The sequence below is a fragment of the Nicotiana tabacum genome, chromosome 20, assembly GCF_000715075.1.
Source record: "Nicotiana tabacum cultivar K326 chromosome 20, ASM71507v2, whole genome shotgun sequence".
NCBI lineage: Eukaryota > Viridiplantae > Streptophyta > Magnoliopsida > Solanales > Solanaceae > Nicotiana > Nicotiana tabacum.
In genome coordinates this window covers 146632858-146704946 of record NC_134099.1, presented here as the reverse complement: position 1 = coordinate 146704946, position 72089 = coordinate 146632858, and the positions used below count along the sequence as shown (strand labels likewise).

Here is a 72089-nt window from a genome sequence, read left to right as displayed (position 1 = left end):
GCCTAACACATTTGTCTTTGATCCCATGGTCAAAGACAAGGGGTTGTGTTTTGGATGGTGAAAGTAGTGACCTTGAGACTCTTGTTTTGACCAAACAAACATCATGTGGTCTTTCGGGACTATTGTTTACTCAATCGTGTCTAAGGTTGTTGTGGGCCTCCGACTCTATGTCTTTAGCAATCATTGAGTGTGTGTGGTGAGAAATCGAATTGTGAGTCCAAGTCCCGAGCCAATGGTCTAGAACTTGCCCTGAATGTTTGTTGAGGCGAAATTTTGAGTGAAATTCGATTTGAAAAGTGATTGTAGGCTCTCCTTGATCCAAACAATAGTCGAACAATTCCATAGCCTACCAATGATATAATCCTTAGCTAACTCTTTTGAGCCTTAAAACTTTTTCTTTCAAGAACCAATGCTACAAGCCTATATCCGTTCTAACTTATACCCTCTCTTGGCACCCAAATCGTCCTTTAAGTAATGGCAAAAGTCTAAGTTTGGCGGGAGGGAGACAAGAAAGGAAATAAAGTGGTAAAAGGAACAAAAGCAAAAGGAAAGGAAGGCGATGAAAAAGAAAGAAAAGAAAGACAAGAAATAAAGACAAAAATAAAGCCCAATGTGCAAAGAATAAAATGGGATTTAAGAAAAACAAAAGTGAAAAAGGTGTGAAAAAAAGTAGAAAAAGGAGAAATGCTTTGAATTGCATAAGAAAGAGTGACAATGTGTCTCTCTAACCCCTTGAAAAGAAGTGAAATACTCAAAGAGTCAAAGAGAATTGTGCCAGAATGAATCAAAAGAAGTGCTTAAGGGAAGATGGAACTCATATAGACCAACAACTTTTCCTACCCTCAAACAAAAGCCTTCATATTGACTCCACAAAAGCCCTATATGATCTTGAGTTGGATGACGCTCGCATTAGTGGATACTTACATGAGGGTCAAGCATGTGGTACTTAGAGCCAGACTTGTGACCTTTCCTTGAGAGAGACGAGTGACTTCCCATTAACCTTGATTTGTGTGCTTATACTCTAAAAAGGTGAGGTTTGCTTAGGGAGAGTTGAGGATGTGTGAGTTTGGGGTCCACAACGACTAAAGTAATTGAGAGAGTTCTTTGATGTAATGAGTCAATTCTTGATGCTCTTGTGTCACACTTGATCCATAGTTTTTCAAAGTTTAAATTTTGTTAATGATCCATTCGTATTGAGGGCAATTGTTAGTCCTAATTGATGCTTGTTGAGGTTACTTTAGGACAGCTGGAATTACTTGGATTTTTCTTTTAAGGGGTGGGTCTTATTTGTTTGCTTGAGGACAAGCAAAGGTTTAAGTTTGGGGGAGTTAATAAGTTAGGATTTTAACATGTTTTATGCCCCTACTTGCCTATGCTTTGATCATATATTGTTACAAAATAGTCCTAAAAGGCTCACAAATTATACTTGATCGCAGGTTTGATCGACAAAGTGACGAAATGTCAAAGATCGGCTCAAAAAGGAGTGAAACTTGCTCAAGTATCAAAGACCAAAAAATATTAAGAAAAGAAGGCCTAGTGCGGACCGCACAAAGTGGAATGCAGTCGGACTAGGTGGTTCAGAGAGTTGGTGAATCAGGACTAGAAGAAGCGCGGCCGTGGTACACATCTCGCGGTCCGCGGTGAAGGCTCTGCGGCCGCACTACTCTTTTGTGCGGTCCGCAGTCATGAGATTCAGAGAGATAAAGTTTGCAAAGCCAGTGCCATGCGGTCCGCGGTCGTGGTTGCGTGGACCGCGCCAGTTCCCTCCCCGGCCGCGGTCCGTTCTACGTAGTCCGCGGAGTCCAAGTTCAGAGAAGCAGAAGTAAGCCCAGTGCGGCCGCAGTCCATTTAATGCGGCCCGCACTGATCCTGCAGGGGTATTTTTGTCCAGTTTTTCTAGCCTAGTATAAATAGAACATTTTACCATTTTTTAGGGAAGGAGATACATCAGTGGAAAGCTGCGCTCGTGAGAACATATTTTGTAGCCATTTTTGGCACTTTTGCTTTACATTTACGATAGATTCTTGTAATTATTTTTAGTAATTAATTAATATGCTTAGTTCTTCATCTATTTCTTCAATTTCTTTATCTAGCATGAGTAGCTAAATCCATTAGCTAGGGTTGTGGCTCAACCCTAGTGTGGGTAATTGATGGGTGTTGCCATCTAGTGTTAGATTGACTTTGAGTGTTTGCTATTTGGGTTGAATTTATGTTTTAATCTAGAATTGGTGGTTGCAAACACTGATTCAAGCTTTGTGGATTTAACTCTTCTTGAGAAAGAGAGTCTATAACCCCAAAATTGACCCAACAAGGAATTGGGATGGACTCATGAGAAATGATAGTCTCAATTAACGGGTTAAACCTCGAGAGAGTAATTACCCTACTTGAACCCTAGTTGCTTGGTCTAATTTGCCTACCCATTTGGTCTCTAGAGAGTTAATTATGCAAAGTCACTTTCTCTACCGAAAGGTGTGAGAGTGGGTAAAATTGTGCAACGGTTATAGAATAAGCCCCAATTATGTCAATCGAACCTTGGTAACATCTACCCGTCAATTAGCCACCTAGGTAGTGTCACGACCCTAGTGCCCTTCTTCCCATTAGATACAACTTAGCAATATTCTCGTAGCATAATTTAGTGTTAATCAATAGTTTTACAAAAATAGTTATAATTTGAAAACCCAAAAATGTTTGAAGTGACATTAGGAGTACAAACACATCTCTAGGATAGACAGACAATCCAACTCCACTACTAGATCCCTGAGGAATTTGATCCCGACTTTCATATCGGGTAAAAGCTCTTGCGACCCGCTCTTCCTACCTTAGTGTAGCGTTGAGTTGGTAGCGATCAACTATCTCTCAAAGTTTGAAGAACAACTCTCAGATGCTTCTCATGCTCTTCCCGGCTGCGGGAATAGATCAAAATATCGTCAATGAAGACTATCACAAATGAATCCAAATAAGGCTTGAACACTCGGTTCATCAAATCCATAAAAGTTGCTGGGGCATTTGTCAACCCAACTGACATCACCAAGAACTCATAATGCTCGTACCAAGTGCGAAAAGCTGTCTTACATACATTGGATGCCCTAATCCTCAACTGATGGTAGCCAGATCTCAAGTCAATGTTCGAAACTACCTTGGCACCCTAAAGCTGATAAAACAAATCATCAATCCTCGACAATGGATACTTATTCTTGATTGTAACCTTGTTCAACTTTCGGTAATCTATACACATCCTCATCGATCCGTCCTTCTTCTTAACAAACAACATCGGTGCACCCCAAGGTGAGACACTAGGTCTAATAAATCTTTTATCAAGCAAGTTTTGCAACTGCTCCTTCAATTCTTTCAACTCAAGCGGGGCCATACGATACGGTGGAATAGAAATTGAGTGCTCGGAGCCAAATCAATGCAAAAGTCAATATCCCTGTCGGGTGGCATACCCGGAAGGTTTGAAGGGAACACCTAAGGAAAGTCACGAACAACAAGCACAGAATCCATAGAAAGAACCTCAGCACTAGAATCACGAACATATGCCAAATAGGCTAAACATCCCTTCTCGACCATACGCCGAGCCTTCACATATGAGATAACCCTATGGGTAGAATGACCAGGAGTCCCTCTCCACTCTAAACGAGGTAAACCCGGCAAGGCTAAGGTCACAGTCTTGGCATGACAGTCCAAGATAGCGTGGTAAGGTGATAACCAGTCCATCCCCAACTATACATGAACGATGGACACGATCTACGATAAAAGAATCACTCACCGGTGTAGACACATATACAGGAGCACTCAAAGAATCACTAGGCATGACCAGATATGGTGCAAAATAAGATGACACATAGGAGTATGTAGATCCTGGATCAAATAGAACTGAAGCATCTCTACTACAAACCAGAACAGTACCTGTGATATCTGCATCGGAAGCCTCAGCCTCGAGCCTGGCTGGAAGAGCATAACATGGGGACTGGGCCCCACCACTCTGAACTACATCTCTGGGATGGCCTCCTACTGGCTGCCCTCCATCTCTAATACCTCTACCTCCACCTCTAGCACCTCTACCTACACATCTAGTTGGATGAGCGGGCGGTGGAACACTTGGTGCCTGAACCATGGTACAGGAACCCTGATGCTCAGAGTTGCTTAGTGCTCGAGGGCAAAATCTAGCAATAAGCCTCATATCGCTACAAGTATAACAAGCCCTCGGCTGCTGAGACTGCTGACCCTAACGGCCTGAATAACCACTCTAAAAACTCTGGAGTGGAGGTGCACTAATAGGAGCTGGCGGTGCACTGTAGGGCAACTGATCAGAATACTACATATGAGAACCACATCCACCTGTAGCACCGTGAGAATCCTGAAGTGTTGAATGAAACGGGCTGAAAGAATGGCCCCTACCAAAAGAATCCCTACCTCCAGATGAGGCACCACTGAACCTGCCTGAATGATGAGGCCTCTTGTCAGACTCTTGACCACCCCCCTTGCGATAGAACCATCTCAACTCTCCTGGCCACATTGGCCACATCCTGAAAAGAAATCTCGCTCCCTGTCTCCTTAGCCATCTACAATCGAATAGGCTGAACGAGTCCCTCAATGAACCTGCTCACTCTCTCCCTATCAGTGGGAAGTATAAGAAAAGCATGATGGGTCAAGTCAATAAATCTGGTCTCGTACTGAGTAACAGTCATAGAACCCTAATGGAGACGCTCAAACTGCCTCCGATAGTTCTCCCTCTGAGTGATAGGAAGAAATTTCTCCAGAAATAGCCGAGAGAACTGATCCCAAGTCAAAGCTGGTGACCCAGCTAGTCTAGCCAAACAATAATCTCTCCACCAAGTCTTGGCAGATCCAGACAAATAAAAAGCAGCAAAGTTGACCCCATTGGTCTCCACTATCCCCATGTTCCGAAGAACCTCATGACAGCTGTCCAAATAATCCTAGGGATCCTCAGAAAATGTACCACCAAAAGTAGTAATCTCCACAAGGCATCAACAGACATAGCTGGCCCCTCTCCGGTCTGTGCCACAACACCAGGCTGAACTACCCCAACTGGCTGAGCTGCTGGAGTTTGAAACTGGGGAGCCATCTGCTCCGGAGTGCGAGTAGCAAGAGTCTATGCTCCTCCTCCAGCCTGAGAAACGGCTGGTGCTATAGGAAGTAAGCCTACCTGGCGACACTCTCCATAAGGCCCGCTAGATATACCAGAGCATCCTGAAGTACTGGTGTAGCGATGAACCCCTCTGGGACCTGAGCTAGTCCTGCTGGAACTGTCTGGGCTGGAACCTCATCGTCAAACTCAACCTGAGGCTCCACCGCTGGTGCTGCTGCTCGAGCTCTGGGCTGGGCCGTACCTTTGCCTCGGGCCCTAGCACGGCCTCGACCTCTGCTTTTCGTAGGAGCTGCTATTGGGGGCTCGGGTTGCTAATCAGCTGATACAGCGATATGTGTTCTCACCATCTGCGAAAGAACAGAGTGAAAGTTTAATTAGCTTTGAGAAATCAAGTCACACGACAGGAAAGAATAGATGTGAAGTTTTTCCTAACTCTGTAGCCTCTGAGGGATAAATACAGATGTCTCCGTACCAATTCCTCAAACTCTACTAAGCTTGTCCATGAATTCTGAGACCTAAGCAACCTAGAACTCTGATACCAACTTGTCACAACCTGGATTTTCCACCCTCGGGAGTCGTGATGGCGCCTACTAGTGAAAGCTAGGCAAGCCAATCATTCCAAATAATTTACCCTTTTCCATTTTTAATCCTTTAACAGTTATGAATTAATATTATATAAACAGCGGAAATAATAAAGCGAAAGAATGAAATGTAACAATTTAAAATAATACCGATACAGCTCCATGAACATAAGCTACCCAGAACTGGTGTCACAATTTCACATACTGTCTAAGAATACTACAAATAGGGGTTTGAAAGATGAGTGCAAAGCTGTTTCTGAAATACATGAAAGAAACAGAATGGAAAGATAGAAAGAGACGCCAAGGCATGCGGACGCCTGCAGGACTACCTTGGGTCTCCGCCACTAGACTGAAGGCAGCAACCTCACTGTGGTCCGAAAGCTGCAGCACCGAGATCTGCACATAGTGTAGAGTATAGTATCAGCACAACCGACCTCATGTGCTGGTAAGTGCCTAGCCTAACCTCGGCGAAGTAGTGAAGAAGCTAGTACAAGACTACCAAATAAACCTGTGCAGTTATATTATATACAGCAAGTAATAATGACAGAAACTAGCAGTTAAAGATGGGAAGGGGAAACATGCTACGGGGAATACCATGTACAACCAAAATTTCAGTAAAGAAGTGAAAGGAACACAAAAATTCAACTGTAAGCAAGAATAAGGAAATCAAAGACAAGTGTACGGCATTACCCTTCGTGCTTTTACTCTCGTCCTAACCATAAGAATCTATATAATCGGCACGGCATCACCCTTCGTGCTTTTACCTCACATAATCATGGCACAGAATTATCCTTCGTGTATTATCACTCATATCATGGCACAATATTGTACATTGTGCGGCATAACATCACTCTTTGTGCTTTTACCTCACAATATCGGCATGGCATCACCCTTCATGCATTATCACTCTCTCACAAATATCATGCACGACATCACCCTTCGTGCTTTTACACTCTTTCTCACCCAAGCAACAATCATAAAGAAATTTAGGCAAGGGAATCAATAATATCAAAATAAAATCCCTGCAAGGAAACAATAGCATAACAACAATATTTCGGCAAGGGAGATAATATCATGAGTAATAATATCCCGGCAAAGGAGATAATATCAAAAGTAAGAACATCCCAGCAAGGGAGACAATATCATAAACCTCTTCTCTTTTCCACAATTACTTCACAACTCAATTCTCAACTCGTGCCAACGCTCTACAATGTTCAATTACCAATAATACTTCCACAAGCCTTGTTCAACAATAGAAATCATCATATAAAGCATGAACAATACGAAACAGTGTCACATCAATCATAGTATAAGACTCACGGACATGCTTGACACCGATATATATATATATATATACTTTTCACCATACCTATACGTCGTACTCAACAATTAACACATAGAAAATATGACTCAACTCCTAATCCCTCAAGCTAAGGTTAGACCAAACACTTACCTCAATGCCACGAATACAATTCAAGCCTCAACTATCGTTTTACCTCTTGTTTCCACCACCAATTCGCTTGTATCTATCCACAATTTACTTAACGATATCAATAGATGCTAAATCAATCAATTCTAATGCATAAAAATAAGTTTTCTAAAGATTTCCCCAAAAAGTCAAAAATTGACCCCGGGCCCACATGGTCAAAACCTGAGGTTTGAACCAAAACCCGATTACCCATTCTCCCACAAACTCAAATATATAATTTGTTTTGAAATCGGACCTCAAATCGAGGTCCAAATCTGTCACGACCCTAACCCAGACCCGATCGTGATGGCGCCTCTCGTGAAGATAAGGCCAGCCAACTACTCCCAATTCAATCTTTAAGTAGTTAAACATTAAGAACAATAATAAGCATAATCAATTAAACCAAGGTTTAAGTAGTTAAAAGCATAATTTGCGGAAAATAACCCCAACACAGCCCGAAACTGGGGTGTCACTAGTCATGAGCATCTATAAATCCTACTACAAGTCCGATAAGTCTATAACTATTACAAATGTCTGAAAAGAGATAGAAATAACAAAGAGGGAGAAACATGGGACTGCAGACGCCAAGCAGCTACCTCGTGAACTCCGAATGTCCGCCGGGAGCCCTCAACTCACACTGGCCGGATCAGCAATGCCTGAATCTGCACATGGGATGCAGGGAGTAAAGTGAGTACTCCAACTCAGTGAGTAACAAATGTAAATAAAGACTGAAAGCAAGAAATCACGTAAAGCACAAAGCATTCTATAATGAATCAAATAAAATCATTTAAAAATCAGTGAATCGGTGAAAGATAGGCAAAAATCCTTTATATCAAATGTAATTTCATGAAAAGCCTTTTCAACAATTAAGCAGGTAATGGACAGTTAATTAAGAAAATGAACACGTAAAGGTTCGCCCCTCGGGCACAGTACCTACAATTTCGCCCCTCGAGCAACATCTCAGAAAATACCAACCGCTCGGGCTCAATCTCACATTATAATGGGTACCCACGCTCACTGGGGGTGTACAGACTCCTAGAAGGGCCCCTTACGGCCCAAGCGCAATATCAAGCCACCTCGTGGCATCATCACTAGGCCCTTGGTCTCATATCAATCAAGCCACCTAATGGCGTACATATCTCAGGCCCTCGACCTCATATCCAGTATCAAATGTTTCCTCACAACATAAGCCTTCAGCCTTACTCAGTCAAAAATCCTCACAAGACACTCAAGCAATAGTAAAATATGCTTCTCAGCCCAAAGTATCATTTAAAAGATCATTTAAGTGTCAAAACAGAGTAAACATGCCTGAGTGTGAAAATAGTGAAATATAACATGACTGAGTTCAAGTATAGAGTCAAAACAGTGAGGAAATACCAGTAAAAATCCCCGAAGGGTTTAAATAGTTGGCATAAGGCTCAAATATGGCATTCAGCCCAAATCAAGATAATAGCAAATAGATTTCAGTCAAATACGCGATAAAATAGTCATTCAGGACGACTAAGTCATAATCCCCAACAGTGCACGACCCCACGCTCGTCATCAAGCGTGTGCCTCACCTCAATATAGCACAATGATGTGCAAGTCCGGGGTTTCATACCCTCAGAACATCATTTACAATCATTACTCACCTTGAACTGGTCAAATCTCTAGCTCGCGACGCCTTTGCCCCTTGAATCAGCCTCCACTCGCATCGAATCTATCCAAAATCAGAACGAGGACGTCAAAATATGCTAAGGGAACGAAGCCCAAGCGAAAATAATCAATTTACAACATAAATCCCGAAATTACCAAAACCCGACCCCACATCTCGGAATTCAATAATTTTTACATCAATAGATTCTTTATCTCCCTACGAGTTCATACATATCAAAAGTTCTGAAATCCGACCTCAAATGGTCCTTCAAATCCTCAAGCAAAGGTCTAAGTTTCCAAGCCCTAGTTTCTCCAATTTTCACCCTTAATTTCCATGATTTCTAGCGCTAATCCATGTATTAATAGCATAGGAACGCGTTTTAGGTCCAAATTCCTTACCTCAATGAAGTTCCCTTGAAATCCCTCTTTCAAATCGTCCAAAAAGCTCCAAAGCCGAAGTCAAAAATGGTGAAATAGCTCAAATTCGCGAAGGCCACAATTTATTCCTTCTGCCCAGATATTTTTGCATTTGCGGCTATATTTCCACTTCTGCGGTACCGCATCTGCGGTCAAGAACAACTGCATCTGCGGTCCGAACTTAAACTCCTATTTCCGCATCTGCGATCCATTATCTGCAGCTGTAACTTCGCAGATTTGGTATTATTAGCCGCTTCTGCGGTTCCTGATCCTCAAGCCTTTTTTCCACTTCTGCGGCCGATCTCCCTCACGTGCGGCGTCACACCTGCGGTCCCCAATCCACAAGTGCGGAAATACCAGAAGCAGCAAAAGTTCAGTAGCTACAAACATTCCTCAAACTTCCCGTCAACTATCCGAAATCACCCTGAGGCCCTCGGAACCTCAACCAAAAGCACAAACGTATCCCAATACCTCATCCAAACTTGTTCCAATCTTCAAAACACCTCAAACATCATCAAATCAACCAAAACACATCAGATTCAAGCCTAACTTTCTAAAATCTTTCGAATTTCGCTTTTGATCAAAAACCCAACCAAACCACGTCCAAATGACCTGATATTTTGCACACACATCCCAATTGACACCACAGAACTACTGCAACTCTCGGAATTCCATTCCGACCCCTATATCAAAATCTCGCCCACCTACCGGAAATCGCCAAAATATCAACTTCACCAATTCAAGCCTAAATCTACTCCGAACCTCCAAAACTCATTCCGATTGCGCTCCTAAGTCCCAAATTACTTCTCAAAGCTATCCGAACCATCAGAACTCACATCGGAGCCCTCTAACGCATAAGTCAACATCGGATTGACTTTTCCAACTTAAGCTTCCTCAAAAGAGACTAAGTGTCTCAAACCTTACCAAAATCATTCCAGATTCGATCCGACCAACCCGATACCACATAACACGGGTAAACAAAGCATAAAGAAGCAGAAAGGGGGAAAATGGAGCGGTAACTCATGAGACTACTGGCCGGGTCTTCACATCCTCCCCAACTTAAATAAACGTTCGTCCTCGAACGAGTTAAGAAACATACCTGAAGCCTCAAATAGGTGAGGATATCTGCTCCGCATCTCTCGCTCGGTCTCCCAGGTAGCCTCCTCCACGGGCCTACCTCTCCATTGCTCTTTCATTGCAGCTATATCCTTCGACCTCAACTTTCAAAACTGATGACCCACAATAGCTACTGGCTCCACATCATAAGTCAAATCATCATCCAACTGAACCGTGTTGAAATCCAAAACATGAGACGGGTCCCCAATATACTTCCGGAGCATAGAAACATGAAATACATGATGCACACTCAATAAGCTAGGTGGAAAAGCAAGCTCTTAAGCCACCTCCCCAATTCTCCGAAGCACCTCAAAAAGACCAAATGAACCGATGACTCAATTTCCTTTTCTTTCCAAATCTCATAACACCCTTCATGGGCGAGACCTTCAACCGAACCTTTTCACCAACCATGTAGGACACATCTCGAACCTTCCTATCAGCATAGCTCTTTTGCCTCGACTGCGCTGTACGAAGCCTCTCCTGAATCACCTTCACCTTTTCTAAGGCATCCTGCACCAAGTCTGTCCCTAATAGCCTAGCCTCACCGGGCTCAAACCAACCAACTGGAGATCTACACCGCCTCCCATATAAAGCCTCATATGGAGGCATCTGAATACTCGACTGGTAGCTGTTGTTATAAGCAAACTCTGTAAGCGGTAGAAACTGATCCCATGACCCTCCGAAATAAATGACTCAAGCACACAACATGTCCTCCAATATCTGAATAGTGCGCTCGGACTGCCCGTCCGTCTAAGGGTGAATAGTTGTGCTCAACTCAACCTGAGTACCCAACTCTTGCTTCACAGACCTCCAAAACTATGAAGTAAACTAAGTGCCCCTATCTGAAATGATGGAAACTGGGACACCATGCAAACGGACAATCTCCCGGATATATATCTCTGCCAACCGCTCTGAAGAATAGGTAGTACCCACAGGAATGAAGTGTGCGGACTTGGTCAACCGATCCACAATAAACCAAATAGCATCGAGCTTTCTCAAAGTCCGTGGAAGTCCAAGAACAAAGTCCATAGTGATCATCTCCCATTTCCACTCAGGAATATCTATCCGCTAAAGCAAGCCACTCGGTCTCTCATGCTTGTATTTCACTTACTGACAATTGAGACACCAAGCCACAAATCCCACAATGTATTTCTTCATTCTTCTCTACCAATAGTGCTACCTCAAATCCTGATACATCTTCGCGGCACCCAGATGAATGGAATACCGTGAGCTATGGGCCTCTTCCAGAATCAACTCCCAAAGCCCATCCACATTGGGCACACAAATCCAGCCCTGCATCTTCAACACCCCATCATCACCAATGATCACATCTCTAGCATCATCATGCTGAACTCTATCCTTAAGGACAAGCAAATGCGGATCATCATACTGGCGTTCTCAGATGCGATCATATAAAGAAGACCGAGAAACCACACAAGCCAATACTCGACTGGGCTCCGAAATGTCTAACCTCATGAACCGATTGGCCAAGGCCTGAACATCAATTGCAAGAGGTCTCTCCCCAACTGGAATATATGCTAAACTCCCCATACTCACTGCCTTTTGGCTCAAAGAATCGGCCACTACATTGGTCTTTCCCGGATGGTACAATATAGTAATATCATAATCCTTGACGAACTCCAACCACCTCCGCTACCTCAAATTGAGATCCTTCTGTTTGAACAAGTGTTGGAGGCTACAATGATCAATAAACACCTCACAAGACACACCATACAAGTAATGCCTCCAAATCTTCAACGTGTGAACTATGGCAGCCAACTCCAAATCATGAACATGGTAGTTCTTCTCATGGGGCTTCAACTGACGAGAAGCATAAGCAATAACTCTACCCTCCTGCATCAATACACAACCAATACCAACTCTCGAAGTATCACAATACATGGTATATGAACTTGAAGCTGATGGCAAAACTAACACTGGAGTTGTGTTCAAAGTTGTCTTGAGCTTCTGAAAGCTCTCCTCACACTCGTCCGACCATACAAACGAAGCACCCTTCTAAGTCAACTTGGAGGGCGATGTGATAAAGAGAATCCCTGAACAAAACGGCGATAATAGTCTGCCAAACCAAGAAAATTGTGAATCTCTATGGTTGAAGACGATCTGGGCCAACTCTGAACCGCCTCTATCTTCTTCAGATCGACCTGAATACCCTCTCTGGACACCACATGCCCCAAGAAAGCCACTAAACTAAGCCAAAACTCACATTTGGAGAATTTTGCATAAAGCTTCTCCTCCCTCAATCTCTGCAATACAACTCTCAAATGCTTCGCGTGCTCCTCCTAACTACGCGAATACACCAGAATATCATAAATGAAGACTATGACAAACGAGTTGAGATAAGGATGAAATACGCTGTTCATCAAATGTATGAATGATGCTGGGGCATTGGTCAGCCCAAAAGACATAACCAAGAACTCATAATGACCATATCGGGTCCTGAAAGTTGTCTTAAGAATATCCGAGTCCATGATCTTCAACTGGTGGTAACCTGAACTGAGATCAATCTTGGAGAACACTCTCACTCCCAGAAGCTGGTCGAATAGATCATCAATGCAAGGCAAAAGATACTTGTTCTTAATTGTTTCTTTGTTCAATTGCCTATAATCAATGCACATTCTCATAGTGTCATCCTTCTTCTTCACAAATAGAACCGACGCACCCCAAGGTGACACACTAGGCCAAATGAACCCTTTATCAAGGAGTCCCTGAAGCTGCTCCTTTAATTCCTTTAACTCCGCTGGTGCCATATGATAAGGTAGAATAGAGATGGGTTGCGTGCCTGGCACCAGGTCAATACCAAAATCAATATCCCTGTCCGGTGGCATGCCCGGCAGATCTGCAGAAAACACATCGGGAAAATCCCTCACAACTGGAACGGAATCAATACTAGGAGTCTCAGCACCGACATCCCTCACGAAGACTAGATACGAAAGACAACCCTTCCCAACCATACGCTGGGCTTTCAAGAATGAGATCACTCTGCTGCGAACATAATCAGTCACACCTTGCCACTCAATCTGTGGCACACCCGGTATAGCCAATGTGAATGTCTTAGCATGACAGTCCAGAATAGCACGACACGGAGATAGCCAATCCATGCCCAAAATGACATCGAAATCCACCATACACAATAATAAATATCCATACGGGTCTCCAGACCCCCAATAGTCACCACACACGACTGGTACACACGGTCTACAATAACAATATCGCCCACTGGGGTAGATACATGAACAGGTGAAGCAAGAAACTCATGGGGCATACCCAAATAACGAATAAAGTATGATGACACATAAGAAAAGGTGGAATCAGGATCAAATAATATAGAGGCATCTCTGTGGTAGACTGAAACAATACGTGTAATAATAGCATCTAAAGCAATAGTATCGGGTCTGCCTGGAAGTGCACAGAAACGGGCCTGACCGCCACCTGATCGACCTCCCCCTCTGGGGTGACCCCTAGCTGACTGATCTCCACCCCTAGCTGGATGGGCGGGTGGTGGTGAAGTAACTGGCGCTGAAGCCGATGACTGACCCCTCTGCTGAGATGAACTCGCAAGACGATGAGGGCACTACTTCCACATATGACCCATCTCACCACACTCATAACAACTCCCAGGTGCTGGAGAAGGGGACTGAAGGGAACCCCTCGCACCGGAGTAACTAGCAGATGCACTCGGCATAGAAGAGCCCTGAACTGATAGAGCACGGAACGAACTCTGAGCTGGAAGGGCACTAAGTGATGACTGGCCCTGATGAGAACTGTGAGAACCATGACCCGACGACGCCCCACGATAACCTGGGCGAGCTGGCTGAGCTTGCCTGAATAGACAGCCTCTGCTGTGCTGAAACTGACCTCTCGAAGGAGTACCACTGTAACTACCAAATCCTCTATGCCTCTTAGCCTCCCTCTCCTCTCGCTCCTGGCAAGGAACAGACTCAATCTCATGGGAAATATCCAGAACTTCCTCGAAAGTAGCACCAATCACCCTCTCCTTGGTCATGAGAATACAAAGCTGATAAGTGAGGCCATCAACAAACCTCCTAATCCTCTCTCTATTTGTCGGAACTATCCAAATAGCATGACGAGCTAACTCGGAGAACCTCATCTTGTACTCATCACAGTCATCTCTCCCTTATGCAACCACTCAAACTCCCTACGCAGCTTCTCTCTGCGGGACTGCGGTACATGCTTCTCCAGAAAGAGAACGGAGAACTGCTGCCAGGTAAGGGGTGCTGCACCAACAGGCCTACGCCTCTCAAAAGCCTCCAACCAAGTAAAGGCAGCTCCAAAAAATTGATAAGTAGTGAAAGTGACCTCGCTGGTCTCCAAAATACTCGTTGTACGAAGCATCCTCTAGCACTTATCTAAGAAACCTTAGGCATCTTCGCCCTCTGCACCACTGAAGGTCGGAGGCTACAGTCTACCAAACCTCTCCAACCTACGTTGCTCATCCTCCGGCATAGCAGGAACTACATAGTCCTGAGCAGCTACAACCGGCTGGGCTGGATGTGCCCCCGGCATCTGAAGTCCATGCACGACCTACTTAGGTGTGCGAACGGCGGGAGTCTGATTGCCTCCCCGGCCTGAGAAGTAGTTGTGGGTGTAGTGGCTGAAACCACCTGAGCTAGGTCAGTGCAAACTGATAAGATCTGAGCCAAGGCCTCCTGAAGACCCGAAATCACAATGGGCACAGCTGGTGCCTGAGCTGGTGCTACTGGAGCATCTATAACTGGGACCTGATCCTGAACTGGGGCAGCTGGTGGATCTACAAGTGATGCCCTAGCTACTCTGCCCCTACCACTACCACGGCCGTGTGCTCGGCCTCTGGTGGCCACAGCTGGTGGTACTGGTGGTCATCCATCCTGACCAGTAGCACATATCTTCACCAACTATGAGAGAATAGAATAACAGAAGTTTAGTACTCGGATCAACAAGTTCACACGACAAGAATTTCAAGAATACGATGTTTTTCCTAAAGGTTCTGCAGCCTCTCGAGGATAAATACAGACGTCTCCGTACCAATCCGCGAGACACTACTAAAACTGCTCATGACTCGTGTGACCTATGTAACCTAGGCTCTGATACCAATTTGTCACGACCCTAAACCGGACCCGGTCGTGATGGCGCCTCTCGTGAAGACAAGGCCAGCCAACTACTCCCAGTTCAATCTTTAAGAAATTAAACATTAAGAAACAGTAATAAGCATAATCAATTAAACCAAGGTTTAAGTAGTTAAAAACATAATTTGCGGAAAATAACCCCAACACAGCCCGAAACTGGGGTGTCACTAGTCATGAGAATCTATAAATCCTACTACAAGTCCGATAAGTCTATAACTATTACAAATGTCTAAAAAGAGATAGAAATGACAAAGAGGGAGAAACACGGGACTGCGGACGCCAATCAGCTACCTCGTGAACTCTGAATGTCCGCTGGGAGCCCTTAACTCACACTGGCCGGATCAGCAATGCCTGAATCTGCAAATAGGGTGCAGGGAGTAAAGAGTACTCCAACTCAGTGAGTAACAAATGTAAATAAAGACTGAAATCAAGAAATCATGTAAAGCACAAAGCATTTTATAATAAAGCAGTAAAACCATTAAAAAATCAGTGAATCGGTGAAAGATAGGCAAAAATCCTTTATATCAAATGTAATTTCATGAAAAGCCTTATCAACAATTAAGCAGGTAATGGACAATTAATTAAGAAAATGAACACGTAAAGGTTTGCCCCTCGGGCACAGTATCCACAATTCCGCCCCTCGGGCAACATCTCAAAACAATACCAGCCCCTCGGACTCAATCTCACATCACAATGGGTACCCGCGCTCACTGGGGGTGTACAAACTCCTGGAGGGGCTCCTTATGGCCCAAGCGCAATATCAAACCACCTCGTGGCATCATCACTAGTCCCTCAGTCTCATATCAATCAAGCCACCTCATTGCGTACATATCTCAGGCCCTCGGCCTCATAATCAGTATCAAATATTTCCTCACAACATAGGCCCTCGGCCTTACTCAATCAAAAATCCTCACAAGCCACTCGGGAAATAGTAAAATATGTTTCTCAGCCCAAAATATCATTTAAAAGATCATTTAAGTGTCAAAACAGAGTAAACATGCCTGAGTATGAAAAGAGTGAAATATAACATGACTGAGTTCAAGTATAGAGTCAAAACAGTGAGGAAATACCAGTAAAAATTCCGAAGGGTTCAAATAGTTGGCACAAGGCCCAAATATGGCATTCAGCCCAAAACATGATGATAGCAAATAGATTTCAGTCAAATACGCGATACAATAGTCATTCAGGACGGACTAAGTCACAATCCCAAACAGTGCATGACCTCATGCTCATCATCAAGCGTGTGCCTCACCTTAATATAGCACAACGATGTGCAAGTCCGGGGTTTCATACCCTCAGAACATCATTTACAATCATTACTCACCTCGAACTGGTCAAATCTCTAGCTCGCGACGCCTTTGCCCCTTGAATCGGCCTCCACTCGCGTCGAATCTATCCAAAATCAGAACGAGGACGTCAAAATATGCTAAGGGGACGAAGACCAAGCGAAAATAATCAATTTACAACATAAATCCCGAAATTACCAAAACCCGACCCCACGTCTCAGAATTCAATAATTTTTACATCAATAGATTCCTTATCTCCCACGAGTTCATACATATCAAAAGTTCTGAAATCCGACCTTAAATGGTCCTTAAAATCCTCAAGCAAAGGTCTAAGTTTCCAAGCCCTAATTTCCCCAATTTTCACCCTTAATTCCCATGATTTCTAGCTCTAATCCATGTATTAATAGCATAGGAACGAATTTTAGGTCCAAATTCCTTACCTCAATGAAGTTCCCTTGAAATCCCTCTTTCAAATTGTCCAAAAAGCTCCAAAGCCGAAGTCAAAAATGGTGAAATAGCTCAAATTCGCGAAGGCCACAATTTATACCTTCTGCCTAGATATTTTTGGTATTTGCAGCTATATTTCCGCTTATGCGGTCAAGAACCACCGCATTTGCGGTCCTCACTTAAACTCCCATTTCTGCATCTGCGATCCATTATCCGCATCTGCGACTTTGCAGATGTGGTCCTATTAGCCGCTTCTGCGGTTCCTGCTCCTCAAGCCCCTTTTCCGCTTCTACGGCCGATCTCCCGCATGTGCGGCATCACACCTGTGGTCCCCAATCCGCAGGTGTGAAAATACCAGAAGCAGCAAAAGTTCAGCAGCTGCAAACATTCCTCAAACTTCCCGTCAACTATCCGAAATCTCCCTGAGGCCCCCGGGACCTCAACCAAAAGCACAAACATATCCCAATACCTCATTCAAACTTGTTCCAACCTTCAAAACACCTCAAACAACATCAAATCAACCAAAACACATCGGATTCAAGCCTAACTTTCTAAAATCTTTCGAATTCCGCTTTTGATCAAAAACCCGACCAACCACGTCCGAATGACCTAAAATTTTACACACACATCCCAATTGATACCACGGAACTACTGCGACTCTCGGAATTCCATTCCGACCCCTATATCAAAATCTCGCTCACCAACCGGAAATCGCTAAAATATCAACTTCGCCAATTCAAGTCTAAATCTATTCCGAACCTCCAAAACTCATTCCGATCGCGCTCCTAAGTCCCAAATCACCTCTCAAAGCTATCCGAACTATCAGAACTCACATCCGAGCCCTTTAACGCATAAGTCAACATCCGATTGACTTTTCCAACTTAAGCTTCATCAAAAGAGACTAAGTGTCTCAAACCTTACCAAAATTATTCCGGATTCGATCCGACCAAGACGATACCACATAACATGGATAAAAAAGCATAAAGAAGCAGAAAGAGAGAAAATGGAGCGGTAACTCATGAGACGACTGGCCGGGTCGTCACAAAATCTCCAAAATTTAAAAATCCTAAATTTTACCCAAAACACCCAATTTCCCCTTGAAACCCCTTGATTTTGAGTTGAAATCATGTAAAAAGATGTTAAAATTAAATAAAATGAGTTAAAAATGACTTACAATCGATTTGGAGAAGAACTTTTCTTTGGAAAATCACCCAAGAGAGCTTAGGGTTTGAGAGAGTTTGAAAAATGAATAAAAATGCGTCTAAGTACCAATTAACTGGTTTGCAGATGTCGCAATTGTGAAGCTCGCAATTGCGAAGAAGGCCTCGCATTTGCGAACCTGGTCATATTATTCTAACCTCGCAATTGCGAACAAATAGTCACAATTGCAATACTGGGCATTTTCTGATGATTTCGCATTTGCGAAGGGTGGTTCGCAATTGTGACCTCTGGCAGGCAAGGCTTTCTTCGCAAGTGCGATCAAGCCCTCACAATTACCAAGCCTGTTAGGCTCGCAATTGCGAAGCTTGACCTCACAATTGCGAGATCAGAGCCTGCAACATAGCTGAACATGCAACAGCCATTTCCCTAAGTCTAAATTCACTTCGTGGCCTATCCAAAATTCACCCGAGCCCGCGGGGCTCCAAACCAAACATGCACGCAAGTCCAAAAACATCATACGGACTTGCTCGTGCAATCAAATCATCAAAATAACATCAACAACTATGAATTAAACCCCAAATTCATGAAATTACTCAAGAAAATCAAAATTTTCAATTTCTCAACTATAGGTCCGTTTTACACCAAACCAACTCCGATCTTTACCAAATTTTATAGATTCAACTTAATTATTATTTCAAACTTGTACCGGGCTCCGAAACCAAGATACGGGCCCGATACCATCAAGAAAATGCATCAATTCACTTCTAAAAACCATTATATTTTCCAGAAAATAATTTTCATTAAAAATTTATTTCTCGGGCTTGGGACCTTGGAATTCGATTCCGGACATACGCCCAAGTCCCATATTTTATTAAGGACCCTACGAGACCGTCGGATCACGGGTCCGGGTCCGTTTACCAAGGATGTTGACCAAAGTCAACTTTATTCAATTTTAAAAGCCAATTTCCTTATTTCACTTAGTTTTCACATAAAAGCTTTCCGGAAATACGTCCGGACTATGCACGCAAATTGAGGTAAGACAAAAGGAGGGTTTTAAGGCCTCGGAACACCGAATCGACTTGTAAAACAAGTAATGACCCAAAAGGTCATCATAATGAAACACTGAATTCTTTCTAGTTCAATAGTCGATTTATTGTCAACAAAAATTTTTATTGCACCTTTTTGTGGTAGGTAAGTTCCTCCAATAAGCTCCATAGACAAATTGCATGACAAACATAAGAACAAGTTGCTACGTACTCCGCTTCACAAGTTGACAAAGTCACAATTAGTTGTTTCTTAGGATTCCACGTAAATGCGGATTGTCAAGAAAGAAAACAAACCCAGTAGTGCTCCTTTGTTCATCAATATCACCAGCCCAATCACTGCCACAATATCCAACAAGTTTGGAGTCTTTAGAAGATGAATAAAATATTCCATAATCAAGGGTACCTTTGATGTACCGAAGTATTCTTTTGGTTACCTTCAAATGGGAGGTAGTAGTGCACTATGGTTATCCATAATCAAGGGTACCTTTGATGTACCAGTAGTGCTTTTTTCCAAAAAAAAAATTGGCAAATACGTGTTTATTTATAAATTTTATTCATATTTTGGTAAATTTTCAAATCCCAAAACCAGCTCAAGAGCTAGTTTTGGCCCAAAATATTACCGTTATAATTTTAAAAATTATCCCAAACTTTTGTATTTTATAAAAGATCTCACCGTTTATTATGACCAACTAATTCATATCTACTCAGTTGTAGAGCCGTCAATATGGACTTGGCCCGTTGGGCCAGCCCAGCCCAACCCGTGATTTAGTAGGGTTGGGCTAGAATTTTTGGAGCCTATTTAAAAATGAGACTTTTAAGCTCGGCCCTAGTAAGCCCGTGACCCGCGAGGCTTGACTGAGGCTGGGCTGGACCTGCCCATAGGCCTAATAAAAATATTTATTTAAAATATATAAAATATAAAAAGTATATGTCAATGTAGCATCAAAATCAACATTTAATATTGCTAGGCGTGTTCTTACCAAGTATAGAAATTGCATCCATCGTGAAAATGTCCAAACACTTGTTACTACTCGAAATTGATTGCACAACTTTTCCTAAACTCAAACTGGTAATATCTTTTATGTGAATTTGAATATTATTACTTTTTAAAATTTAATTATTCTTAATATTTAACTAATTAATATTGCATATGAATTGTAGATGTAGATGAAAGTGAAGATGTTAAGACAAACTTGTCACAAGCGGATTCAAATGTGTTTGATGAAGATGATGTGCTGGATATCCCATAAGCATCATGGACGTTTTCTTGAGTAGTTTGTTTTTAATTTTGACTTTTAGTGAATGAAATATAGTTTTGTCTTTTACTTTTTTAGTGAGTTTTGACTTTTAGTGAATGAAATATAGTCTGTCTTTTACTTTTTTTAGTGTTTATTTTAATATATTGAAACAATATAAAAAGTTATTAAGTTTTGCGAAATTTTTTCAATAAGATATTTTTTAACTTTTAAATATTCATCTTTTTTTAGATTAGTACTTAAAGAAAAAAATAAAATTATATTTTAAAAAACGATGGGCCGGCCCGCGGGGTTCCTCGGCCCAAATATGGCTGGGATGGGCTAACCATTATTAGGCCAATTAAAATGGTGGGCTAGCCCAATCCGGCCCGTCAATTGCTAAGCCCACGTGAACGGGGCTGGGCTAACCCAGCCCGCCCCATATTGACAGCTCTACTCACTTGACTCTCATTAAACTCAAGCGTCTACTTTGTCCTCTATAAACAAAAGAAAACTTTTCCCAAATTCTCTGTGCCAATAGAGTACAATCCACAGAAAATACAAAATTTGAAGGCAATTTACTAAAATCTGTTATTACTTGTATAAATTTTCTTCAAATTTGTAAACCTTCCCATGTATATGAGGTCTCTCATATATGACGATGATCAAATTAAGTCCAAGGTTGGAAGATTAAAGAGAGACACAAAAATCTTTAGAGAGCTCCTTAATTCTTGCTCCGGGTACGGATGGGACCCTATAACCAACACAATTACCTGCCTATCTGACATTTGGACGAATTATGTGAAGGTAAGTTTGGGAGATAGAAAAAATTACATATGTTCTACCTTTATGCATATTGAACTAACATTCTGTTTCAAAAAAAAATTACAACAAAAGAAAGAGAAGAATGAATATATTTCTAAGTACAGATACCAAGGGCTTAAAGATTTTGACTTACTGAATGAGATATTTGGGAATTAATTTGCCACGGGGAACCATGTTATGTACAACACAAATCCTAATTTTTCACAACAATCAAATGAAGCTATTGCCGTGGAGAATGAACCTTCTGATTGTGACGATTACGCTGCTACTACTGAAAACGTATGTCGTCATATGTCTGAGAATACCGAAAGTGGTTCTATTAGTGTAAAGCGAATTGTGTGTGATATGTCTATGCAGATAGAGGGTGGAACACCTACACGTCGCAAAAAAAAAAGTCGTGCTATAGCTGCAAACTACTCACATGATTATTTTAAGGAACACTTGGAGTGGAAGAAAAACAAAGAGGAAGCAAAAGAAAGAAAGAAGCAGGAACAAGAGCAGATACAAGTGTCGAAAGAAACTGAGATTGATATCTACTCCGAGGAAGCTGTGACTATCCAGTAGCAATTTGTCTTGAAAAAGTATGGTTTAGCCAACGAAAAACTTTCACTAGCAGTGCCTTTCTTGCTTAACCCTAGCTTTCGCAAGATATTCGTTCATATGACCGAAAAAATATCAAGTCGAATGGTTTAACGACTTAAAGAAAAATTGAGCTAACTGTTATTTTCATTTTATTTTGTTGTACTCTAATGCATGAAACACTGATGCTAATTATTTTACTTGTACTTTGTTGTGGTGTAGACATGACTGTAATCTGAGTAATGACTTCCTATGTGTTATATAATTTTCTCTTTAGTGAATGACTTTTTAGAGAATTTTAGATTAAAATTTGCTATATATTATGAATGTGCAATTTTAATTTTTAAAAATCTCCTTAATTCATGATCATCTTTTTTACTGATTACCTTGTCTTTTGTATATCTTTTCAGGCATTCTTTTGATTAGACAATATCTATTTCCTGGTAGCTGAATTTGGATGAGTACTTTTGAGTTGAAAATTATGAGCATATACAACAGTGACTCCACTGATTCAGACAGTGATATTGAGAATTATATCATGTGTTATGCTATCGCTGATCATGCTGAACAAGTCGCACAAGAAAATAGGTTATTATCTCGCCAACCGCAACATATATCTAGGCCTGGTATGGCATGGGTAGTTGAGCTTCTTTGGGGTCATCGCATGCGTATTGTCATGGGCTGCTTTCCAGACATGCCCCATGACCCCTTGGCCGCGCCCCATGGCGGCCTAGCAAGCCTTACAATGCCTAGCGCCATGGTCGGCCCCATGGTCTTGGCTGCGCCAAGTGACAAGCGCGCATGTGCCTCTGTCGCCCCACCGATGCCTCTCGCCAGCGCCCAAGGGCTGGCCAATGACAACAGCGCCGCGCGCCCTGACAATGCCGCGCGCGCAGATCCTGATGCCTCGCCAGCGCCCAGCTGCAGGCCCATTCCAACAGCGCCTCGCGCACAGACCCTGATGCCAAGCACCAGTGCCCAGCCTCAGGCCAGCACATCAAGTGTCGCGCGCGCCCACAGCAACGCGCGCGCAGACCCTGACCCGCAAGACAAAGATGCTGCCATCGGACTTAGTTTTTCCTTGTAATAATCTAAGTCCTTTTCATTGTAATCATAGGCTAGTTTACATCATTTTCATTTCAGTGTGCTTCTACAGCTTTATTAGGACTAGTCTTGTAATGTTGGTTTATTTTTTTTAAGCATTATTAAGGGGGACCAAACAATCAAACATTTCAATCAGCATTTTCTGGTGTCTCTCCCCCTCGACACCACATCATTGTAATCAGCATTTTCATTCAGCAATAAAATCATCATCATCATTCAAAACCCAATTCTCTCTCAGCTTCCGCAATTTGCTTACGACATTGGTTTTCCCGCACGGCACTGACAATCTAGTCTAGCGTGCGGCGAGGACCTCAGTGGCGGACAGCAACCGCACTGACATCGGTTGCTTAGCCTTACGTTGCCCTTCCAAAGATCATCAGGAAGGCGTTGCGTAACAGTTGGTATCAGAGCCTAGGCTCGACATCGGACGAGGGAACATTTGCCATCATCACCATTTCTGACCATGGTGAATCATGGGGAGCGTCTAGCATCCCTAGAAGAGACGGTTGACCGATTACGACCCATCGTAGAAACGGTGCCTGATCAAAGCAACAACCTAGTGCAAAGGTTGGACGACATGGACCGCCGAATGCGGCAGGCCGAAAATGACATTGCAAACATCAGTCGTGACTCCGACGAGGACCGACAAACGGCAGCCATCGAAACTGCCAATATTCATGGCAAATTTGAGGACCTCCAACAGGAGCGTGCCGACGATTTAGCCCATCAGCAACATGAGGCAGACAGACTAACTGCCATGCAGCAAACCATAGACGACTTGACAGACAAGCTCAACGTTGTCAATGCTGCCTTACAGAGCCTACTTCGAGAAGGCGACCATCACATCAGGGGTGCAGCAAACCTCACCCCCATTCCACAAAAGCTTAAGATACCGGAGCCCCAGCCATACGACGGATCCCGGGATGCTAAAGAAGTGGAAAACTTCATCTTCGACATCGAACAATACTTCGATGCCGTGGGCCATTTGGAGGAATCCAAAAAGGTAGCGACTGCTGCCATGTATCTTCAGGGCGATGCCAAACTTTGGTGGCGGGTCAAACACGAAGCCATCAAGGCCGGTGAAGATACTCTCCAGACATGGGATGAATTGAAGGTAGCCATACGCCTGCAAGTTCTTTCCCGAAAATGTGGAATACAATTCCAGGAGAAAGCTACGGGACCTCCGCCACACCAGATCAGTGAGGGAGTACGTGCGCGAATTCTCCGCACTCATGCTAAACATACGCGACATGGGGGACAAAGACAAACTCTTCGCATTCATAGAAGGTTTGAAACCTCATGCCCGTATGGAACTACAGCGACAACGGGTAGACACCCTGCCCAAGGCCATTCAAGCTGCAGAATGCCTTGGCGACTATCATTTGGGAACTCACAACGACAGGCCCCAGCCGTCTGTCCGAGGGGGATCCAACGGGCACCATCCCAGCAATGGTGGCCCAAGCAAAAGTGGGGGAGATCGGAGTGCATCCAAAACTAAGACTCCTCCCTCCAACAGCAACAGTGCTGCATCCATCAACAACAATCAGGGGAGAAAGCCTCCCTCAGAATGTCGTCATTGCGGCGGGGCACATTGGAACAATGAATGCCCAAACATCAAGGTCAATGCTCATCAGACTGTCGAGGATGAGACAGATGCATCAGACACATCTGAAGACAACCAGGTAGGCGCCTTCAATGCAATTGTTGGCTCTATCCCTCATGCCTTAGCGGGGACCAGTGCATGTCCTCCTAAGAAAACATCAGTCCCGATCACCAGGAAAGGGAAAGAAAAGATGGACGAAGGACCTCCTAAGCAAGCGAGGACCCTAATGTTCGTCGAATTGAAAGTGAACGGCAAGCCCCTTCACACACTGATAGACACGGGTGCCACCCATAACTACTTGTCATCAACGCAAGTAGAGCGCCTAGGTCTTGTGGTACAAAAGAGCAAAGGCCGCGTCAAGGCTATCAACTCACCACCTCAGACATTGGGTGGAACAGCTACAAATGTCCCAGTGAAACTTGGCCCATACAAAGGAAGCATCGACCTGCGCATCGCAATCATAGATGACTTCGACATCATAGTGGGTTTGGAGTTCATGAGGCAAACCAACACCATTCCAGTACCATTTGCCAACATGCTCCTGATGATGGGAGAAAACGGGGCCAAGCCCTGCACCATACCATGCTTTCCCATAAAGATGGCCGCTGAAAACATCTCGGCCATGCAGTTGGAGAAGGTAGTCAACAGACATGAACCCCAGGTTCAGGCTACCCTTCGCAGCAACAATCAGCCATCATGTCATCGGCCTCAAAAGACTGGTGACGCTCATCATCGTGTGAAGACTTGTCAGCCATGCCACAAGGACAAGTCGGATCACTCATCACAGCCGGGACCCTCGCAGCCATCACATGTCCCTCATAGACCATGGGAAAGTGTTTCCCTCAGATTCATCACGGGATTGCCCCAAGTCGGCAATCTTGCATCCATCATGGTTGTCATAGATCAGTTCTCAGACTATGCAACTTTCATAGCAGCCCCGCAAAACATCTCAGCAGAAGATACAGCTCGACTCTTCTTCTCGCACATTGTCAAACATTGGGGCCTGCCCAAAAACATTGTTAGTAGGCGCGACTCACGCTTCACTAGCAACTTTTGGACCCATCTCTTCAGGTGCTTTGGGTCAACATTGAGTCACAACACAGACATCCATCCACCATCGGATGGCCAGACAGACCGGTTCGATGACATGCTGGAGGAATATCTCCGCAACTTCGCAACCGGATCACAGAAGCATTGGGTGAAGCTCCTGGATGCTGCTCAACTGTGTTTCAATTCTCAAAAGAGCCATCATACAAACAAAAGCCCTTTTGAAATTGTTACCGGACAGCAACCGCTTCTCCCGCAGACGGTGAATGCATCAACCATGCCGAAATCTCCTCGAGCTGCCAACTTCTCGAGCGAATGGGAGCGCAACATGGAGATAGTGCGGAGCTATCTCACCAGGGCCCAAGAGCGGGCAAAAAGGTTCACCGAACAAAAGCGTTACTTTTCCCAACATCAACCAGGGGACAAAGTAATGCTACGCATCCCAAAGCAGTACTTGTTTGCAGAAAGGACCCATGACCCTCGCCTGCAACAAAAATACATCGGGCCCCTATCCATTGAAAAACGCATTGGGGAGTCCACATACCAGGTGAAAACTCCATCCTGGTGGAAGATCCATCCAGTCTTCCATGTCAGCCGCATGAAATCATTGCTTCGCTACAACAGCAAGCTCAGACAACAGAGGGGCGCAGACCTCCCATCCAACAACCATCAGAAACATCATCATCATCATCATCATCATCATAAGGCTCTGAGGACGGCGCCAACTCAGGTGGGGGAGAATGTCATGGGCTGCTTTCCAGACATGCCCCATGACCCCTTGGCCGCGCCCCATGGCGGCCTAGCAAGCCTTACAATGCCTAGCGCCATGGTCGGCCCCGTGGTCTTGGCTGCGCCAAGTGACAAGCGCGCATGTGCCTCTGTCGCCCCACCGATGCCTCTCGCCAGCGCCCAAGGGCTGGCCAATGACAACAGCGCCGCGCGCCCTGACAATGTCGCGCGCGCAGATCCTGATGCCTCGCCAGCGCCCAGCTGCAGGCCCATTCCAACAGCGCCTCGCGCACAGACCCTGATGCCAAGCACCAGTGCCCAGCCTCAGGCCAGCACATCAAGTGTCGCGCGCGCCCACAGCAACGCGCGCACAGACCCTGACCCGCAAGACAAAGATGCTGCCATCGGACTTAGTTTTTCCTTGTAATAATCTAAGTCCTTTTCATTGTAATCATAGGCTAGTTTACATCATTTTCATTTCAGTGTGCTTCTACAGCTTTATTAGGACTAGTCTTGTAATGTTGGTTTATTTTTTTTAAGCATTATTAAGGGGGACCAAACAATCAAACATTTCAATCAGCATTTTCTGGTGTCTCTCCCCCTCGACACCACATCATTGTAATCAGCATTTTCATTCAGCAATAAAATCATCATCATCATTCAAAACCCAATTCTCTCTCAGCTTCCGCAATTTGCTTACGACATTGGTTTTCCCGCACGGCACTGACAATCTAGTCTAGCGTGCGGCGAGGACCTCAGTGGCGGACAGCAACCGCACTGACATCGGTTGCTTAGCCTTACGTTGCCCTTCCAAAGATCATCAGGAAGGCGTTGCGTAACAGTATGTATGAATCTTATGCGTTTTTATCCTGAAACATTTCGTCGGCTTATCGAAGTGATAAGATAAAAACAATTTGTTGCCATCTGAGGATAGAACCATACGTCTTCCAGTAATGGAGTCTGTAGCTATTTTCCTGACCGTCATTGCACGTAATGACAGTCAACGCTCGGCGAGTGAATGTTTTCAACATTTACTCAAAACAGTTAATCGACATGTTAGAAGATTCGTTACGGCACTGTCGACGCCCCCTTTTTCTAAGAGTGAAATCGGGTATACGACATTTGGGAGGACAACTCTATTCCCTTTCGAGAATTGGGTTTAGAAGTTGAAGAGTCGCCACCTAATGATTATAGTGCATTAGGACACTTTAAGAAAGAATTGAGATGAAGAACCAGAGGTTGGGTAAGGGCTAGAAATTATCTCGAGGGGAAGGTGTTAGGCACCCCTCAAGATCCACTGGTGTGGTTCCCGGCCATGCTACAATTGTGACTTTAAGCAGACAAGTAGAAAAGAAAAGGATTTTTCACATAGTTTTGCAAACAAGTTTAAGAGTTGAAGGAGTAGAGAGTTTGGAAAATTAATTTAAAAGAAAACTTAAAAATTAACAAGCAAAGGGGAGAGGGGTCCTAGGTTTACAAATAATATGGATCACATCAATGCAATATCCAGCAATCACTCCTCAGAAGAGGGGTCGCACGTGATATTAGCGCACGGGTCATCATATCCATCTTCTACTCATCCCACCCCGTTAAGGTATTAAAGCATGGAAAGTTTTGTTACTTATTGCATGCTAGTATCCGTCCCAATCCTATCAGTTTCGGAGGCATTTAGGACTACTAATCCTAAAGGGAAAGGGATTTGGGGCCTTTTGAGAGCTTTCAAAGGACAAAATACTAGGCGTCAATCAAAACACATAATGCAAGTAAAAGGGGAAGCAGATAAGCAAGTAAGGCTCAAGTAAACCTCCTTAAGTCAGATAAGCCATAAAGTTTAGCATGTCTTGCATGTACTGGTTTGGTCTTTAAAATTAAAGCGATAAGCAGACTGGTTCAACACATACTTTTAGACAGGAAGTCCGCATTAGGCTCGCTCGAATGCAGTTCTTAAAGACTAGTCTACTTTCAGTTATGTGTTGGATAGAACTAACGATTTCGAAAAGCGAACTGGTTATGAAGAGTTACCAGTTTTTTATCAGAGTGAAACGAGTTTCAGAAAAAGAATGTACTGTTTTGAAAAAGATTTAAAAGAAAAGAAAGGAGCATCAGAAGACATGCAGACTAGTTGGAAAAAAAAGAGTTTCATGAACCTTATCAGAAAAAGCGAGTTTCAGAAAATGCCAGTTTGGTTTAGAAAATGTTTGTTAACTTACGAGGTTCCGAAAATCACAGAAGACTGCCAGTTTTACTAAAGTATATATTAATTTAAACAGTTGGTGTTGTTTTGAACAAATGAGACAGTTCCGACTCAAAGTTCATATAGGCATGCTTTCTATACGTTAATTGATTTTAACACTTTTTAACAGGAGTCTTACAAACATGGTATTTATATGCAACTTTATAATTAAGCCTACAGTTTGCCTAATGGTATCATTATGTGCAGAAATATAAACCTCTATGAGCACGGTATCTATATGCATAGTTGCAGAAAATTTAGAAGTTAAATCCTATAGGCATGGTCTCTACGTGTGAAAATGCGCAGTGTAGAAATTAAACCTATAGACATGATTTCTACCCTTTTGTGCATGAAAAGTAACCCCCTCCCCTTTTCACTAAAATCCCATGAGTTTATACAAATTATTACAGACCAGTAAAAAATAAGACAGAATTAAAAATACATCAGAAATTACAGCTACATCCGAGCAGCCTAATTCAGACTTAGTATCTAACAATATGAGATTGAACCACTTCCGAGATCCAGATTTCCAAAGCCTTCTCTTATCTAGGGTGTTTTAGAGATCCAAGGAGTTTCAGAAACTCCAGGCAGTGCTTACACCCAAGATGTTAATTAGAAAGAGTTACAGTGTAGTGTGGAAGAGCCAGCCCTCAGGTGTCCAAGTTCAGAGGGAGCTCATGGATCCCAAAGCAAGGCTCACAAGAGAGGGGCAGAACTTAGGTTCTAAGAATGAGTGTAAGTGCAAGAGAGGGGGTTGGGGAATGCCATGGCAGGCTGGTGGTCATGCCTAGCCACGAGGTAGGCTGGCACACCCCTGACCAAGCCTGTTCAGCCAACAAATAAGAGCAGAGACCTATTGAAGGTCAGACTATGGTCTGGGCAGTGATTAGGACACTCCCAGACCAAGGTCTCAAGCTCAGAATACATATAAGGGGGAAAAGGAATGGGAATTGAAAGAGTTTAGGACTCAAGGAGTCCAGTCCATATACATGAACAACAATGTCAAGGATTGTCATGTTTTCTGAACCATAACTCAGCAGACAAAGGGTTCAGGGATGGGGATTCATATAGGAGCAGGAATACCAAGCTTGCAGAAAGCAATAAAATAAACAAAGAAAAGACTGAAGCATAAACACATAAGAGAGGGGGCAGAATTTAAACAAGAAGAGACATACCAGTTGCAGAAAAGTAAGCACAAAGAAAAGTAGGATACTTGCATCCAAAACACAGTCAGAGAAGAGAGCTTATGAGTTCAGAGAAAACTCGAATGCTTTTTTTTTAGAAAACCTAAGTGTATTTGAGAGAAGAAGTGGTGACTTATGTTGTGTGTTCGAACTTGTTTTTTGAAAGAGAAGAGGTACATGTATTTATAGTTTTGAAAACGAGTAGAGAATAAGGTAACAAATAAGGTTTCAACACAAACATGGAAATAAACACAGTCAGAATCAATTAACACAGGTATTCCCCTTTAATCAAGGGATTACTGCTCAAACGGACCCTAACAGGATTAATATAAGGAAAGAAGATCAATTTGTAAGCGGAATAATTGTTACCATAAAAGGAGCAGTAAAACCATATAGTAAGGGATTAAGTATAAATACAGGAATGTACTTATTTTGGAAAGGATCTGGTAAGGCCAAACAAAGAGAGAGAATCAATTAACCCTTAACGGGCGAGTAAAAAATCAGAATTTCATAAGAAAAGTTTTGAAAATCAATCACAGAAGGGACTCAGTATATAAATGAAGTGCACAAGTAATAAGCATGTGAGGCCAAGCTATGGCGAGAAGGAACAACATACAGTAATAGCATAGAGCAAGCATTCATAATATGATAGTCACGTAGGTCAGGTTTCAGTGATTTAGTAGTAGAGGAAAAGAACAGAAGCATGCAAAGAATCAAGTAAAAACCTTTCTGAAAACACAGTCGAGTTTGACAGAAAGTCGGAACTCAGAACAAAAAGGAATCACATAAGGAAGAGAGATGCTGAAACAAAAAGAATCAGGCTGAGCAACTTCAGACAGACGAATTGCACGAATAAACTCAAGGGACTCGAATAGGCCCCCAAAGAACTAGGGTTTTCGAAAATTAGTCGAGTTTAGAGGCGATAAACAAGTGAAACAAACAAGCGAATTCAGAATCTCAAATAAACCCCAAAAATTAGGGTTTTCAACGCTAATCAGGTGTAAACAAGGTAAATCAAACTAATAAAAACAAACAGACTAAGAAACTCAAACAAAATTCCAAAAATTAGGGTTTTCAACATGTTAACTCAAATAGAAAAACAACACAAGCAAAACACAGCAAAACATGTCGAGAATCAGAGAAGAGATTCGAAATAACTTAACATGAAACCCAGAAGAATAAAGAGTTTTGAAAGCAAAATTAAAGAAACTTCGAGAAAAAATGCTTAGCAAGTTCAAAACACACATAGATCCGGAGCAAATCTGAAATAAAATCGGAGGAACCTTAGAGATTAGGGTTTTGTAAGAAACCCAGGTGATGAGGAAGGCTTTGAAAACCATCGATCTAAGCAGGAGAGTCGAAGGTCGAACTCAGATAGCCATGGCTGGCCGGACAAAGGTTGAAGACGACCGGAGAACAGTCATCAAGCAAAGTCTTGGTCGAAACCTTTCAAGATCTGGTCATAGGACCTCAGAAACGAGCACGTAGAAGCCATGAGAGGCTGGTATAGGCCTCCGATGAGCCTGGGAAGCCATGGATTAGGGTTTCAACGAGAGGCGACGGCTAGGGTTTGAGGTGAGTTGAGAGAGAGTTGAGAGAAAGAAGGGATTCAAAGGCGGCGTCTCTGAAAGAATGAGGTAGGGTTTAGGGTCGTTTGGATTAAAAAAGGTAAGAAGCAATGGTGGTCGTTGACCTAAATGATCAGCGGCCGGGATTAAAAGGGGTTATGGGCTGGGTCAGTTGAATAGGTGCTGGGTCGGGTTAGAGTGGTAATTGGGCTGGTCCGAATTTGAGTTTGAAATTGGGTCAATTTTAGGCTAAAATCGAAATGTAATGGGGCTACAATTGAAACGAACTGAGGCCAAAATTTAAATAGCCAGTTTTCCCTTTTTATTTTATAAAAATAGTAAAAAATAATTTTGAAAGCAAATTAAAAGCACTAGATCCGTTAATAGTATATAAATATTAATTAAAAAATATTGGAACCAGTTTCATAATTATAAAATGCTATTAAATCTTAAAGCAGGCTAAAATTGCAATTATATGCAATTTAGCTTTTAAAATACCAAATCAATTTGTAAAAATATATGAAAAGTAACCTACCTATATTTTGGTATAAATATGAGAATAAAATAAGTTATTCACCAAAGTGATAATTTTGGGAATAATTATTGAGCTAATCAATTTAAAAATCTTTTAAAAAATTGAAAAAATATTAAAACACTTGGGCATACTTATATATGTATGTACATGATATTTGAAAGTATTTGCATATAAAAGAAATACATAAGGAAAAATTGGGTATCAACAGGCACTTTGTGAGATGGTACCAACATATGTATGTCCAAAAAATATGACTAGTGTACATCCAAAGATTCGACACGATAGCCGCTTTTGGCCTTGGTTTAAGGTAAACTCAAAATCAATAATAGTTAAGGCTTCCTAAAAGTTGATCAAAATTTAATTATTTGATGAATATGCTCCCTTATTAGCTCAATTCTTTTTGCATCTTACTTTTGCCTTTGATTTGTAGGCTAAATGGCTTTGTGAATACTCATATCAGTTAAACTTTTTTTTAATTAGGAGCCGTAAACTTTTTTTAAATTAAGAGCCGTAATTCTCTAATGGGATTTCACTGTAATTGATGATTTTATATTTGACTATGGTAGAATTGTATTGGTGCAATCGATGAAACATATATTCAAGAGGAGATCCCAAGAAATAAGCAATAGGCATACCGTAACTGCAAAGGAAATACTTCGCAAAATATTTTATGTGCATGTGATTTTGATATGAGGTTCACCTTTGTTGCAGATGGCTGGGAGGGTACTGCACATGATAGTAAAGTACTTGAGAATGCAATTCTTGACCCTTGGAAAAATTTTCATTTCCACCACACGGTATATAAGTATAACATTTTAATAACTTAGTAAATCATTTATTTTATTACTATTTTGTTGAATTACATTTATTTCATTTTGATAGATAAATATTACGTTGTTGACACTGGTCTTCAGAACACAAAAGGATTACGTTGTCCCGGGCCCGGGCCATAGTGGGCCTAACGGGCCGGGCCTCGCGGTCTCGGGCTTCGTGGTCCCGGGCTCTGGCGGTCCCGGGCCTGGCGGTCCCGGTCTTCGTGGGCCTAATGGGTGGAACCGGCCCGTGACGGGCCTAAGCCCACATGGTCCTGTGCTTAACGGGCCGGGCTCGTGGGCTTCGCGGGCCTAGCGGTTTTTTTTTTAAGACAATTTCTTGTAGTATCATGGCTATATTAAAAATATATATGTAGTATATATGTATATCTAATTATTAAAGTGCTTGACGAAAAAGAAAATAACAAAACAATAGTAAAACACTAAATTGTCATGCATAAATATCACTTCTTGAAGTATATTATATTGTATCTTATGTATATATATTCTCTTATATATTTTCTTTTAGTATATGTATTGTATCTTATGTATATATATTCGCATAATAATATATTTTCTTGTAGTATATATATTGTATCTTATGTATATATGTTCGCATAATATATTTTCTTGTAGTATATATATTGTATATTATGTATATATTGTAGCATAATATATTTTCTTTTAGTATATTATATTGTATCTTATGTATATATATTCTCTTATATATTTTCTTATAGTATATATATTGTATCTTATGTATATATATTCGCATAATATATTTTCTTGTAGTATATATATTGTATATTATGTATATATTGTAGCATAATATATTTTCTTGTAGTATATTATATTGTATCTTATGTATATATATTCTCTTATATATTTTCTTATAGTATATATATTGTATTTTATGTATATATATTCGCATAATATATTTTCTTGTAGTATATATATTGTATATTATGTATATATTGTAGCATAATATATTTTCTTGTAGTATATTATATTGTATCTTATGTATATATATTCTCTTATATATTTTCTTGTAGTATATATATTGTATCTTATGTATATATTGTAGCTTATAAATATATTTTCTTGTAGTATATATATTGTATATTATGTATATATTGTAGCATAATATAAAAACTTCAATTCAACAACTTCACAATTTTTCACGAAATTTCAACAATAAATTAAGTAATTGTAGTAGAGAGATTGAGAGAGATTGAGAGATATTGAGAGATATTGATGAATTGGTGAATAAAAATGAAAGAATGAGGGGGTATTTATAGTTGAGAAATGGGGAAAAGTGTAATTATATAAAGTTTGGGGTTAAAATAAAGTTTGGGGGCCAAATGGCCATTTTTTTAACTTAAAAAACGGTCATATTTTCAGCCCAAACGGCTAGATTTTAAATATGGCCGTTGGAGTTTTTTTTTTTTTTTTTTTTTGAAAAATAGTCGTTGGGCCCGCCAGGACCGGCCCAGGCCCGCCTGCCGGTCCCGGGCTAAACGGTCCCGGGCTCGTGGGCTCAACCATGGAGACCAGCCCGTGACGGGCTCAGGAGGCCCACCAAGACCGGCCCACCCAGGACCGGCCCACCAGGGCCACCAGGCCCGTTAGGACCGCGGGCCCGGTCCGGTTCAGGCCCGGCCCACCGAGCAGCATTAGCTCCATACAAAGGAACGCGCTTTCATTTGCAGGATTATAAGTTATGCTATTTTATGTTTTGATGATTTTCCAAACAGTCTCGAGGAACCAGTTGTGATCAGTTCATTTGGTCTGGCTCCCAGGGGGAATATGGCTGACTCATAGGGGGAACAATGTGGAGATCTAGTACTCAGAGGGAATATCAACTCTAAGTTTGTCATCATCAAAAAAAGGAAAAATTGATAAGTTATGTGTCTTTTATTTTGATGATTTGACAAACTTCATGAGAGAACCAAATAATCAACCTGATACAATTAGTTCCCTTGCGGTCAGAGTAACTAGTCAGATGTCTGGTTCAATTCTCAATGAAATCAGATAACGGAATAGTAGAGAGAACAGAAAGGGATCAGTTCCCCTGGTCGTTGTGCAGTCAACTCTACAACTTTAAAAGTTGTTGCACTGTACTCTCTGACATGCTGTTGCATTGTACCGTCTGGCAGCTGTACAGCAGTACAGCTGTAGCTTGCTAAGGCCAAACTAAAGGACACATTATTGTATCATCCTTGATGACCTCACACACACTCATCCTTGATGACCTCACACTCACATATTATCAACATGAGTCAAGGGATTTGATTTTCCAATACTTGCAAATCAAAAGATAATATTCTCTCAAGTGCTAGCCATTACCTCTCTCAAGAACAAAGCTGCTGCAACCTCAAGGACCAGATCCAAAGATTGAAAATATCTTAAGTCCTTAGGCTTGCTGAGTCTTTGTTATTTTGTTCTTCATTTGTAATCCTACACTACTTTCAAGAAGTGTCTTTGTAGGACAGAATTAAACCAAAGTTTGGTTTAGTTTCTTGACTAGAGTTAGTCAAGGTTTGTTGCATTGTATAGAGTTATTGCAAAATGGCTTACAATAGAGTTATTGTAAGGAGTGAGGGATTAAGAGTAATTTCTAGATTGCAATAGGTTGTAATATAAAGTTTCCTCGGTTTAGTGGAGTTGAAATCCTACTAGGATAGGTCGTGGTTTTTAATCACTTGAGCAAGAAGTTTTCCACATAAATATCGCGTGTCCTTTATTTACTGGCAATTTACTATGGGAACAGATAGAGAACTTGGTTCCCTATACTGTTTGGTTTTATAGTCTGTTGATTACCATGGGAACTGATAGAGAACCTGGTTTTCTTTAAACTTTGGTGGACTCTTAATTTCTATCACAGGACTATAGAGGGAGTAAAAGAGGGCCTAAGAACGACAAAGAGCTATTTGACTATAGACACACCTCCCTGCGCAATGTAATTGAAAGAACATTTAGAGCATGGAAAAATAGATTCAGAATACTGCGACAAGGCATGAACAACTATGATTTCAATACGCAGGTGAAAATAGTAGTTGCTTGTGATGTATTACATAATTTTTTGCTTGAACATCAAAGCGGCGATGGAATATTCACTGAATATGAACATGATGATATGAATGTTGATGAAATTAAACAACAATCGACTCAAAGTAACAATGCTAGTCTTCTCGATCATCTGATAGAGATTTGCATGCTCGTCGTGAAGAGATTGTTCGTATAATGTGGGAAAATTATATTACAGAATAGCTAGTTACTATCATTCTTTTTGGACTGATGGATCTTATAATATTGTTGCAATTTGACGAATTGTAATAGCTACTAATTGTGTTTGTTATTAGCAGGTTATGATTTTAGGATAGTGTATTACGTAGTCAATTATAAAATGATAATTTTGTGCCAAACTTATTTATGTTCTGGACTATGGTTTGTGATAATGATAATGAATTTTATTGATGAAGGTTTTGTATATACAAGATAGCAAGTTTGTTTGTTCAGTACTGTTGGGTATTTGTGATAGTTTTTAGAACTTGTGGGTATAAGTCATATTTCATGTTTTTTCAAAAAAAAAGTGAAATATGTTTTAGAAAATGATGTCCAAACACATTTTCATCTTCAAACCAAACTTCACCCAAATCAGATTTTTCAAAATAAATTTAAGAATTTATGGCCAAACGCTAGCTTAATTTCTCAACCAAATGGCTGAAATTACATACCATTGCTTTTCTAGATTTGGCCAAATATATGCAAATTTAAAATATCATTTAATGGTGGTGAGGATTTTATGTATTTTTACTTTCTCTTTCCTTATAAAGAATAAATTTTTATATCAAGTGAGCCTCCCAAATACCAACAAGTAATGTCATTAGAGGTAAAATGGAGATGCAAGGAAGAAGAAAAAAACTTTCGAAAAGAGAAATATGTTATTTCTCTGTCCTATTTTATGTGAAACATATTTTTTTTAATTTATTCCAAATAACTCTAAATGAGATAATTTATAATAGCACGCTATTTATGATTTTGAAGTTGGATCTTGAATTTTAGCTATTGCTTTTGGGCTACAGCTTTATGAAATTATATATATCACCTAGTTAAAATATATGTGTATGAATTATACTTATATATAACTTCTCTTTATTTTATACCAAATACTAAGCTCTCATTTGGTCATAAATTTTGGCTACCAAAATTTTCTATTTTTCTAGTTAGAATGGATGGGTCGTGCCTATCCAATCAATAAGTGTTTATGACGGACTCGCTATCACTCGATTTTGGGTCATAATCATTATGTAGGAGAGATGACCGAGTGGTTTAAGGCGTAGCATTGGAATTGCTATGTAGGCTTTTGTTTACCAAGGGTTCGAATCCCTCTCTTTCTGCACTTTCACCTAATTTTTCAAAAAAAGAAAATTGAAACATTGTTTGTTCTTGGAATATGATCAATTTTTTTTCAAGTTTCCAAAACTATTTTTAGGACAGTTTTTGAGTGAAAATCTTTCTTCCACTTACAAAAATTTTAACTTTTTTTCAAATAAAATGCATGTCCAAACACAACTTCAACTTCAAAAAATTATTTTTTAACACAACTTAATTTTTTTGTTATAAATAGAATTCTATTTAAGGTGAATGTCTATATTTTAGAGAGATCTTAGGGTTTGTTACTTGGTGGCTAAGTCACTTTTTCCTACAAAATAGAGGGGTTCTATTCCGTTGTAATTCATGCCAAATCAATAAGAATTCTCTCTTTCTTTCTTTGCAATATTCTTCTTTATTGTTTTATAACACGTTATCAGCACAAGACTCTAACTAATTGAGTAGAAGCTTTGGGATTGAGCATAATGATTGTCAATTGTTCCATGAACTTCCTTTATGATTAAATTCTAGATTTAAGGTAAGTATTTTACTTAATTTTTCTCTTTTAAATTCTTGACATTCTATAATTTGATTTTAAATACAAGAAAAGACAATAAATTTTGATTGTAACTCTAATGGAGTCTGAAAGAAATTATAACCACCCAAAGTGGTAAAATTTCTATGTCTTGCCATGATCAAAGTCATGTATGATGGTGAGCACAAGAATTGAAAATTCGTCCCATTGAATTTGCTCCATTCTTATTCCCTTAAGAGAATGTGATAGCATAACGTGATACGTCTGAAAGAAGACAAAATTATTACTGTAAAGGTATCAATGGATGTGGACGTGGCAATAGACGAAATTATAATCATCATCATTGTCGTAATGAGAATAATAAGGATTCTCAAAATAATCCTTCACTATGTGAGAGTAATATTTGTCGTCGATTTGACATAAGATTTTGTAAATCACATATAGATGATTATGGTTCATTCATAATGTAAATGCGACAATATGTGATTTATGAATACATATTCATTCTTGGAAGAATATGAACGTGCTAGTAGTAGTGGATATACCATACTCACCTCTACAATAAAGTTTGAGGGGAAATAAGAAAATAGTATCATTATTATGGCATGAATGGTCATTGGTCACATACCTATTGTACGCCAAAATATTTTGGCGATGTGATTATTAAAGGGAAACAGTAATGCAAGGAACAGATCTTGTATAGAATTCTGACCATGACCACAATGGTATAACTTTCTCTTTAAAAGAGATATTCACCATATAAAAGTCTTTGAATATGTAGTAGTACAAAATTAATTGAGAGCTCTGGAAGAGCCAATTATTACTATTTTGGAGGAATACAATTGATTATCATGTCAATTTATTATGTTGTAGTAAATCTCAAAGAAACTTAATTGAGTTTCTAAAGTATTCGCGAAAGCGGTTGGTCATATTGAGACTATAATAAAGGAAAGATTTAATATCTTCTAATACTACAACTTGTAGCAGGATAATATGTATGTGAAAAGCTACCTGCTTTATTCTGTAGTTTGTACTATATAAAAAAAACACCACAGTAAAGTAGAAGTTTATTGATATAAAAACTCATATCATAACAAACTTGGAGTTTATTGATAATTGCACATGTCATGGTGTAAATCTGAAGTTTATCAATATTAATAATTTATTCAGTTGGCATAATTGGTTTTAGCCATATCAATTTAAGTATGGTGTGCAAAAATAATAGAGAATTCACATAGGTAAATATTAAAGAACTAGAAAGTTTTTTACGGATTCTCTTACATTGCTTGTTCTTATGAATTAATAGACCAACTAAAATTGGGATTGAATCCCATGAATCCTGGAAATATCAAAAGTAAATGTGGGTTCATTCATCTGCCATGTATACCACATAAGATGTATCTATGAGATGGTTACATGTGCGATTATTATTAACCCGCAACTTGACCGGTGTTTGCGAGGTAACTTGCTTAGTAATTTAATTTCGAGCATAATTTTCATATTTTTCATTCAAGACAGTTTATCTTGATAAGTTGGTCTACATCACAGTTGGTTTAGCAAAATAATTTATTGAGTGCCTCCACTTAATAGCTAATTGTTGCTTATGAGAACAAAATTATATATATCAGTTTAATATACGTTATATACGAAAGTATATTACATTCTCTCATCCCAACTGGTTCGGAGTTAGGAACCAAATAATTCCATCTTATTATTATTGATATGCGATGTATATTTTCATTAACACCATAATGCACAAAAATGGGTTCCCAAAATTGAGACAGAAAGTTAGTTTTTCTAAAATGAGGGAGAGACAAGATAAGCAGTTGAGAAAAAGTTACATGGAATGAATTATTATTTGTACATCTAGATCCTCGAATAAGATAATATGAACTTGAGGTTCATTAAAATAAGATAATTCATTTGCAATATATTGCAAAGCATGCCAGACGCATTTTCTGGTCCAAAGAAAGTAACTATATTCTCACTGCAAATGCTCCCATTAGACACAAGTCCTAGAAGGACAAAGTCTATGGTACACCTAAAGCATATAGACAAATCGGTTTCAATTAAAATTCTTGATAAAGAAGATGAGCAAATGATCAAAATGATCATAATAAGGAGGCAAGTGATCTAGAAGATCACATAACATAACACTTCATAAAATCTCAGGAGAGATTTAGGTACCTGAAAATATGAATGAAGAGATCTCTATGTTATGTCTTTATGAAAAAAAAGATATTGGAATCGATATAAAATGTTCGTCGTCGACATCTATCATAGCGCTAAATATAGATGAGAACCTCAAGTTTGTCGAATACAGACACAAAAATATTGGCCAAACAGAAGAGACACAATTCAAGTAGAATTTGGTTTCATATGAAAGACATGTAGTTCAAACACTTGAAAGACATGAGCCGAGGGTCTCCTGAAAACAGCCTCTCTACCCTTCGGGGTAGGGGTAAGGTCTGCGTACATATTACCCTCCCCAGACCCCACTTGTGAGATTATACTGGGTTGTTGTTGTTGTTGTATGAAAGACATGTAGTTCAAACACTTGAAAGTATAAAGTTAATGATATGTGCAATCAGTTTTCGATGTCTTATTTGTCTAGCATGACATGAAAACTTGGTATGCATCTAATCAAAGTCTATTATATTATTTAACTTATATGACAATCCTTGAAGGATTTAAATTGCTTGAAACATATACAATTCTTGGTCCTGAAGTACTATGTGATAAGTGTAATTTGTGCACATATATATCTTGCTATAACTATAAGCATGATAATGTGATAGCGAAAATACCTCTGTGGAGATATTGAAAAGGCTATTCCACGACATTATATTAAGACATTACATATCTATCAAGAATGATGATTTCAAGGTGCAACATATTCATTCAAGTGATAATATGGCTGACTTGTTCACCAAATCTCTACCGATGTCAACCTTCATGAAGCTAGTATAAAAGATTGGGATGCGAATGCTCAAAGATGTGAATTGATGCTCTTATCAAGGGGAGTTAATACACGTTGCACTCTTTTTCCCTTACAAGATTTTGTCCAATTGAGTTTTCGTTGCAAGGTTTTTAACGAGACAACCAAAAGGCTTATTGTTAGATATGTGTACTCTTTTTCCTTTACTAGAATTTTTTTTCCCATTGAGTTTTATTTTTGTTAAGGTTTTAACGAAGCACGTTATCTGTTGAATAGATATTCAAGGGGAGTGTTATATATAGAATTCTATTTAAGGTGAATGTCTATATTTTAGAGAGATCTTAGGGTTTGTTACTTGGTGTATAAGTCACTTTTTCCTATAAATAGAGGGGTTCTATTGCGTTGTAATTCATACCAAGTCAATAAAAATTCTCTCTTTTTCTTTGTAATATTCTTCTTCATTGTTTTATACAATCATTTTTCAAATTTAAACCAAATCTATATTCAAATGCTAGCTCTCGATCCTTCCTTTTCTTATATTACGTACCGAGACCAACCAGTGAAGTAACTTTTTTATTTTTATTTTGAGACCACAAAAGTAGTCCGTAGTCAAATGATATTACCTCTTTTATTCTGATCCAGATTGGCCGTACCTGTACAAGCCATTAAACAATGGGGAGTTAGAAAAACCTATTTCATTTTCAACATATGCAACAGAACTGACAACCAAACCTCCTCTAACCTCTCTCTCTCCCCTTCCTCTCTGTTTCTTGAACCAAATCTCTCACAAACTTATCAATCACTATTATTTTCTCAATAATGTTCAATTCATACTAGCATTTCATTTCATTTTCTTTTCCTGTAAGCTGTCTTTGTTAAAAGAGAGAAAGGGGGGGGGAATGCCTCTCTAACAACTACTCTGTCTATTGACCCTTCAACTATAGATTCCTCCTACCTTTTATTAACAAAAAATTGCCACTTTTCTTTTTTGTTCCTATAACATATCCTTTAAAGTTTTGATCTTTTGGGTTACTCTATATAGATTTGTTTTACTCACAGATTTAGAGAGGCAGTAGAATATGAGGAATTTGCGATTGGGTTTTCTTTTGCTTCTTTATTTTGCTTTCCTTTTGGGAATTGAAGCCCTCAAATTTCATAGAACCGAGCGTACCGAGAGAATCTCAGGTAACTATCACTCTGTTGCTGATCAATGAAATTACATTCACTTTTTAAAGTCTGTTTCATCATTTTTAGGTTAATTTTTGTGGGTTTGTTTTGAATTAAATATAATTCTTATCCTTTTTACCAAAATTCGAACTGCCAGATGTATAGCTAGGGTTTTGTTGTGAACTGATATAGGACTATTTGGATCCAGAAAATCTTTAGCTTGGATCAAGTGATACACTGCTAGGGGGAAATGAATAGATTTCGTTATTGAATGTCTCGCAACTAGAGCTCGAACTTATAGCTTTAAACAAACAGTTGGGTCCAAATTCAGTGAAGCTTCGTTAAAATTGAATATAACCGAGCTTGCCTTAGAACTTAGTCAAGTACAAATAGTGAGGTATGCCTGTTGAAAGTCAATCTCTGAGTTAATAGGATGATTAAAATTAAGTTGTAATATTTTTAGTTGATGTGTTTTTTTCTTAATTTCTTTTACACTTATTCTGAAGAGGCACAAAAAACAATTTGTTCAAACTTAATCTGTTAATCTGGAGTTTAAAAGCTTTCGATGTTTTATTCAAACTTTAAAGTATAAATCTTGCGTCTCAAATGACCTTCACTTAAGTAACTCATCATATTTCAGTGTTTGTATTGGACTTGAATCATAGTTTAGAATTTGAGTCAACTTCAGGCTTGTAGATTAACTCAATTCAATGCGAAACATCTAGCTATTCAGCTTGATAAACTCATTTACAGCCCTTGGTATCAATTCAGCTTGTATTGGCCCTGGATGGTGGATTATAAATAGGTGATCATTCTTCATAAAGAAAAAGGAAAATGAAATAGTGATAGTTCCCCCTTTCAATCCTTAGCTTTAAATATACAGTTGGGTCCAAATTCGATGAGGCTTGGTTTAAATTGAATAAAACGAGCTCAGTGACCGAGCTTGCCTTAGAATTAAGCCGAGTACAAATAGTGAGGTATTCTGCTTGAAAGTTCTTTAGTCAATCTCTAAGTTAATAGGATGGTTAAAATTATGTTGTAATATTTTTAGTTGGCGTGTTTATTATTATTTTTTTTTTCATTTTTCTTTTACACTTACTTTCTGTTGGTAGTAAGTTTTTATGACTAACCGTTGTTTTCTTTCATTGTTGATCACCTTACTATCTTGTTATTTTTATTCTGCTTTTATATGGCTTTTTGGTACTGTCCCTTGTTGTCTATATTTTCATTAATGTGGTGCTTATGCTTTCGTGAGCCGAGGGTCTATTGGAAACAACCTCTCTATCCTCACAAGGTAGGGGTAAGGTCTGCGTACACACTATCCTCCCCAGACCCTATGGTGTGGGATAATACTGGGTATATTGTTGTTGTTTCTTTTACACTTATATTAAATCTTAGAGTTCTAAAGAGGCTCAAAAAACAATGTATAAGATCTATTGTTAATATGGAGTTCAAAAGAATGTTGATTTTTTAGTCACACTAAGTATATGGGTCTCAAATGACCTTTACTTAAGGAACTTATCATGTTTCAGTGTTCTTATTGGACTTGAATCAAAGTTTTTAGAGTTTGAGTCAACTTCAAGCTTTTAGATAATTGACTCGATTCGATCTTTGACATCTAGATATGCTACTTGATAAACTCATTCGCACCCCTTGGTATCAATTCAACTTGTACTGTTTCTGGATGATGGATTAGAAATAGGTGATGTTTCCCCTCCTTTCTACCGTTTTCAAATTTTCAAGTATTTATTACCTTACTATGGTAGCATGTAGTACAACTAAAGAGAGTGAGGAAGAGTACTGAGTACACAATTTTGTTCGTGAGGTGTAAGTTATTTGATTGGTATTGGGGATAGTGGTCTTCTATCATAAGGTTTTAAATCTTAAATCTAAATCCTAGACCTTGATTCAAGAAATGATGGATTTTGCCTCTAAAGAGAGGCTCTTTGAGCTATGTATGGGATATGATATCTAAGTTTCTGACAGCTATTGGTTCCCTCAGAAAATTTTCTTCTTCACTCTGAAAGGAAAAAGAGAAGGTTAGAAACTTTGTGTTGATATTGCTATTTATAGTTTTTTTGGGTCAATTTGTACTATTAATAGAGTTAGTTCATTATATTATTGAGTTGTATTTAGATATAATGAAATCACAAATTTTGCTTAGCAGGATCTGACTTCAGTAAAACTTAATTTGATGCTTTTAGACTGCCAAAATGTCTGATGTTTTTTCCAAGAATCCCAATAGGATTTGGTTCATGTATATGTACTAACTCTGGAGTTCAGAGATTTGGGGCAAGGATGAATGAGAGTTGCAGCAGTGTAGATAATATGTTGGTGAATAATTTCAATGTTAGATTTGGGGCATGGATGAATGAGATTTGCAGCAGTGTAGATAATATGTTAGTGAATAATTTCAATGTTACAAGTGCTACCGAAGTGTGATTAGGCAGGACATGGTGAAGCTTCAGATTACCGAGGACATGGCCCTAGACAGGAAGTTGTGGAGATCGAACATTAAGGTTGTAGGTTAGGAGGTAGTTGGGAATATCTCTACAGCGCCGCAGAGTGAGGCTAGCCTGTTAGGACTTGGTCTTTGACTGTCAGTGGTTAATGTGAGTTCACACTACTCTTTCGTTCCTCTTAGTGTTGTGCTTTATCTACAGGTTATTGTTTTGCTTCTCACTTATTTTCTGGTTTTGGTGATGCTGTTCTTTGCTCTATGGTTTCTATTGATGGTACTGATAGATTGCCTCTTTTCGCCTTCTTTTTGTCTTCTTGAGCCGAGGATCTTTCGGAAAAAACCTCTCTCCCCCATCGGGGTAGGGGTAAGGTCTGCGTATACACTACTCTCCCCAGACCCCACTAGTGGGATTTCATTGGATCGTTGTTGTTGTCGTTGTAAGTGCTACCGAAGTGTCATCCTTGTGACTTTAAAGCAACACATTTTACCAACCTAAAAATTCACCTGTGATATAAAGTATATTAAAGGGCAGTCCGGTGCACTAAGCTTCCGCTATGCGCGGGGTCTGAGGAAGGATCGAGCCACAGGGGTCTATTGTACGCAGCCTTACGGCCCTTACCCTGCATTTTCACAAGAGACTGTTTTCATAGCTCGAACCTGTGACCTCCTGCGACCTCCTGGTCACGTGGCAACAACTTTATCAATTACACTAAGGATCCCCTTCATATAAAATATATTGCAAAAATGAAATATAATTAGATACTTCTAAGATGCTAAAAAGTTTAGATTAAAGGCTTATAGAGTATGATTTCCCTATCCGTCACTTTGCATGTCTGACTACATCATTTTGTTTTTTAGTTTTTTAAATTAGGTTAGGCGATAAGGACATAAATATTTGCTTTGAACTCTATGAAATTATCAACTTTCCTTTCATTTCTGCATTTCAGGTAGTGCCGGTGATGTCTTGGAAGATGATCCAGTTGGGAGGTTAAAAGTTTTTGTATATGAGCTTCCCAGCAAATACAACAAGAAAATTCTTCAGAAAGACCCACGATGTCTTAGCCACATGTTTGCTGCGGAGATCTATATGCATCGTTTCCTCTTATCTAGCCCTGTCCGAACCCTTAATCCCGGGGAAGCTGATTGGTTCTACACCCCTGTTTATACCACTTGTGACCTGACACCAAATGGCCTTCCTTTACCCTTCAAGTCGCCACGAATGATGAGGAGTGCAATACAACTTATTGCTTCTAACTGGCCTTATTGGAATAGGACAGAGGGGGCTGATCACTTCTTCATTGTCCCACACGATTTTGCTGCTTGTTTTCATTATCAAGTGAGAATTAAGTCCCCTTTCTCTCTCTCTCTCACACACACACACAAAGCACACATTGATATATATACACATCAAATTTATATTTAACTAAACTGGATTTCACTAAAATGGTCGTGGAAATCTCACAGGATTAGTCACAGTGCCATTTTATAAATTTCCACGTTACTTTTTACTGAAAGTGTGTGGTTACATCTGATTATTTCGTGCAAATTGTAGGAGGAAAAAGCTATTGGGAGGGGAATTCTTCCATTGCTCCAACGTGCAACTCTAGTTCAAACTTTTGGACAAAGAAATCATGTGTGTTTGAAGGATGGTTCAATTACAATTCCTCCCTATGCCCCTCCGCAGAAAATGCAGTCCCACTTCATCCCTCCAGATATTCCACGATCCATCTTTGTTTACTTTCGTGGCTTGTTCTATGACGTAGGAAATGATCCAGAAGGTGGTTACTATGCAAGGTATCCCCATGTCTCAACCTCTAAGATTAAATCACATTTGATTCTGAACGCTGACACTAAATAGATTGAAGACAACTAGCTTTTGATTTTCTGTATTGACCTCCCAAACATGGAAATATGTCTTATGACAAGGTACCTGACTCTTACTTCTCTTCTCAGAGGTGCACGGGCAGCAGTATGGGAGAACTTTAAGGACAATCCTCTCTTTGATATTTCTACGGAACATCCAACTACCTACTATGAAGACATGCAGCGAGCCATCTTTTGCTTGTGTCCACTTGGGTGGGCCCCGTGGAGTCCAAGATTGGTTGAAGCAGTTATATTCGGTTGCATCCCTGTTATTATTGCAGATGATATTGTCTTGCCATTTGCTGATGCAATCCCCTGGGAAGAGATTGGTGTTTTTGTAGACGAGAAGGACGTTCCAAATTTGGATACTATACTCACTTCTATTCCACCTGAGGAAATATTGAGGAAGCAGAGATTGCTTGCCAACCCTTCAATGAAGCAGGCTATGTTATTTCCACAACCTGCACAACCAGGTGATGCTTTCCATCAAATATTGAATGGACTTGCTCGTAAACTGCCACACGATAGGAGTGTTTACTTGAGTCCTGGGGAGAAGATCTTAAACTGGACTGCTGGTCCAATTGGTGACCTAAAACCTTGGTAAGAAGCTGGTACTGGAGATTATTGCATTCCCTAAATCTTGGCTTTCAACCTTAAAAGTCGCGTCACAGGTGTGGAATTAGTGTGAAGTGTATATCTTAAGTATGTAGTTTTTCGATGAAGTGACGAATCTTTTATTGATAACAACATCCACAGGATGCAACTGGGGACGTTTGCACATTCATTTTTGTAGCTGTAGGATTTGTTGTACAACTCTATGTTGGTTCCCCAGTGTACTCGTGTGCCACTAACATTGTGTTAGAAAATTAATGAACCAGATTAATTTGATCACTAATTGTGCTAATTTGTTCCAACTATATAGTCAAGTATTCTTTCTCTTCCGTCATCTCTTTTCCTATCTCCCAATTTGTCAAGAAATTGGAAGACGAGTAACGCTAATCCAGTTTGAAATACTGGCTGTAAGCTCTTTCATCTATAATCTATCCATCAACAATTTGCAATTTATTAAATGGAATTCCTACTGCATTCTCACAACAAGAAATGAAAATTGTCATCTACAGATAGCTGAAGATCAAAAGAAAGTAAACCATAGCGTTAGACTAGTAAAGAAATTAATGTAATAATATAATAAGATGTCACTCGTGGAGGATAAGAGATCCCTTTATTTCTTTCCTCCTCATATTGAGAAGCAAAATTTAAAGGATTTATTGGATTGTCAAAGCTAAAAGCAGGAGTAGGTCGGAATGGAACTCTTTTTACACCTCAAACCTGTGGTTTTACTATAATCACATCACGTTGGTTCAATGAACAAACAAATATATAACTGTCTAAGGCGAATCTAAGATTTTAGTCACTGAGCACGGTGTGTCACTCAAACAATTATCAACCTCTCAATGAACCTTATTTAATACGGAAAGCTTAGACGCGATGTAATATTCAGAAAATCTGAGGATACAACCTTGGCGTAATTATTAAAATTGCTTCAATTTTACCAAGAGGTCACATGTTCGAGTCGTGGAAACAACTTCTTGCAGAAATATAGGGTAAGACTGTGTACAATTGATCCTCGTGGTCCGGTCCTTTTTCTGGACCCCGCACATAGCGAGAGCTTAGTGCATCGGACTGCCCTTTTTTACATTAATTATTCTTTTCCACGTATGACTAAAGAATACCGGTTCTTTGACATCTTCCAGCTCAAATTGAACTACTGATTCCCGGCTATAGGCCCGTCTTGAGCTTTCTTGAAATCATCCCATCCTCTCACCCAAGGGCCAAGGCTGCCTGCAGCTGCACGAGTCTCTGGAGCAGCATGTTTGCCAAGGTTGTTCATAACCTTTTCTCGCACAGCAGAGAACACCTAGAACAAGTAAACTTATTAACTTAAGCACAGTCAATAAAGAACAAAAAGGAAAAAGAAAACGCTTGGACAAGCTTGAAATTCTGTTTTAGGTTCTCACAGAATTTGTGCTAATTGCATCTGGTGGTTGCTCCTGGCCAGACAGCCACTTCCATAAATCTGGATTCTCCTGCAGCCATGAAGCAAACAAACTTAATAAAACCAGCTCAAACTCATAATCATGTAGGAGAAGTAGCTTTGCTAATGCTAGTTCTATACACTGCTCTATCAAAAGCAAATATCTTTACTGTGGAGCAAAGTGTTTGAGGACATTTTCTCCAGAGCGATGATTCGATACAATTACAAGGATTGTTAGAGAAACATAGCAAAACTGACACCTAGACAGAAAGCCACATTCAACCCATAGATCTTCACACTCTTCCTAATGGTTTGTATTTAAGCAAACCAGCCATTAGCAACTCAACTTTCCCCTTAGTAGTGAAAATACTTCTGGCAAAGCCCCAATATTTTTAAGTTTTCTTGACATTTGCAATTAGAGTGAGCAACATAGAGATAGTATACTTCACGGCCATGACTAACCTTTAGGTGTTAGCATGACAATGAGAAGATACAGAAGAAATTACAAGTATAGTCTCCAACAAGCCCATGTCATGACAAGCGTCTAGTCCATTTTCCGATCAGCCTATGTCGGGAAGTCGGCCTACTTTCTTATGCATACTTCATACACCTCAAATATCCGTCAAGCAACCATTACAGAAGTCATTCTCCTATAATCACTTGTTTCAATCAACATGACATGATTTTCAATATTTAATACTCGAAAATCACTTCAACACAAACCCCTTATACACACAAGGAACATCAGGCACTTTATGCACAGCCAAATACAGTGAAATGTTTTCCATGAAGAACATTTTCCACCAACCAAACGCACTAAACAAAACACAAGAAAGGAAAACAAATCAATTACCAGGTCAAGAACATTAACAAGGGACTTAACTCCATCTTCATCCATGGACCGAATATGATCCTCCACCCATTTGCCTAGAACAAGGTCCAGCTCCAAGAACCCTCTTTGTTTGCTCTGGTAATGAAGCCTATAATAATTACCAAATATATACACCCCATTAAAATCTGATAAACCCGCTAAAGGAGCCAGAACCCACCACACAATTTTACTAACCTGTTGAATAAGCGTCTCTTACTCTCTTCATTGGAGAGATCGATATCAATCGGCCCACAATTCTCTTTGGAAGTAAAAAAACGTGAGAATGTGCCAGCTAAAGGCCTAAACGATCAAACAATAAGCAAGGGTGAACTCTATGATCAGAAAAGGCCTAAGTATGAACTATTTAATCATCAAACCGCGTAAAGGGTCAGATAGCAAACAAGTACAAATGATAGAAAAAGCCTAAAAGATTAAAACAGAAGCAAATATGATTAATCAGTCTACTAGCTTCAATCTCAAATTAGCAGGGATCAAGCTTTATAATTCTTTTACTCCATTATAACTCATTATAAGTGTGTGCCTACGTGGACGGGTACCAAGAATTCAGTATTTTAGAGGTTTGTCAAATTTGAACACACTTTTATTTATTTAATTACGTCTTCAGACACCTCTTCAAAGTGCGAGTCTGATTTTTTTTTCATAGCTCAAACATATAGAAATTTCTTGCGAATCCAGGACTTCAGATATCATATTGAACAGGAGCGGATGCACGTGCAACGAAGCGCTTCTTTGGAAAATTTTATGAAATATATGTAGTAATACTCTACGGATCCAATAAGATAAAAAAAAATGACACCACTTGATGCCTGTTGTAAGTTGGCTTGCTGATTAAGTTCCTAATTTTAGTGTAGGAGGTCAGAGGTTCAAACCACAACTAGATCATATTTTCGTCAAATATTTGAGAGAGCTTTTATTCCTAAAAATTGCGGTTCTTATAACTTAAGATTCAACAAAAGCAATTGGACTAAGGCTATTTCTTATTGAGCAATGTGATAATTAATGGAGTAGTACTTTTTATTCTCCGCCTTCTATAAATATCGACACCGCTTATAAAAAATACTATTATATTAAAGCGTATTAGGAATTTAAGTGATTAGATAAAGCATACTGTTATTTACTTAATTATATCATAAACGCTACAAAATTAGAACAATACAAAGAGAGCAACAAAAAAGAAACATAAATGAAGGAGTAAATTGAGATAGGTGGATATTAATCGGTAAAGACTAATAGCCTGTTTGGCCAAACTTCTTTTTGGCCAAAAGTATTTTTTTCTTCTTCCTAAAAGTACTTTTGACAAAAAATTGAGGTGTTTGACCAAGCTTTTGAAAGGAAAAAAGTACTTTTGAGGAGAAGCAGAAAAAAGTAGTTTTTCTCTAAAGCACTTTAGAAGCACTGTTTGAGAAAAATACACTTATAAGCAATTTTTTAAAGCTTGGCCAAACATTAATTGCTGTTCAGAAGTACTTTTCAAACTAATTAGTCAAACACAAACTGTTTCTCGCCAAAATTACTTTTGAGAAAATCACTTTTAAAAAAAAAACACTTTCTCGCGATTTTTATAGGCCAAACGGGCTATAAAGAGAGGGGAGTGCGGAGTTTGCAACAGAAGTCCTCTGGTGGATTCGAGGAATTGTGAAGAGGAGAGCCCTTCTTAGATTCGCCATTTTCTTCCACTGCAAGAAATGAGTTAGAAAGGTTGCAAAGCACAGATTAAAGCTCAGCAGGGTAGAAGAAAGGTTGCAGGCCTGGCTTTCTTGGCGTCCATTTGAGACTAAAAGAAAACTTGCATAAACAACTGACTACCTTTTAAAGAGCTTTTGGTAGCTAGTTTTGAAAATTCATTAAATTAAAAGGTAGTAGTTATTATCCTTATAATTAGCTATGCCACGTAAATTTTTCACTAAAATTTGAATGGACCGCGCCAGTTGGGCATGTAAAAAGGGCATGGGCTAGCGAGGGGTACAGATTTGCATCTATACCCGCTTTTTTAACATGGAAAGTTCCAGCATAATACGCCGGATTATAGAGTTTTTGCGTATAAACTTCTAGCATATTATGATAGAATTCCAGCACATTATGTTGGAATGAATTTCCAACATATTATGCTTGAATTTTTAAGGGTATTTTTATTCAGATTTTATTTTTACATGAAAATTTAACTAAATCTTGATTCTTTTTTGTTGGTAAATACAATTGCTTTTGAAACTGTGACTTATTTTTAATTACTAGTCGTAAATTAGGCTATTTTTGACTTTTTTTTACTTGGATATGCGTTCCCATAAAATACGTCTAAATTGTAATACGCAGTAATTTATTTGACTGAAAATTCAAAAATTATTTTGTACTGTCAAATTGATTGAGTGTCAGTTATATGTAACTTGATTTAATACTCCATGTCACACCTCCTTTTTGCGCGCCCCGCCCCGAAGGATAAAATGCGCGAGGGAGTTTTTCCAATTTAAGTGACAATATTCGAAATGGGATTATTTATTTAATTCAGAGTCGCCACTTGGGAAAGGTTTGGCTTTTGGTGTCCCAAGTCACCGGTTTATCTTGAATCCCAAATCAAGGAAAATATTCGACTTTTCCAAATGAAGTCTGCGAACCAGAAATTCTAAGTAAGGAATTATGTTGACCCGAGGGAAGGTGTTAGGCACCCTCGAATCCCGTGGTTCTAGCACGGTCGCTTAAATTGTTATAATGGCTAAATATCTGATTTAAATATATGTTATGACTTACGTGCTTTTATTAAGTTTAAACCGCTTTTATTATTATCATTTATTTTTATAGAATTGCAACGTCGTGAAAATGCATCTCGAACCACGTCACAATCAATGCACCCGTGGTCGTTGATACATTTTGACTCCGTTGAGATTCGGATTTGGGTCACATCAATGTGCACCCGTGTTTAAGAAGGTTAAATTAATAAAGGTGCGCCTAAAGCAACTAGCGTATTGTTATTTTGGGAAGGCCGTAAAATTCGCTAAACGGCCTGTCCCGAATTCTAAGTATTTTAATATATACATTTAGAGGGCCCCGCAGCTTGTGCATTTTTGTTTGTCGAGGCTCGTCTCATTTTTATTTAAAAGGATAAACCTACAGTGACTATATTTTCTATTAAGTTCATCTCTAAAATAAAAGAAAATTTCTCAATTATTTACATGCTGAAAAACGTAACTTATTTATTAAGTCACGACTAATGTGAACGGAAAATTGCGATCGCGTTTGTACAAGGAAAAACTGCTTTAATTCTACATTCTATTATTTACTAATACTAGAGCATGAGATAGATACACAATAATATCAAAAACAGATTAATTCAACTAACGTTATTAGATGAAGAAGTTATACATATACAATCCATTACTTATTAATAAATCGACTACATTTTTATATAAAGAAAGGAAAATTATATTCAAACAACAAATCTAAACAGTTCGGATTCAACAGGAACAAAGCCTGATTAATATTTCATTTTTTGCTTCAAGCCGAGATTGTACAAATGTGTACCTGGAAACAGCAGTACAAGAACAAAAGAAGTAGGAGTCAGCGACAGTAATAACGCGGCAACAGCAGGTTCAGCAACACCGCAAAACCAGTAAAAACCAGTAGAATAACCCAGTAACAGATTGAAAACTCAGCAGTGCAAAAGTACAATCGCAGTCAAAGCAGAAGAGAGAAAAGATACGAGATGCAGTAGTTTCTGACTTTTGAATGACACTCGAAGAAGAGCAAACAGAATTGTTCGAGTGAAAGTTCAACTTGTCTTTCTCTTTTACTATCACAAACTCTCTCCCAGTATAAAAGTATGTCAACTCTCAAGTGTAAAAAGAATCTGTCAACTCTCTCTAAAAATCCTCTCAATAATATTCAACTCTTTTTCTCTCCCCCCCAAAAAATCTCTTCAAAATTCTCAAGTCCTTTCCTCAATGTCAAGAAATGACTCTATATTTATAGCAAGACTTTGCCTTGAATTCCTAAACCCAAATTATTCCCCCAATGGCATGCTTTGTCCCACTATCAAATGTCTTCTTTATTTTAAACTTTGTCCCCCATGCCCACATTAAATAAATGTCATATTACCAACCTATTACAATATGTCCCTCATGCCTACATTAAACAAGTGCAAGATTCCTCCCCATTATATTTTGTCTTGTCCCCCATTATATTAAACAAGTACATCAAAAACCCCACCCCATTATATTTGTCCTCCATGCTTAACATAAAGAATCAAAATAATGTTCAATTACCAAACTACCCCTCTGACCTTATTGCAATTACAAATCTACCCCTGAATGCAATGCAATTTACCAAATTACCCCCATCAGCTCTAAACACTCAATTAATCATAACTTGACCGAAATATGATCAAGATGACCAATTTCTCAACAATCTTCAACAACAATTATATGAACACGATGAACAACACAACTCAAAATTAATGAAATGAATTAACCATATCGGGAACCAATCCTGGTTAATTTAGACCATGAATGTATGAGCAAAACACAACAATACAAACAACAAAATACTAAATTAAACAAATCAAAGACAACATAAACTCACATTAAATCACTGGATTTAATCATGAACTTCAAACAAAGATGAACATGAATTAAATCTATTTTTAGCAACAAACATGACGGGTTCACATGACTCAAACAACATAAATAATTTCTGGAAAATACATAACAACATGAAACAAATTGAAGAAATAATAAATTAAATTTCAATTTGAATCTAACAAACATTAAACTAGCAAACATTCACTTAAAACAACAATACAAACATGGAATAAACATGAAAAACAATTAATTAATCTTTCATTTGAAATCTGAAAAATTAATTTAACAAACAACACATGAACATGAACTAAAAATTAATTCAAACGATAAACAAAACAAACATTTGCCGATTTTAGATTCGAAAATATCAAAACAAAATACGGACAAAATAAAACTAAAAAAACTACTACTAACCGGATCGAAACGACGAACAACGACCAAACAAACAACGAACTTGACGAGCCTCGACCAAAGCTCAAACCAACGATGGCGAACACGAGCAGACGACGAACGAACATGAACCTACGAAGCAATATCGGCGGTTGACAACTGAAAACCACGCCGAAGCTAAACCGGCAGTTGGCGGGGCAGAAGTGAAGCAGTAAAAGCATCTGTGGACGACGAGGTTTCAGTACAAACCCATATGAGAGGTCGACGGACAACGGAGATGCGACAGCTGGGGACGGGGCTTCGAACTGGACGATGAGCTTGGCCAATGGAAACAACGGAGACGCGACAGAACTGGGTCGTGACGATGACGGGGAGGCAGCTGGAGGCGACGGGTTCTTGCTCGTTTTCTGGGTTTTTGCCGGAGAAGAACGTGACGCAGCATCAGCATCAGCATCAACAGCTGCTACTCGACAGGGGGGGTCCGATGGTTCGAGCATTGGGGGTGCGAGGGTTCGTCTGGGCAGTGGCGTTTGGTGGTTGTTTGGTCGTCGACTCGACAGTGACGACGAGGGGGAAGCTGGTGGTTGACGGGGACTGTTTGGTCGAAGGTGTTTGGACGTGAGAGAGTCTGGGCTGTGTCCATGGTGGTGGTGTTCGCGGTGGGAAGGTGCTGGGTGGTGGATGCAGAAGAAGGGAGCATGGTTTGGGCAGCCATGGTTGTGAGCTTGGAGTTTTGAGAGGATGAAGAGAGGAGGCGGATGAGTTAGTCTTTAGGGTTTTTGGTTTTTTGTTATTTTTGTTTTGTTTTTGTGTTTAAACCAAAAAATGAAGAAAGGGGTTGGGTATTGGGTTAATGGGGCGGACCGGGTCGACCCGTGTGAAGTGGACTGGGTCGTGGACAATTGTTTGGGCCTGGGGTTGAAAATTAAAGAAGTGGCCCAATCCGATTTTTATTTGTATTTTTGTTATCTTTTCTTCTTTTATTTTCTAAAACTAAATTATAAAAATACTTAAATTATTATTAAGAACTAAATTAAGTTATAAAAGCGCAAATTAACTCCCAATAATAATTAACGCACAATTAAGTAATAATTAAGCATAAAATTGTTCATTTGGACATTAAATGCTAAAAATGCAAAAGATGCCTATTTTTGTAATTTTTAATTTTTTTGTAAAACTAATTTAATTACTAACAATTGTAGAATGAAATCCTACATGCAAAATGCGACATATTTTTATATTTTTTATTAATTTAACAAATAAGCAAACACAGACAAATACAAATAATTATCCAAAAATATCACAAAAATACTCAAAATTGCACACCAAGGAAAATCATTTTATTTTGCATTTTCTAGGAGTATTTCTCATATAGGGCAAAAATCACGTGCTTACAGCTGCCCCTCTTTGCCCGAAGACACGAAGGGTTTTCGCGCAAAGATAAAGTGAGCGATTTTTGCCTATCCGAGTACTCCGTGTGAAGCATTTTTTTTGAAAAAGATTTAACCGAACCTCTGCTTCAAAGGTTTCCTACATATCCCTGGCTAAAGGGGAATCAGGTTAATGTAGTTCGGGAAGTTTTGATAGCTGGGACTACCATGAGATTGCAATGCTTGCTGTTACTGCTGTTGCTGTTGTCACCGCTGCTTTACTGACCGCCTTATTACAACCAAAGAAAAATTGAAACTGAACTAAACACTTATATGCATGTCAACTGCTAGTTACAAGATTCCTATCTATGATTCTTTTGCGACTTGATCTTGGGTCTTAGCTGATTCTGCTTGTAGACTCCGATCTGAATCTTGATGCTTGCAAGTTGTAGGCGCCTATTTATTTCTGCGATACTGAATAGGACGGGGTTGGTAGAACTCGGGACCTTGATCAAATCTTGGAACGATCCACCTTCCATTTTCTCCGGTGTCTCGGGACATCTTTTTTCTTTTTCTTCTTAGATTCTGAGTTGCGACTCATATTGTGGGTCGTTTCGATCCGTGTGGCTCGAGGTTAGACCTGCGGGAAAAACAAATGAACGAAATTTTCTGCCCCAGTTTCACTAGGAAAATTTCGTGAATTATTCGCCAGGAAGTTCATAAAATTGATGAAAGAGGATATGCATGCTTAGTTCAGGATTGGAGCCCTAATACCGACTAGTTGGGGAGAAGTTCAGTTTTAGAGTTGAAGCTCTAATACTGACCAACTGGGGAAAAGTTCAGTTTAGGGTTGGGGCCCTAATGCTGACTAAAGGAAAAGTTCAGTTTAGGGTTTAAAACCCTAATGCTGATTAAAGGAAAAGTTCAGTTTAGGGTTTAAAACCCTAATGCTGACTGAATGGGAAAGAGTTCAGTTTAGAGTTTAAAACCCTAATGCTGATTAAAGGAAAAATTCAGTTTAGGGTTTAAAACCCTAATGCTGACTGCATGGAAAAGCTCAGTTTAGGGTTTAAAACCCTAATGCTGGCTGAATGGAAAAAGCTCAGTTTAGGGTTTAAAACCCTAATGATGGCTGAATGAAAAAAGTTCAGTTTAGGGTTTAAAACCCTAATGCTAACTAAAGGAAAAATTCAGTTTAGGGTTTAAAACCCTAATGCTGACTAAGGAAAAATTCACTTTAGGGTTTAAAACCCTAATGCTGGCTGAAAGGAAAAAAGTTCAGTTTAGGGTTTAAAACCCTAATGCTGACTAAAGGAAAAATTCAGTTTAGGGTTTAAAACCCTAATGTTGATTGCATGGAAAAGCTCAGTTTAGGGTTTAAAACCCTAATGCTGGCTGAATGGAAAAAGTTCAGTTTAGGGTTTAAAACCCTAATGCTGACTAAAGGAAAAATTCAGTTTAGGGTTTAAAACCCTAATGCTGACTGCATGGAAAAGCTCAGTTTAGGGTTTAAAACCCTAATGCTGGCTGAATGGAAAAAGTTCAGTTTAGGGTTTAAAACCCTAATGCTGATTGAAAAAAATATTCAGTTTAGGGTTTAAAACCCTAATGCTGATTGCATGGAAGAGCTCAATTTAGGGTTTAAAACCCTAATGCTAGCTGAATGGAAAAAGTTCAGTTTAGGGTTTAAAACCCTAATGCTGACTAAAGGAAAAATTCAGTTTAGGGTTTAAAACCCTAATGCTGATTGCATGGAAAAGCTCAGTTTAGGGTTTAAAACCCTAATGCTGGCTGAATGGAAAAAGTTCAGTTTAGGGTTTAAAACCCTAATGCTGACTAAAGGGAAAATTCAGTTTAGGGTTTAAAACCCTAATGCTGACTGCATGGAAAAGCTCAGTTTAGGGTTTAAAACCCTAATGCTGGCTGAATGGAAAAATTCAATTTAGGGTTAAAAACCCTAATGCTGACTGGAAGGAAAAGCTCAGTTTAGGGTTTAAAACCCTAATGCTGGCTGAATGGAAAAAGTTCAGTTTAGGGTTTAAAACCCTAAGGCTGATTAAAGGAAAAAGTTCAGTTCAGGGTTTAAAACCCTAATGCTGACTGCATGGAAAAGCTTAGTTTAGGGTTTAAAACCCTAATGCTGGCTGAATGGAAAATTCAGTTTAGGGTTTAAAACCCTAATGCTGACTAAAGGAAAAATTCAGTTTAGGGTTTAAAACCCTAATGCTGATTGCATGAAAAAGCTCAGTTTAGGGTTTAAAACCCTAATGCTGGCTGAATGGAAAAAAGTTCAGTTTAGGGTTTAAAACCCTAATGCTGACTAAAGGAAAAAGTTCAGTTTAGGGTTTAAAACCCTAATGCTGACTAAAGGAAAAATTTAGTTTAGGGTTTAAAACCCTAATGCTAATTGCATGGAAAAGCTCAGTTTAGGGTTTAAAACCCTAATGCTGGCTGAATGGAAAAAAGTTCAGTTTAGGGTTTAAAACCCTAATGCTGATTAAAGGAAAAAGTTCAGTTCCGGGTTTAAAACCCTAAAGCTGACTAAAGGAAAGAGTTCAGTTTAGGGTTTAAAACCCTAATGCTGACATGTATGGAAAAAGCTCAGTTTAGGGTTTAAAACCCTAATGCTGGCTGAATGGAAAGAGTTCAGTTTAGGGTTTAAAACCCTAATGCTGACTAAATGGAAAAGTTCAGTTCAGGGTTTAAAACCGTGATGCTGATCAAAGGATAAAGTTCAGTTCAGGGTTTAAAACCCTAATGCTGACTGAAAGGAAAAATTCAGTTTAGGGTTAAAAACCCTAATGCTGACTGGAAGGAAAAGCTCAGTTTAGGGTTTAAAACCCTAATGCTGGCTGAATGGAAAAAGTTCAGTTTAGGGTTTAAAACCCTAAGGCTGATTAAAGGAAAAAGTTCAGTTCAGGGTTTAAAACCCTAATGCTGACTGCATGGAAAAGCTTAGTTTAGGGTTTAAAACCCTAATGTTGGCTGAATGGAAAAAGTTCAGTTTAGGGTTTAAAACCCTAATGCTGACTAAAAGGAAAAGTTTAGTTTAGGGTTTAAAACCCTAATGCTGATTAAAGGAAAAAGTTCACTTTAGGGTTTAAAACCCTAATGTTGACTGATTGGAAAAGTTCAATTTAGGGTTTAAAACCCTAATGCTGACTGTATGGGAAAGCTCAATTTAGGGTTTAAAACCCTAATGCTGGCTGAAAAAAGTTCAGTTTAGGGTTTAAAACCCTAATGCTGACTGGTTGGGGGTAAAGTTCGAGAATGCTAGCTACCCTTCTTTTTTTTTGGATTTTCTTGTTTTAGTAGAAGATGAAAGGGAGTTTCGTGGAAACTTACCTTTCGAGTGAGTTCCTTATTGCCAAGATATTTCTTGTACCCATGTACCTCCTTCTTCGGGTGACACCTGCTTCTTGCTCGGTTGTCTTGGATTATACCTGTTTCAACTTTTCAGACAAAGAACAATTGTTAGTTTGGAAATGACGGTCAGTTCGGTGACCTTGATCGTTCCCAGTTGCTTTGTTGCGTCCTCATTCCTGTTGCGAAATCCTGCCATTGATTTGATTCAAATGGCGAAACTCTTTTGACTTCTCAGGCTTTGTATTTCCAGATTCTGTGATGATTTGCCTCGTAAGGCTCTTTTTTTTTTTGTGTCCCATCTTGCTTGGAGATTCTCAACGGGAATTTTATTGGGGATACTCTGTGGGGATTTGTACAAAAGGAAGCTCTGTGGGGGGAATATTTACAAAGTGGATTCTTTGTGTGGATTTTTGTACAACGGGGCATGCTGGGGATTTGTTTCAAAGCGGGCTTTCTAGGATTTGTTGGGGTAAGCTTGTTGGGGAATTTTTACAAAGGGACTCGCTGGGGATGTGCTGGGGAAATTCCAACGGGGATTTTTTTTTTATATTTTTTTTATATTGGGGAGACTCTGTGGGGGATTGTACAAGGGGAGACTCTGTGGGGATTTGTACAGAATGGACTTGCTGGGGATTTGTTGGGGCAAGCTTGCTGGAGAATTTTTACAAGGGGAGGCTTTGTGGGGATTTTTTTTTTTAACTTCGTGGAGGCGATTAACCATGTGAAACCCAAACCTTTCAACTTCAATTGCCTTTATAGGCTGCCATGACCAGTCGAGGTCGTATTGATGCCCCCTGCTGAGGCTGGGTGCCCTTTGCACATTATCGTGTATCCAACGAAAGCCCTGTAAATCAGTCTTGCCATCCTTTCTTTGTCTTGGTTTTGGAACAGTGTTAGACCAAAAGGGATTCAAAGAGAAACAAATAATTGAATGGAGAATGAGTTTAAAACTAGAAGTGTCCCTTTCGGGGAAAGGAGAGAAGGACTTATCCGGAGTACATGCGGACTTCAATGAACATGACATGCCTTTTGGACTGGATGCCTGATCTGTGTAAACCGTCTGACTCCCAAAAATTTATCACAACTTTGCCTTGAATACCGAGGAACCTTGCTAGGACTCTGTTGATGACGGTGTTTGTGAGGATCTCATTTTCGATCATGGGCGCCCTTTGTGGGTTTTCACGAGCTGGCATTTTCATTTCATTTCTTACCATCTCTTTATAGTGCCCGTGTGGGTGTTCACTAACAAGACTTCTCATTTGATTTTCTCTGCTTACCGTCGTCTTACGGTGCCCGTGTGGGTTTTCACCAATAAGACTCTCTCATTTTATTCTTCTCATTTTGTTGTATCAGGTCCAAATAACTCCATCCTCCCATTTTGAACCGCTTTGCCGATTGATCAGAAGGACTTAAACAAGGTTTGGGGTAAAATGAATTTGGATTGAACTACAAATTTGGAACCTTTTGGTCGGGATCATTGCCGAACCATTATAACTTCTGCCCCAGTTTCACTTTTGGGGGACTTCTTGGATTTTTGTTTTGGTGTGACTGAACCCCAAGGAGAGGTTGCCTACGTATCCTTTCGGAATCAAGTCAAACGTAGTTCAGGCAACTTTTGTTTTTGGATTTTTTTTCCTGATTTGCTTTTTTGTATATATATTTTCTTATTTTTCCAATTCTTTCTTCTTCTTTTTTCATTTTTCTTTTCATTTCAATTTTTTTTCATTTTATTTTCAATAATATTTTTAGGTTCCAAAGAGGGTAATCAAAGAAGAGTAACCAGCTCAAATGGGTTTTGCAAAGGGTTGATATTGTTTGGGTAGCGAGAATGAAAGCCTTCGTCATCTCAACCGGAAAAGATTTTATTATATAAAGGATCCAACATAGTACCTTTTGACTGCATTTGCATTGACAGTTATTTCAAGGACATTTCCTTCGATGTGTCCCAAGTACGACGCACTCTTTCTGGCAGTACTCTTGTTGTAATGTATGGACCTTTCCAATTTTGGGAATCGATTTTCCTTCAGTTGTTCCAACTCTTTGTCTTGTTTCCTTAAGCTATTCTTCATTGCGACCCAATTCTTGATTCATTATTTCGAGGTCTGACAGAGTTTTAAGATTCGGGCATGAAGTCCGCAAGCATGTCATATTATTGAAATCTGCATTTAACAGAACTAAAAGAGAATGAGAAAATTGACAAGATTTAAGAAAAGAGACATTCCGGGAAAATGAAATATCAATTTCATTTGATTTTCTTTTTGATTTTTTTTTGATGATTTTTTTTTGTTTTTTATTTTTTGAAGATAGAAGGGTTTACATTGGAAAGTAAGACAATAAAGTAAAACATCTGGATCACACCCTGAGACAATCCAGATGCAGAAAGGATAGCAAGACTGGCTACCGAGACTCCCGTCTGATGGGGAACTTTCAGGCTTGACAATCATTTTTTGGCCTTTCTTCTATCTCGGCAATGGCTGCAATAGCCTTCAGTGCCGGATCAAATTCCTCAGCTTCACAGATCATTCCATCTATTGGCCCATTTGTGAGAGTAGGCAGGGGAATGTTCATTATGTTAGGAACCTTTTCGTCCCGGTGAACGATTCTTTCAGCTTCAATCAAGTCCTCAACTGCTATTTTGAGGGTCCAATGACCAACAGTCCTTTGTACCGTGCCCCACTGCTCCAGAGTGGCATTCACATCTAGTATCAGCTCGATGCGGGGAGGGGGGACTCGGTGTTTGGCCGATTTGGGGCCACTGGCTGCAGCAGACTTCGCCTGACTAGCTTTTGGAACAAGCCTGAGTATGATTCACCAATAGAGGTGAACTGATTCCTTTTGAAAGACTCTCTTGGGTGAGGATTGTACTGATGAACATTTGATTGGGGGATTATATGGAGCTTGGTAAGGATGGGCGTTTCTGGGAGGTGGAGCTCAGTTTTGTGTATAATGTTGTGGCCGCGTGCAAGGCTGCTCATCACTGCATACCAACAAAACCAATCACCTGAACAGAACCTGGCTAATTTACTCACACACACAACCTTGTTAGTTTTGAAGCATATAACATATAGGAAATCGCAAGATGAGGATGCAATGCACCTAAACAGTTAAACGTTTTTACCATGTGTTTGAACGGGTTGCATGTTTCATCCCGACCCTAAACTTGCCCTCTTCACTATGTACCTCTTTTCTTTTAGCCTCTCTTTAGTCACTCTTGATCTTGTTTTTGCCGCTCTTTTATTTTTTGCACTCTTTTTTTTTTCTTTTTTCCTTTTTTTTTCTATTTTCTTTTTCACTCGATTTTCTTTTTCCTTCTCTTTCAGTTTGTTTTTTTTCTCAATTTATTTTATAGCTATGATCGAATCCGATGGAGATTGCCTACGTATCATGACCCCGCATGAATCAGATCTTGCGTAGTTCGGGCCAAATGAAAGGTAAAAGTAATGAAACATTTTTTTTTCTTCATAATAAAAATTGGGTTTCAACACTCACAAAATGCAACCGAACGGTTATTTTTTGCAAACGTGGCCCCTTCCAAATTTCACATGAATTTTGAGGCCGGGGAGGATCATTTTACAAACTTGTCCGTTCTTTTACGAAAATAACCTTTCGACAACTGAAAGATACTCTAAGGCTACTTCGGCAAGAACGGTTTAAGACGCGACCGAAGCTGGCTCGGCTTAATATGACAAAATTCAAACGGTATTCACCCGACCGCTGACTCTTTGTTTTTTTTTTGTTTTTTTTTTCAAATTACAATAAAAACCTGGTGTTGCAAACACGGCCCTTCAGCGCCTCGGGGCGAAGGTTTTAAGGCTGTGTGGGTCAACTGGATAAAAAATACTAAACAAGACCCAAAGGTGGCTGTTTATGCAAAGTCAGCCTTCCGGCGTCCCTTTCGGGAACATTCGGCTATTTATGACAAAACAGCATCACCTGACTTATTTATGACTCTTTTTATCGTTTTTTTTTCAAATTAGAAAACCCAATATTGCCAACACGACCTTTCAACGCCTCAGTGACGAAGATTTTAAGGTTGTGTGGGTCAACTGGACCAAACCTTAAAAAATGACCCAAAGGTGGCTGTTTATGCAAAGTCAGCCTTCCGGCGTCCCTTTCGGGAACATTCGGCTATTTATGACAAAACAACATCACCTGACTTATTTATGACTCTTTTTATCGTTTTTCAAATTAGAAAACTCAATATTGCCAACACGGCCTTTCAACACCTCGGTGACGAAGATTTTAAGGCTGTGTGGGTCAACTGGACCAAACCTTAAAAAATGACCCAAAGGTGGCTGTTTATGCAAAGTCAGCCTTCCGGCGTCCCTTTCGGGAACATTCGGCTATTTATGACAAAACAACATCACCTGACTTATTTATGACTGATTTAAAATTTGACATATATTTTTGGCTATTTTTAGCAAAAGGGAAGGTTGGACACCACCCAACTTATTTATGGCAAAATTTAAAATTTGACACGTTTTTATTTATTTATTGATTTTTGGTTATTTTAGCAAAAGGTGGGGTTGAACCCGATGAGGGTTGCCTACGTATCTCACATCCGGTGAGAATCAAACCCGCGTAGTTCGGGCTCGTGAATAGAGTAAGCAAACTAACCCTTTTTTTTGAATTTTTGAAAGAAATGCTTTAAAAGAAGAAAGAAGATTTTTTATTGTTTTGATTTTTTTTTTTAAAGAGATACTTCTAAAAAATTATTTGCTTTTGACTTGAACTTTGGAAAAAAAAAATTTTTTATTATTTTTTAAACAAAAAGAAAATGTGTTTGGTTGATTTTTTTTGTTTGTTTTACCTTTTCTACGGAAGAAAGAATGTATATGATGTTGCCTCTTAAATTTTGAAAGAGGGACTTTTAAGAAAATGATGTGGAATTCTGAGTTTTATTTATTTACAAAAGCACTTCTAAAGAAAAATCCTAAGATTTTGAAATTCAGTTTTTCAAATATTTTCTTTTTGGACATTTTACAAAAAAGAGACTAAAAAGCAAAGAGTATTTTTTTTTGGATTTTTGTTGCTGCTTTTTAATTCTTATTTCATTTTTTCATATGAAAGACTTCAGAAAGAAGGAGACTATTTATTTTTTATTTTTTTTATTTGAGTTTAAAGAAAACTTCTATATTATTTTTTATTTCTTTTTGTATTTTCTAAAGAAACATTTATAAAGAAAGAACTAAAGAAAAATATTTTTTTTTGATTTTTAAAAATTGGGGCCGGAACCGATGAGGTTTGCCTACGTATCTCACATCCGGTGAGAATCAGACCCGCGTAGTTCGGTCAAATTAACCGAATTAATTTAGAACAAAATTTTTTCCTTTTATTTTTCAACAAACAACTTCCCAAAAATAAAAGACTATTTTTCTATCTTTTTGTTTTTCTTTTTCTTAGTAAATAAAACATTTTTCCCTTTTATTATCGCAAAATTTCGGCAGAGTTTTGACAGTAATTGGGCATTGCTATTTTTCAAAGTAGAAAATTAGCCTTATACACTGTTATTTTTTATTATTATTTTTTTTGTTTATATTTTTCAAATACTCCAAAGTCAGGCAGCATGCATGTCCGAGACAAATAAATGCACGGAAACAAATAGGATGCAACAAGATGGTCTTTTCATTTCAGGTTGCTAGTCCTAGACGGACCCAACCCCTGTGTTGAGTCCCCTAAGTCAAATGCAACATGATGCAAATAAGCGTTCCTACTAGGGATCCGGCATGAAGTCAAGTTATTCTAGGTTCGTAACCTGGGTATTTGTTCTAGACTGTGTACCCGAGCGGACAACTCGAGTCGAGGAGGGGGCTACGTACCGGGGACCCGCGAGATCGTCCGACTTTGTAACTTGTCCGACCTCTTTCTTATTTCAGGTATTGACACTAACAGAATAGGGAGTCTCGACCAGCGAGCTTCTCCCCGGAGGTAAGAAGAGAAGGGTTTCGGCACAGTTTATATACAGTTAAGATAATATCAAAGCGGTAAAAGACAACATTTAGCACGTTATGCAAAAACATGTAATAAAGATCAGATAATAAAGCCAAATATAACAATTATTCTAAGCTCAAATTCTTGAACCCTGAACCAGTGGTTCTGGGTTTATTCCCCAGCGGAGTCGCCAGAGCTGTCACACCTCCTTTTTGCGCGCCCCGCCCCGAAGGATAAAATGCGCGAGGGAGTTTTTCCAATTTAAGTGATAATATTCGAAATGGGATTATTTATTTAATTCAGAGTCGCCACTTGGGAAAGGTTTGGCTTTTGGTGTCCCAAGTCACCGGTTTATCTTGAATCCCAAATCAAGGAAAATATTCGACTTTTCCAAATGAAGTCTGCGAACCAGAAATTCTAAGTAAGGAATTCTGTTGACCTGAGGGAGGTGTTAGGCACCCTCGAATCTCGTGGTTCTAGCACGGTCGCTTAAATTGTTATAATGGCTAAATATCTGATTTAAATACATGTTATGACTTACGTGCTTTTATTAAATTTAAACCGCTTTTATTATTATCATTTATTTTTATAGAATTGCAACGTCGTGAAAATGCATCTCGAACCACGTCACAATCAATGCACCCGTGGTCGTCGACACATTTTGACTCCGTTGAGATTCGGATTTGGGTCACATCAATGTGCACCCGTGTTTAAGAAGGTTAAATTATTAAAGGTGCGCCTAAAGCAACTAGCGTATTGTTATTTTGGGAAGGCCGTAAAATTCGCTAAACGGCCTGTCCCGAATTCTAAGTATTTTAATATATACATTTAGAGGGCCCCGCAGCTTGTGCATTTTTGTTTGTCGAGGCTCGTCTCATTTTTATTTAAAAGGATAAACCTACAGTGACTATATTTTCTATTAAGTTCATCTCTAAAATAAAAGAAAATTTCTCAATTATTTACATGCTGAAAAACGTAACTTATTTATTAAGTTACGACTAATGTGAACGGAAAATTGCGATCGCGTTTGTACAAGGAAAAACTGCTTTAATTCTACATTCTATTATTTACTAGTACTAGAGCATGAGATAGATACACAATAATATCAAAAACAGATTAATTCAACTAACGTACGTTATTTACTAATACTAGAGCATGAGATAGATACACAATAATATCAAAAACAGATTAATTCAACTAACGTTATTAGATGAAGAAGTTATACATATGCAATCCATTACTTATTAATAAATCGACTACATTTTTATATAAAGAAAGGAAAATTATATTCAAACAACAAATCTAAACAGTTCGGATTCAACAGGAACAAAGTCTGATTAATATTTCATTTTTTGCTTCAAGCCGAGATTGTACAAATGTGTACCTGGAAACAGCAGTACAAGAACAAAAGAAGTAGGAGTCAGCGACAGTAATAACGCGGCAACAGCAGGTTCAGCAACACCGCAAAACCAGTAAAAACCAGTAGAATAACCCAGTAACAGATTGAAAACTCAGCAGTGCAAAAATACAATCGCAGTCAAAGCAGAAGAGAGAAAAGATACGAGATGCAGTAGTTTCTGACTTTTGAATGACACTCGAAGAAGAGCAAACAGAATTGTTCGAGTGAAAGTTCAACTTGTCTTTCTCTTTTACTATCACAAACTCTCTCCCAGTATAAAAGTATGTCAACTCTCAAGTGTAAAAAGAATCTGTCAACTCTCTCTAAAAATCCTCTCAATAATATTCAACTCTTTTTCTCTCCCCCCAAAAAATCTCTTCAAAATTCTCAAGTCCTCTCCTCAATGTCAAGAAATGACTCTATATTTATAGCAAGACTTTGCCTTGAATTCCTAAACCCAAATTATTCCCCCAATGGCATGCTTTGTCCCACTATCAAATGTCTTCTTTATTTTAAACTTTGTCTCCCATGCCTACATTAAATAAATGTCATATTACCAACCTATTACAATATGTCCCCCATGCCTACATTAAACAAGTGCAAGATTCCTCCCCATTATGTATTGTCTTGTCCCCCATTATATTAAACAAGTACATCAAAAACCCCACCCCATTATATTTGTCCCCCATGCTTAACATAAAGAATCAAAATAAGTTCAATTACCAAACTACCCCTCCGACCTTATTGCAATTACAAATCTACCCCTGAATGCAATGCAATTTACCAAATTACCCCCATCAGCTCTAAACACTCAATTAATCATAACTTGACCGAAATATGATCAAGATGACCAATTTCTCAACAATCTTCAACAACAATTATATGAACACGATGAACAACACAACTCAAAATTAATGAAATGAATTAACCATATCGGGAACCAATCCTGGTTAATTTAGACCATGAATGTATGAGAAAAACACAACAATACAAACAACAAAATACTAAATTAAACAAATCAAAGACAACATAAACTCACATTAAATCACTGGATTTAATCATGAACTTCAAACAAAGATGAACATGAATTAAATCTATTTTTAGCAACAAACATGACGGGTTCACATGACTCAAACAACATAAATAATTTCTGGAAAATACATAACAACATGAAACAAATTGAAGAAATAATAAATTAAATTTCAATTTGAATCTAACAAACATTAAACTAGCAAACATTCACTTAAACAACAATACAAACATGGAATAAACATGAAAAACAATTAATTAATCTTTCATTTGAAATCTGAAAAATTAATTTAACAAACAACACATGAACATGAACTAAAAATTAATTCAAACGATAAACAAAACAAACATTTGCCGATTTTAGATTCGAAAATATCAAAACAAAATACGGACAAAATAAAACTAAAAAAAAAACTACTAACCGGATCGAAACGACGAACAACGACCAAACAAACAACGAACTTGACGAGCCTCGACCAAAGCTCAAACCAACGATGGCGAACACGAGCAGACGACGAACGAACATGAACCTACGAAGCAATATCGGCGGTTGACAACTGAAAACCACGCGGAAGCTAAACCGGCAGTTGGCGGGGTAGAAGTGAAGCAGTAAAAGCATCCGTGGACGACGAGGTTTCAGTACAAACCCATATGAGAGGTCGATGGACAGCGGAGACGCGACAGCTGGGGACGGGGCTTCGAACTGGACGATGAGCTTGGCCAATGGAAACAGCGGAGACGCGACAGAACTGGGTCGTGACGATGATGGGGAGGCAGCTGGAGGCGACGGGTTCTTGTTCGTTTTCTGGGTTTTTGCCGGAGAAGAACGTGACGCAGCAGCAGCATCAGCATCAACAGCTGCTACTCGACAGGGGGGTCCGATGGTTCGAGCATTGGGGGTGCGAGGGTTCGTCTGGGCAGTGGTGTTTGGTGGTTGTTTGGTCGTCGACTCGACAGTGACGATGAGGGGGAAGCTGGTGGTTGACGGGGACTGTTTGGTCTAAGGTGTTTGGACGTGAGAGAGTCCGGCTGCGTCCATGGTGGTAGTGTTCGCGGTGGGAAGGTGCTGGGTGGTGGACGCAGAAGAAGGGAGCATGGTTTGGGCAGCCATGGTTGTGAGCTTGGAGTTTTGAGAGGATGAAGAGAGGAGGCGGATGAGTTAGTCTTTAGGGTTTTTGGTTTTTTGTTATTTTTGTTTTGTTTTTGTGTTTAGACCAAAAAATGAAGAAAGGGGTTGGGTATTGGGTTAATGGGGCGGACCGGGTCGACCCGTGTGAAGTGGACTGGGTCGTGGACAATTGTTTGGGCCTGGGGTTGAAAATTGAAGAAGTGGCCCAATCCGATTTTTATTTGTATTTTTGTTATCTTTTCTTCTTTTATTTTCTAAAACTAAATTATAAAAATACTTAAATTATTATTAAGAACTAAATTAAGTTATAAAAGCGCAAATTAACTCCCAATAACAATTAACGCACAATTAAGTAATAATTAAGCATAAAATTGTTCATTTGGACATTAAATGCTAAAAATGCAAAAGATGCCTATTTTTGTAATTTTTAATTTTTTTGTAAAACTAATTTAATTACTAACAATTGTAGAATGAAATCCTACATGCAAAATGCGACATATTTTTATATTTTTTATTAATTTAACAAATAAGCAAACACAGACAAATACAAATAATTATCCAAAAATATCACAAAAATACTCAAAATTGCACACCAAGGAAAATCATTTTATTTTGCATTTTCTGGGAGTATTTCTCATATAGGGCAAAAATCACGTGCTTACAGCTGCCCCTCTTTGCCCGAAGACACGAAGGGTTTTCGCGCAAAGATAAAGTGAGCGATTTTTGCTTATCCGAGTACTCCGTGTGAAGCATTTTTTTTGAAAAAGATTTAACCGAACCTCTGCTTCAAAGGTTTCCTACATATCCCTGGCTAAAGGGGAATCAGGTTAATGTAGTTCGGGAAGTTTTGATAGCTGGGACTACCATGGGATTGCAATGCTTGCTGTTACTGCTGTTGCTGTTGTCACCGCTGCTTTACTGACCGCCTTATTACAACCAAAGAAAAATTGAAACTGAACTAAACACTTATATGCATGTCAACTGCTAGTTACAAGATTCCTATCTATGATTCTTTTGCGACTTGATCTTGGGTCTTAGCTGATTCTGCTTGTAGACTCCGATCTGAATCTTGATGCTTGCAAGTTGTAGGCGCCTATTTATTTCTGCGATACTGAATAGGACGGGGTTGGTAGAACTCGGGACCTTGATCAAATCTTGGAACGATCCACCTTCCATTTTCTCCGGTGTCTCGGGACATCTTTTTTCTTTTTCTTCTTAGATTCTGAGTTGCGACTCATATTGTGGGTCGTTTCGATCCGTGTGGCTCGAGGTTAGACCTGCGGGAAAAACAAATGAACGAAATTTTCTGCCCCAGTTTCACTAGGAAAATTTCGTGAATTATTCGCCAGGAAGTTCATAAAATTGATGAAAGAGGATATGCATGCTTAGTTCAGGATTGGAGCCCTAATACCGACTAGCTGGGGAGAAGTTCAGTTTTAGAGTTGAAACTCTAATACTGACCAACTGGGGAAAAGTTCAGTTTAGGGTTGGGGCCCTAATGCTGACTAAAGGAAAAGTTCAGTTTAGGGTTTAAAACCCTAATGCTGATTAAAGGAAAAGTTCAGTTTAGGGTTTAAAACCCTAATGCTGACTGAATGGGAAAGAGTTCAGTTTAGAGTTTAAAACCCTAATGCTGATTAAAGGAAAAATTCAGTTTAGGGTTTAAAACCCTAATGCTGACTGCATGGAAAAGCTCAGTTTAGGGTTTAAAACCCTAATGCTGGCTGAATGGAAAAAGCTCAGTTTAGGGTTTAAAACCCTAATGATGGCTGAATGAAAAAAGTTCAGTTTAGGGTTTAAAACCCTAATGCTAACTAAAGGAAAAATTCAGTTTAGGGTTTAAAACCCTAATGCTGACTAAGGAAAAATTCACTTTAGGGTTTAAAACCCTAATGCTGACCAAAGGAAAAATTCAGTTTAGGGTTTAAAACCCTAATGCTGATTGCATGGAAAAGCTCAGTTTAGGGTTTAAAACCCTAATGCTGGCTGAATGGAAAAAGCTCAGTTTAGGGTTTAAAACCCTAATGCTGACTAAAAGAAAAATTCAGTTTAGGGTTTAAAACCCTAATGCTGACTGCATGGAAAAGCTCAGTTTAGGGTTTAAAACCCTAATGCTGGCTGAATGGAAAAAGTTCAGTTTAGGGTTTAAAACCCTAATGCTGACTAAAGGAAAAATTCAGTTTAGGGTTTAAAACCCTAATGCTGATTGCATGGAAAAGCTCAGTTTAGGGTTTAAAACCCTAATGCTGGCTGAATGGAAAAAGTTCAGTTTAGGGTTTAAAACCCTAATGCTGACTAAAGGAAAAATTCAGTTTAGGGTTTAAAACCCTAATGCTGATTGCATGGAAAAGCTCAGTTTAGGGTTTAAAACCCTAATGCTGGCTGAATGGAAAAAGTTCAGTTTAGGGTTTAAAACCCTAATGCTGACTAAAGGGAAAATTCAGTTTAGGGTTTAAATCCCTAATGCTGACTGCATGGAAAAGCTCAGTTTAGGGTTTAAAACCCTAATGCTGGCTGAAAGGAAAAAGTTCAGTTTAGTGTTTAAAACCCTAATGCTGACTGCATGGAAAAGCTCAGTTTAGGGTTTAAAACCCTAATGCTGGCTGAATGGAAAAAGTTCAGTTTAGGGTTTAAAACCCTAATGCTGACTAAAGGAAAAATTCAGTTTAGGGTTTAAAACCCTAATGCTGATTGCATGGAAAAGCTCAGTTTAGGGTTTAAAACCCTAATGCTGGCTGAATGGAAAAAGATTCAGTTTAGGGTTTAAAACACTAATGCTGACTAAAGGAAAAATTCAGTTTAGGGTTTAAAACCCTAATGCTGATTGCATGGAAAAGCTCAGTTTAGGGTTTAAAACCCTAATGCTGGCTGAATGGAAAAAAGTTCAGTTTAGGGTTTAAAACCCTAATGCTGACTAAAGGAAAAATTCAGTTTAGGGTTTAAAACCCTAATGCTGATTGCATGGAAAAGCTCAGTTTAGGGTTAAAAACCCTAATGCTGGCTGAATGGAAAAAAGTTCAGTTTAGGGTTTAAAACCCTAATGCTGATTTGCATGGAAAAAGCTCAGTTTAGGGTTTAAAACCCTAATGCTGGCTGAATGGAAAGAGTTCAGTTTAGGGTTTAAAACCCTAATGCTGACTAAATGGAAAAGTTTAGTTCAGGGTTTAAAACCCTGATGCTGATCAAAGGAAAAAGTTCAGTTCAGGGTTTAAAACCCTAATGCTGACTGAAAGGAAAAATTCAGTTTAGGGTTAAAAACCCTAATGCTGACTGGAAGGAAAAGCTCAGTTTAGGGTTTAAAACCCTAATGCTGGCTGAATGGAAAAAGTTCAGTTTAGGGTTTAAAACCCTAAGGCTGATTAAAGGAAAAAGTTCAGTTCAGGGTTTAAAACCCTAATGTTGACTGCATGGAAAAGCTCAGTTTAGGGTTTAAAACCCTAATGCTGGCTGAATAGAAAAAGTTCAGTTTAGGGTTTAAAACCCTAACGCTGACTAAAAGGAAAAGTTCAGTTTAGGGTTTAAAACCCTAATGCTGATTAAAGGAAAAAGTTCAGTTTAGGGTTTAAAACCCTAATGCTGACTGATTGGAAAAGTTCAATTTAGGGTTTAAAACCCTAATGCTGACTGTATGGGAAAGCTCAGTTTAGGGTTTAAAACCCTAATGCTGGGTGAAAAAAGTTCAGTTTAGGGTTTAAAACCCTAATGCTGACTGGATGGGGGTAAAGTTCTAGAATGCTAGCTACCCTTCTTTTTTTTTTTGGATTTTCTTGTTTTAGT

The 72089-nt window shown here is 39.2% G+C and overlaps 2 protein-coding genes across 2 annotated transcripts; one reads left to right on the top strand and one right to left on the bottom strand.

Moving 5' to 3' along the window:
• Nucleotides 1-41391: 41391 nt before the first annotated feature.
• LOC107804304 (putative beta-1,4-xylosyltransferase IRX10L) lies at nucleotides 41392-47104 on the top strand. Its single transcript, XM_016628177.2, has 4 exons — nucleotides 41392-41897; nucleotides 45288-45676; nucleotides 45893-46134; nucleotides 46294-47104. The coding sequence occupies exons 1-4, from the start codon at nucleotides 41792-41794 to the stop codon at nucleotides 46805-46807; spliced, it is 1251 nt and encodes a 416-aa protein (XP_016483663.1). The 5' UTR covers nucleotides 41392-41791; the 3' UTR covers nucleotides 46808-47104.
• A 515-nt stretch (nucleotides 47105-47619) lies between these two features.
• On the bottom strand, nucleotides 47620-50140 carry LOC142174793 (succinate dehydrogenase assembly factor 2, mitochondrial-like). Its single transcript, XM_075241044.1, has 4 exons — nucleotides 49305-50140; nucleotides 49092-49218; nucleotides 48222-48290; nucleotides 47620-48121 (listed from the first exon to the last, which is right to left on the bottom strand). The coding sequence occupies exons 2-4, from the start codon at nucleotides 49134-49136 to the stop codon at nucleotides 47969-47971; spliced, it is 267 nt and encodes an 88-aa protein (XP_075097145.1). The 5' UTR covers nucleotides 49137-49218; nucleotides 49305-50140; the 3' UTR covers nucleotides 47620-47968.
• Nucleotides 50141-72089: the final 21949 nt, after the last annotated feature.

Bases quoted from the DNA above. Each gene is read 5' to 3' on its own strand.
- LOC107804304 (XM_016628177.2), top strand. From the start codon at position 41,792: ATGAGGAATTTGCGATTGGGTTTTCTTTTGCTTCTTTATTTTGCTTTC. The intron at 41,898-45,287 runs GTAACTATCACT...TCTGCATTTCAG, and splicing joins GCGTACCGAGAGAATCTCAG to GTAGTGCCGGTGATGTCTTG. The intron at 45,677-45,892 runs GTGAGAATTAAG...TGCAAATTGTAG, and splicing joins CTGCTTGTTTTCATTATCAA to GAGGAAAAAGCTATTGGGAG.
- LOC142174793 (XM_075241044.1), bottom strand. From the start codon at position 49,136: ATGGATGAAGATGGAGTTAAGTCCCTTGTTAATGTTCTTGACCTG. The intron at 48,291-49,091 runs GTAATTGATTTG...TCATGGCTGCAG, and splicing joins TTGTTAATGTTCTTGACCTG to GAGAATCCAGATTTATGGAA. The intron at 48,122-48,221 runs GTGAGAACCTAA...TACTTGTTCTAG, and splicing joins ATGCAATTAGCACAAATTCT to GTGTTCTCTGCTGTGCGAGA.